We start from the raw sequence: 72,089 nt of genomic DNA, 5'->3' as shown, positions 1-72,089 counted from the left end.
GTAGAATGAGAATAAAATAATAAATTGATAAAATAAAATAACACAATAATATTCTCATGACGTTTCGGCCACAACACAAGCGGCCTTCATCAGGTGAAGGGACGAGACTGTCTGGTAGGACAGCGCTGGAGTATGAATTCCTGCAGTCACGAAAGCTTCAAATCAAGATTGAAAACTCATTTCTTTAGATCTACTTTTCGTGGTTAGTTTGTTGTCCTTCCTCCGCACCTCCAATTAGCACGGTTGGCGACGTACGCTTCGAAAGAAGTGCAACATACATAAGTAAAACCCAACAACAGAGATTTTGAGCTCTATTTTAATGAATAACTTTCTGCCGACACGTAAAAAAATTACTACAACTGGTAAACACTGCTGGTTCGTCAGCACAAAGGTCAGCTCGTAAATGTCAAGATGTTTATTATTTACTTTCATCGGAAGAAACAACCCTTCATCCAGTGTTACTTAAACGATGTCTGATCATGAAAACAGCAACACTTAAAATACCATTGAACTAATTCTAATGTGAAGTATGCATTCCAGACATAAATTGTGATGATAATTTACAGACATTTGCGAATCATACTGCTTGATGAAGGCTTCCCCACACCATGCGTGTCATGAGGATTGTTTGACCATACTTCACCATGCTCGACAGTGTGGACTGGTGTAGAGTGGGGACCCAGAACCAAAACAGATATCAATTGACACTGATGTTAGCTGTGGTAAAAAAAAATTGGTTACCAAATATATAACCCAGCGATGCTAAACACTGCGCCACCACTCCCCCAAGCATACATTTCACTATTACATCTCTATATCTTTTCAAAAGGTGATTAAGTCTTCTTATAATAATGAATACAACTTTTCAAAGTATGTGTTACTTTAAGTTAAAACATGAACATATGACAAAAACATTTCTATTTTCAGTGGGGTATGAGGTTTTTTGTTATCATGATACATTTTTGGCAAAGGTATTTCTGTCAAACATCGTTCTAAAAAACAGGAATATTGCACGCACCTGGGTTATTGGACTGCAGCGTCTCCGAATTATCTGGCCTTTTGTCAGTATAATATTGCATTCCCATCATCCGAAATCTGTTCCATGTATTTCTTGAAGTGTCATTGTTTCAATTTTAATGCTTGGCAGATCACGATATTTGGAATTCAATTATATCGACAAATACATAAGAGTTTTAGTAACCGAACGTTCACCCGTTTTCAGCGGTTTCAAGTGACATTACATATTGTACTTCACGTGAAACACACTTCACTTGTGCGGTTTTATGAAAATAAATTAGCATAAAAAAACTGCACGTGGTGCTCATTTTCACTGCGGGATGGCAGTAAACGCTCAATGCTGCGTCTGAATTTGAGTACCACTTTTGATTGCTTTCCAACTTTCCGACGGGATGTCGCTTCGAGTTGGCCTCCTTCATTGGGAGTTCCAGAAATAAACGCGTTTAAACATAGCACTTGTTTATAAGAATATCGCGAAGCTAATTGAAACATTGGCATTTGAAGACTTTTATATGAAAATTATCAGAAGTGCATCGTGAATGTTTATCAACACCAACATATACACACTACCGCTTGGGTTTATCGCCACGTGGAGAGAATTCAGCTCCTGAAGAAGCTCCCAGCCCACGGAGCGGAACTTCAGACAATGCAGAACAAAATTTTGGCACCGTAAACTCAGCTGTGGGGATATATGTTTTTTTTTAAAAGAGAAAGGCATACAAATGAGGAAAGGAGTGGTCCAGGCGATTCGTCAAGGGGATTCGTTATGTATGTGTAGTGGGTTGCACAGAGGCGCACACTCGAACACGTTTATTCTTAATACAACGGGGTAACCATATAACCACTTGACGGGATAACGATATAGGGTGGTAACCACCATGCGTAACTACGTAACCACTCGACGGGATAAGGACTTCGGGTGGTGACCACCACGGTTAGCTACGTAACCACTCAATGGGATAACTACATACTCGGACCAGGTCAGTTAACTCCCTGTCTGGTCCACGATGCCGTGCGTGAAGCCCGAAGACCAAAGACAACCTGGCAGATTCCATTCCCAAAACGAACAGCCAAGATCGCTCTCGGGACTCGGCCTTTATGGGCTACGGCGTGGCCAGGCTCCGCCCTTGGCCATGCCCCCTTCCAGATCCTTCTCGGAGACTCTGGGCCCACATCACGTGTCCCTCTCACCTCCTCTTTGGCCCTCGTTACTACCTCATCCGGTCACGTGCCTTCTCGGGTTCACCCAGCCTATCATGTCCTCACCCGACCTCTCTCGCTGTCACCAAAACTATGCCCCCTAGGGACTCTTCCGTTCCGTACTCATCCCGGTGCTAGAGAGAGACTCCACACCGACACTACCGCCCTTCTCTCGGTACTGGCGCTACACCACAGAGACACGATACACACCACTACACATGTATGCATGTGGAACATTTCACACCGTACATAGGAAACTGTGCTCATCGGAGGTTATGTAATTGTCAGGCCTCACTAAACAGATTTTGTTTTTACACACAAGCTAAGTGTTTGTGGGATGGAATCAAAGAGTTAATTGCCCATCTATGGGTGGAGTTATTTATAAGCAAATGAAAATGGGATTGTGGGTTCAGTCAGGGAGAAGGAGTGGAGGGGATCGCAGATCTTGAGGTAAGCTTATTTTTGTTCATGTCAAGTATATAGCTAATATATTCAGTCTTTTGAGGATAAGGATTATGCCTGTCTGTATCTTAAGTGAATTTGAGTTATACTATCCACGAAGTTGTTATTTAACAATGGGGTTGGTTGTGTTAACCATGTCCATTGCTGTCCCAGGATCCTCCTGTAAATTAGACATTAGTATCTAAAGATTACAGGTATAAACGCATTCAATAATCATGTAAAAATAAAAAGCAGCTCTCTCATATGGTTAAGTAAACAGGTAAAATGTTAATTTTGTAATAAGAGAAGTTCAGAATGATTTATGTCAGCAATATTTATGGAACATCTTGCTTAACGTTACCAGCCTTAGAGCATCAGGAAGAGACATTGTATGGTTTGAGTTTGTCTCTGGTCAAGTGTGTTGCATATGTAAATTGTAACCAAGTTATATTTAGGGGTGGATGGTGACTTGGTGAAGGGGAGAATACACACTGTCCTTGCAATCCAGAGGTTGCCGGTTTGATCTTCTGGGAATGTTTCTTAAATCTCTCAGCCTCTGTCGATCCAGCAGTACAAATGGCCTAACCAGTTAGTTGATGATGGGGTAAAGTGTGGGTACTCTGATCTCTCTGATACGTCTGGTCGGTGAAGGGAAGTCGGTAAATGCCCTCTAGAGAGGCTCTCTACCTGTCGACTACAGTTGTGACAGTTGTTTTTGTTCCACATTTCCGTCCACTCCCTCTATTAAAGTTTGTATACCTAAAGACATTGTACAAAGTATTTGAAGGCAATCTGACGTGTTGATGAACAATCAACTGCGACGATTTTTGTTACTAGTAAGTTCTTGATTACATGTTAAATAAAATCACAGGAGATGGTCTTCAAGAAGCAAGATACTAAAGCTGTGTTTATAGAGACAGTCTCGTGTCTTCATATACATGCACACAACAGATCCCATTCATAACTTCAATGGAAATTTGGGAAAGGAAATCATGGTGGAATAAACAGCACCACTGTGTATGAAATAAAAAGTCACATTTCAAAGGGTGGGTGTATCAACAGCGTTTGAAAACGGGCTCATTGTATGGCCTGCGTGACATCACACTTATTCTTGGTGTCGGCTGTAATGCGTATTTTCAGCTGCATAATTTTCTTCATGAAAGAAAAGCCAAGGCTTTGGCTGCCGGTTGACACATGTGAAAGATGAAACAACGATTGAGCAGAAATAAAGTAAATGCTTTAATGACTTTATCCTAGATTTAATGAATGCGGTCTATTGGGACATTTAAAACGACGTTGAAGGGATTACAGTGCTTGGAAACTGCTGTAGTCAGAGCTCCGTGTAAGTTTGACATTTCTCAACAAAGGCGATGTGCACCTGGCAGGTAATCCACTTACAGGAAATGTTATGTAATTAGAAAATCACAGGGATGTGTAAGAACGGCTTTGCAAGATAAGCTCAAGCATTATTGCTGGTGAAATACTACCGGTGAGCTAAAAAGAGCATTGTTGAGTTTTTACTCTGTTATTGGTGCATGGTGGTCCGTGAAAGCTTGTTGAGGGTTGACGTTGGTCCATAAAAGTTTTGGCCCACTTTTCCATGCTCGTCATACGTATTGGAAAAGTTTAGAGTCTCGTCCTGACACTTTTTTACCCCACTGCACATGATGTGCTGGTTGACTGAGGCGTGCCCATTTATCCTGCTGGGTGAACAGAGGTGGTGGGATTTAAGAAACTTTCCCAATGTTCTAAATGTTTTTTTTCGGGAGATCGAACCCGGGGCCTCAGTAAGTCCAGTTTACTAGCCCTTACCCTACACCAGTATCCTATTATTGCAAGTTTCAGTCTTTATTTATCCACGCAAGCATTCCTGAGGCTCTGCGTGAAAAACAAATTGGGATCACTATTACAAAGCAAAACAAAGCAGAACAAATGTGTCAGTAACACTTCCGAAAAAAACAATGTAATCGGTGACGTTTTGGGCAATGGCCTTCTTGTTAGCACGTACAGAGAGATGCCGTTGAGACGGACTTAATGGAGGTTGAGAACTGCACTGACCACCATGGGGCCTGATGAAAATTACAATTTTAAAGTGTTTTCCGATGACCAGTTTTTAAATAGGCATCTGAATTGTTACCTAATAGTAACTATTGAGTCAGACAATCCCTTCCATTAAAAAAGTATTACTAAATAAACACCTTTATATTAAAAGTAAAATTCTACTTGTGAGCATCGCCAAATTATTTGCATAACAAAGCAGTTCTTTAGATTTTGGTTTCCTTTGATCGGCGATTATGTAGCACGTTATGTAGTACCTTATGCAGCACGTTATGTAGTATTTCACATTTTTAGTCGACTCAAATTTAATTTACAACAAGCCCTTCGCCAGTATTGGTACGAATAAGCAATTGAAAGTATCCCGCTTTAGCTTGTTACCCTGTCAGTGATCTGAGTTTTAACACATTTATTGTGAGCAGTCTCTCCTACACGTAAAGATCCACAACAATTACGGTAATGTGCACATTTGCGAAAATGCGCAAGAGTGTAAATTGACTGTATGTGTATGTCTATGTCCAGTTAAATTCAGTGTTGACCAGAGAAAATACATTGAATGTGTTTTTGTCTTATGACTGTAGGACCCTATTTAGCTAAACCATGAAATATCACGACCGCCCGCACCCTTCTCATCATAAGAAGTTTCTAGATCCGCCTCGGGGCTTTACAACTCGGCTTGAAATGAGATTTCCACTGATGCCCAATAGTTCTGTTCTGAAGAATGCCACCGTTTGTGCCATGGGGTTATCGTCAGCACACCGGACTTGCAATCCAGTGGTCGTTGTAACAATGGGCTATGGATGTTTATTCAACTTCTTTATGAACGTACGCAGGCCAACTGTGCTCATCGGAGGTGCAGCAATCGGCGGTGTTCATACTTCTCCACGCCTCTGTCCACTCTGCAGTACAGTACATGTATACGGAAAATGAGTACACAGTCTATGATCGGCAAGTCGTCTGTGTTGGGGGAAAGTGCGGGAACTCCTGAAGAGGGAAGAGTAGGTCGATGTACCGTCTCCAGGAGCTTTCTATAACGCCCTCTAGTGGAGGCCCTGTTGCCAGCAGTGCCGTGAACAAGCGCTTGCAAGGGCTGCTGCACCTTTCCCTACCAAATGTTCCTCGGGTTTAAAGCCGCTAATCTGGTTTTTCAACTCCCTCGACGCTTGCATGAGTCACGATGAAAGATGAAACGTTATTGTTCTCTCTTTAATAATTTTAATCACATTGACATGTGGTTGTTTGGGTTGTTTTCCATTGAATCGTACTCTTTTCATTAGAGTACTTGCAAAAATTGCTGTGATTATTTGAGAATGTAACTGGACATTCCAGCCTATCCTGTGAACCTGCAGACTTACAGTTATACCGGCACTCAGATACAGTGGTGATGCGGACATTCAGTGTCGTTTTATAGTTGAATACGCATGATGTAATCGAGGTCTATATGCAATGCAAATGTACATATAATGGATGTTTATACAAATTTGTAAATGCATCATGATGCAATGACGCATGACTATGTGGTAATAAAAAGTGGTGCTTTGCTCAGTGAGGTAGAAGACAGTAAACGTTTAATTGATTGGGAATCTGTCATTTGTCTCAGTCTGATGAAAAACTAAATAAAGTGTAACGTCTCCCATCTGCAATTCAAACAAATTATATATACGCAGTACAATAACAAAACAGCGGTGCTAGCACGGTTGTTAGGGCTTATATTGCTTGATAGATATTTTCCGAAGCACTGCTATGACATTACCACGAGAGTACAATGTATACCTATCTGTATATTTGAAAAAAATATTTTTGTACCCGATAATCTTATAATCCTATGAACAGGTTTATGACAAGTAATGTGAGATGGACGTAGCTTTCCAATGTAATTCTTGGAGCAGCATTCCAGACTCAAGTTAAGCTTGGCATGCTGATTGAAAGATAAATGCTTGAAAAGGCAGTGGGTGATGTCTGTGATAGATCGCTTTATGACTAGAGTTATGGTGGTATTATTTCCACAATAGAATACAATATAAATGTTGACGATATTATATTTATTGTGATATCAGTTGTCTGTAATTTTGTAATCGTACTTTTCATTATTCCTGTATTGCTCTTGTGCTTTGCTGTACTTTCAGCACAAATGAAGATATACACAACTTAAGGTTACCATACGTCTTCTGATCATTCTACCCTACAAAATGTAATGCTTATACACCACATCCTTTCAGTTAAATGATACATAATTAACTACATATTACAAACGATGAAAAATATATATCACCGCTCAGATGACAATTATTTTGGAACATTTTGTAAAGCACTCATTTGATGGTTAATATCCGCAGCATTTATCAATGGCATTACTGATAACGATAATTACGATGCAGAAATAATTTACGATCGTGGATCCTATAATATAACATCGTATAGAAAATGTATACTACTTTATTACCAATAAAATACTAGAAGTCATCTCTTTATGATCATGCACTCCTATAGAGATGAATGGGGGAGCTTGTCTTTGTGCCTATTGTAATGTAAATAATAATGCACCGCACTTCTCAGTCCACTGCTGGATAAAGTTCTCCCCGCATTGCGTCTGTCATGGGAGTTGTCTGGCGCTCCCACGCTGGTCAGTAGGTGTTGGTAAAGAGCATGGGGCAGTCAAGGCCGGTCGGTGGTGTTAGCCGTGGCTGGGAATCAAACTCAAGTCGCCGGGTTCAAAGCGTTGTGTGCTCACCACTGCGCAATGAAGCATGTGTGGGATCTCAGATACATTGAGTGCTGCACTTTGATCCCTCATCCAGGCCCCACTTGAGGACTCAAGAGGGCATACAAAATATTGTCTTCAAGGTCCTGGGGCTCCTGAGCCTCTGATGGCTGTGGCTTACAAATATTAGCCTTAAGAAACGGGACTGTACATGTTAGCGCCTTTGCGTAACGGTATGGACAATTACAGAGCGGGATACAAAAACCTGATGATCGCGCAATGTCACGCAAGGACCATGTGACCCTTTGTTATTTTTTAACTTGACAAATGTTGTTACATAACACAATTGGTACGATACACAAACATCTACTCTTACTGCCATTTATATGATGCCTAATGGAAGAAAATGGTAGAAGCATTTACCCAGGTGTGGGAAGTCACAGGCCGACAACAACAATAACATGAGGAAGCCTGCATTCTTCTTGCATAGTCATTCTGTTATCGTGGCATCACCCAAACGCACTGCTCACTGCATCTTGGCGTGCATTGTAGGGTTGCCACCTCTCGTGGCTTCCCCAGAATTGTCCTCTTGTTGAGATGGCTGCTGTTCTGGCAAATCTGTAAGTCTGCCCGGGACGTTAAAACTCTTCTTTGATGCCAGTTGCATAACAATATTACTATTAAAACGTACACCATTCCAGATAGTACGTTCACTTGCAGCGAGATATTATTCATCGTTGTGTGATATTTCCCATTTTTCTGCACCTAAGAGGTGGCAACCCTCGTGTGTTAACGCCTTGCATTCTGTCCGCACGGGCGCCGTTTGAGCGCAACGCGTGGCGGGGCGGCGATGTCCCCAGGCACCCGAGATGCTGCTGCGAGCTCAACCCCCAGAACGCGACTTGGGTACAGTGTCTCCCAGGAAACTAAACGGTGGCGAGATGTTAACTCGCTCGCCCGGTATACAGAAGGTCGTGGGCTCGATCCCTGATGTCTGCATATTTGCATGATCTCCCCGTGATCGCGTGGATTTTTTTTCCGGGTCCTCCGGTTTTTCCCTCCACATTTAGAAACATACGTTTAGAGTATTTGGCTGCTATACATTTCCACGCGATAAGCCGCTTCTTTGAGCTATCATTTGTGGCCAGGTCGCTTCTGAAAAAGGGATATACAGCTCAGTTTGCGGTTGTTGGCGGGGGCGCCTGTCTTTTAGGGGTTTGAGTGGCACTTTAATTTATTTTGCTAAGACTTCGCTGAGCTGTACTGCCTTGTTTTGGTATCGCTTGAAAAACATCTGAGGACACGGTCAGATAAAAGTTGCGGTTTGAACAAACTGCAGGGCTATTGAAGGGAGGGCCATAGCCCGAAGTGTACCCATGATATAGTTTTCATCTTAAGGCCACAGTGTTATTGATGAACGTGTTGAATCTTTTGGGCCCAGTTAAGTCCAGCAGACAGCATTGCGAGTTAATCATTTCAAACGAAAAATGTACATCCCTTTGTCAATCCATTGTTGTCAGCCATGGGGGTGGGGGCGGTGGGGTTGTCTGACCATATTTCACCAAATTAGTTCCCTTCAAGTTGCTGAATGGGAGCCCAGGACCGATCCAGATATTGCTCACCATTGATGTTATAGCTGTGGCCAGGAAACAAACTCAGGACGATGGGTTCAATATTGGCAGTGCACTGACCACAAGGCCACTGCTCCACCCAGTCTTAGTTGCACACTGACATAAAAAAATATATATGTACATAGAATGCAGGACACTGTTGTATATTCAAATTAAACTCAAAGCTCACTACCACGAGTTCTGTTAATTACGTGTATTAATTTACGTGTATTAATAAGTCAAAATGGTAACAATTTGGAAGCATCATCAGGTACTGTCTTCAATCTGAAAGTTGGCAATCACCTCCTAAACATCCCAATGTTTTGTGATTCTTGTAATATCTTTATTTGACGTCATCTACACATTTGTCCGGGCCGACCTCTTGCATTGCTCCACATGTTCTGATGTCCATTGTACACGGTGATGCATTCATAGATAACCCCACTGATTTTATAATGACCCTCTCACTGTCTCTCCACAGCTGATTGAATATTGTGCAAGCGATGGCTGTATATCTTACAGAGGAGACTTAATAGATTTAATAAGTGTATTGAGAATGTTGGGAGATGTGCAGAGGTATTTGGATTAAATGTTTCTCTATATTTTCTCCATATTCGTTTAGTGGTCTATATGTAAATGGAGCACTCTGTATAAAGGATAATTTCCCCATCTGAGTCTCTCAGCACCTATCCTGCAGACGCCATTCTTCTCTGTGCTTTAGTTATTGAATGCCGATTATTTAATTAGCCATTACTTTTAAAAACCTTTCGATATTAACGTTGTCTTTCCAGGTAATACATTTCAGTACTCTCTTATAAAACCACAAATCAAGATTTATTTTTTGATTCAATTATCCATTTATATTTGTAATGCTTCTAAATGCGACTGCATTTCTAGACACTCTACAAATAGGGGCGGAGACATGCACAGCTTTAGGATTTTTAAAAAATGTTTTTTGTGTTGTGGAGAGGCAGAATGCGGGAATCAAGAGATGATGTTTGAGTCGAAAAGCAAATTAAGCCGGGAGTCATGTGCAGTAAAGTCAAAACTTGTAAATGTTTACATGCTCACGCTTGGGCAGTTCTCATGTTCGTTGGTAGCCCTAAAACATTGAAAAATAAATAAATTCCACATTCTTATGATGGGGGCAAGACTGCCCACAGTATAACAGCTGCTATAATGAGCAGGGTCAGGTAAGTTGATGAGTGTGATCTACTGGTGTGACTCAAGCACAGAATTATTCTGTCTGTGGGGCCACTTAAGGACCTGTTATTTTTAAAACCTTTCCCATGTGACGCATGTGCAAAAGTAATCCGGGTTATTCTGTGAGGGCAGAAACGCCAACTTCGTACTCGACCTCTTCTAGTTATGAATACCCATACGCGATGTTTTCCAGAAGCGAATCAACGTCCGCCTAGTTTACGAATGTTTGGTTAAGTAAGCATTGCACTTGGGGTATGCGATTTTCAGCCCAAAATGTCACATGTGCTCCCCATTAAATCCAGTGGGCACCACTGGAAGTGGCCTGCAGCTTTCAGAACAAAGACCACAGAAACAAACTGTGAAACAAAGAAAAGCATTGCGTTACACTACGCCACAGCTAACATCAGTGGCGAGTAACATCCGAGCCAGTGCTAGGTCCCACTTTTCAACAAACCGCACTGATCAGCATGGTGAAGTATAATAAAATAACCCCCATGATGAGCGCGGTGTGGCGAGGCCTTCATCCAGCAGTGGAATACGCGTTTTAATATAATATTTTCATTTTCCATAGCATCATTCATGAAAATAGCATCCCATATAACGCTGTGCATTAATGATATATTAGGACGAAATCCCATACACAGCCACTACCAAGCAGATGAAAACCTTACGACCAAGCAAAACCAAAAGTGGATAAACAAAGAAATGGCACCGCCCTGCAACAATGTGTTTTTACAACGTATTCCTGGACACTCCTATATATAAAATAACACAGCACATCCCGTATACAAATGTAAATTACTGATGCATTTTGACGTTACACATACCATTACACAGATGAACGAAACAATACAATGACTGCTGAAGTAAGGTTTTAAATTGTCAAAACACATGTGAACATAACCAGGTGAAATCCCACTGAAGCCTAAATTGGCCACAGAACAAAAATGTCAGCTTAACAAACTATAGAACGAATGCAACAGAGGCCAGGTTTAAGTTTTAAATAGCTATACTGCTGCGTAGGTTCGCACAAATGTGCTGTATAGCTCTCAGCATGTGGGAAGAAATGTTGGACATCATACTAAACAACATGTGGCACAACCCAAACACACATGAGAGAGCTAGAAAGAGTTATGTTTGTATGCACAACAGCAGTACGCATGTGACATATACTGGGTTTAAAGTTACATGTTTTAAAAATGTACATGAGTGCCGTTTAGTTTAATCAAAGTCTGTAAAATCGATAGTACAATTCCAAATGTATTGGTCGTTCCATAACAAAAATAAACGAATGCCTTTATATGTTGATGAAAACGTATGTAAATGTATTTTGTAAGCAGTGAATGGGTTTTAATTCCATATCAGCCACACGTGACAGATTCTATCAAATGACAGCCCTTAATAATCAAGCGCAAACTGTAAAACAATGCATAAATCACAGGGTCAGCAGTGGACTTTAAAGACGAACAATTCGGTTTCGGAACATGGTCAGTTACTCAACTTAAATACGACAACATTTGGGTTAAACATTATTTGAGTTATTTCTCCTACTCCTTGGAAACCCAGTGATATTGAGGCACGTGGATGAACATCTACACACGTGGGCACTTCCAGAGACAAAAGGTTTTCGCGTCGTGGGTACAACAAAAAACAACAACACGTATCATGGGAGAAGAGGAATATCTCACAATACTGGAATAAGGGATAACTGCACATGAATATGTGAGGCTGGGTGGTGTATTATCATGAAATTGACAAAAAAACAAGACTTAATGCCATGAGAGGACTTACAGTTTTCCCAGGACAGGATGATCCTGGGAACTGGGACAAATAGCAACCATGGAGACAAGCGATCATGTTAAAGCAATGTACCGTACACCTGTAAGCGGTAGCTTCATTAAAGCTGGAACAGTCCAGAACGCTGTACCGGGAATTAATTAATCTCACTTGTTTTTCTAGATTTGAAGCTTTCGTGACTGCAAGGATTCATACTCTTTGGTTTTTTTCGGTAAAGTCACGTAGGTAAAATAAAATAAAAGAAAACAATTAAATCACGACGTTTCGGAGGCAACACAAGCTTCCGTCTTCAGGTGGAACAGTCACAGCAAGATCGCTGCAGTGATCTTGCTGTGACTTGTTTTTGTTCATCCATATATCTCATTATTAGCAACCCTCTTCATAGGAATATAGCTTGTATAATGCAGGATGTACTATGGATAGGTGCACTTTATTGGTTGTACCGTGCACTCGTAATCCTTTACTCTAAGCCGAGGTGAGCAGTGTTCGGAATATCGAGTGAGAAATAAAGCCGTGCCTGTAAGCAATGGGATTTAAACAGAGCACACCTGTTCATTATCACGACACATCACCTTAAATAGCAAGCATGCGAGTGTAGCCTTGCCAACCTGGACTCCACAAAGCAAGACCTTGCTTCCCACTGTCTGACAGGCAGCACGACCAATAACAGATGTGGCATTACGATATATAATTATGTCTGCGTTGCATTTTCAAATGGACGGCAGTGTTACATAATGCGATGGTCATATAGAGGGGGCTGACTTCGATGCTGTTGGATGCAGGGATAGTCTGCTCTTGTCAGACTTGGTGTTTGAGAGGAGGGCGGTGGTGCTCGCTAACAGCACTTGCCCTAACAGTCTGTTAAAGGCTATATGGGGGATCTTTGTATTTGGTAAGTCTTAAACGCATGTGTACACAAACGCATATTACATGTGGGAAAGCCTGGGAATTGTGGTAAAAGTATGTGTATGGGTGACTTAGGGATAACGACTGAAATGCTTGCCTGTGTACAGGGGTACGGATTAAGCTTATATTGTTACAATAACTCTTAGTGTTCTTTCGAAGGCTTGCGTAGGGCATGCATGTATATGTAGGTACTGGTGAGATTAATGGGTGTTCACTTACAACACGAGCATGCACAGTCTTAGCATAGATTTTGTGGGTAGAGCCGCTGAAGTGAGGTTCAAGGAGTGAACTGGGTGAGACCAGGCAGGGTCGGCAACCTGCAGAAGCCGCATGCAGCGGCTCTTTGGCTGCCCCTCGTGGGCAGCCGGTTTAAAGACAAATCTTTAATGTAATATAACGTAAAGAAAGGGCAAAGACAAAAAATAAAATAAAAACTCTTCTTCTTTGAAAGGTTTTCGACCCCTGGGTTAGACGTATGTTTGCACAGTGGTTTATGATGACCGTTGCAATGCATGGGTTGTGTTACATTTGGTGGGGAGTTTATGCAGGGCTTGTGTTCTCGCTCGATATTTTCCGGAACGATGTGAGGCAGACACTTGGAGTACGGATTATCGGTGTAAGGCACTACTACTAGAGTACAAAGTACGCTTATACATAACGACTCTACTATATTGTATCCTATATGCCTGTAATTCTGTCTTGACAAAATAAGTATCATGAGGACCAAATGAGGCTCGATGGATGTGGCATGCCAACATAATTCCCGGGACAGCTTTCCAAACTGTTCACACACAGTGCTTTGCTGATACAAAGCACTGTATGTGTGTAAACTGCAAGTATGTTGTCATGTGAGAGTGCGTTTGGATGCATGGTAGGGAGTGGAGGAAGACTGGGGTTAGAATAATGGTGAATGCGGTGAGAGTGTATGTGTTGGGGTGCCGCGGTGGCGAGATGTTAACTCCCTCGCCTTGCATGGAGGAGGTCGTGAGTTCGATCCAGACCCCGATGCCTGCTGTATATTTAGAGTTTGCAGCCTCTGCCCGTGGTCGCTTGGATTTTTCTCCAGGTCCTCTGGTTTTTCCCTCGACATATAGAAACATGCGTCATTAGTATTGGGCTGCTATACATTTGCACGCGATAAGCCACTTCGTTGAGCTATTATTTGTGGCCAGGTCGTTTCTGAAAAAGAGATATATAGCTCAATGGGCCGTACCTGGTAAAATAAAAAAAGTTAAATATTTGTGGTTAGATGAGGTGGTGGTAAGTCAGGTGCCACTATTATATTTGTGGGTTGGTGTCGGTGATTTGGGCGATGGTAAATTTGGTGGCGTGTGAATGAGAGTTTGGATGACATGGGTTAGATGTGTATGTTGTGATCATGTGGGGAGCGGTATTGTAGCGGTTTGCGCGCTATGCTATGACCCCGACCAGATGAGTTGGGTTCCCGCTCATGGCCACCAACATGAGTACCGATTCTTTGAACCGGTCCTGTGCCTCGCCTAGGTCGACCAGTCTCAAATGAGTACCTGGTGCGGCGTGTATACATCGCCACTAGGGAGACAAAAGCGGCCAGGCGTAGTGTTGGCCACCCACCCCCTGCTGTGCCGTGTTGGCCTTCATAGGCGCTCACTAACCGCACTTGCCCCAACGTTCTGTTCAGGCTATACGGGGTACCTTTGTCTTTTTTAGGGTGATGATGTATTGGGCGTCTATGTGTGGGGGTGAACTGGGTCTCAGTATGCGTGTGGGGGTTAGGGTGATGGTGTGTTGGAGGGGGTGTTATGGTGAACTGGCTGGGTGTGTGTATGTGTGGGGTTAGAGTGATGGTGTTTTAGCTGTGTGTGTTGGATGAACTGGCTGGGTGTGAGTGTGTGGGGGTTAGAGTGATGGTGTATTGGGGGGTGGGTGAACTGGCTGGGAGTGTGTTTGTGTATGGGTGGGGGTGAGGATGAATTGGGTGGGGCGTGTGTGTGTGTGTTCCTTGTTGTGCTCTCTGTGCGAAAGCGATTGGGGAATGAGAGATAAATGGTTTCGCAGGCTTTACAGCGCGTGGCATTGCAACTTCGGCTGTTACGAAAGCGGCTTGCGTTTAATGTTGCTAAATATAATTCACTACGTATTGCGAGTCAAACATACTGTATACATGTCTGTGTCTTGCGCTGGAACCCTGCACGTGCTTCGACGTATCAAACAATTACTAAATAACCGCGAAGATCTCTAACTGCCGGACATCTGTGAAATAATCAACGCGGGCGAGATAAAATATCCAAAGAACCCCCTGGACTGATTCTACAAGTGGAGGAGTTCCGAGTCTCGTCTTGGCACCATCTGTTCTTCCGCGACTTCCCTGCCAAACGGTATTTGATGGATGTATTTCTAACACAGAGCAGGCTTCCATGAATCAAGTTGACAATCCTTTACATTGCAAACCCCAACTGCTGCTACCGAATATCTCCTTGCAGCGGTGGAGCGTTGGCGCAATGGAAGCAGTGATCTTGGCACATTGCTCCGTAAACTCGACTGAACAGAGTTCGATTCTTTGCCACGGCTAACATATCAACGATTGCGCTGTTTAGTGAGACGAACTCTTTAGCGTCTATACGACATGGGGAGATATCAGCCAGCAGTGGATTGACAAAGGGGACGTACATTAATGTATATGGATTATAAGACACTTCCAATAAAAGTTGGTGGTACTGTATGCATACATACTCGGTAGGTGTTCTATATATGTGTGCTTGACCAGATTTGTATAACTATTGACACCGGGCACGAGTCAACATCGCGGAGCGTCTTATAATCCGGAGGATGCGGTGGTGCATGGTTCGTGCACGCCAACGTTGCGATTGGTGGCACCACAGCCGCATGCGCCCGATTGCTTCTTGTGAAGCGGATGATGGGACGGCCCAGCTGGCTTCTGTTGGTCGTTCTGAGACGCGAGTTGATACCCCGGGGCTGCTGAGTTGCTGTGTGGGGGGGCCGGGGTCGATTTTCGATTCTTGTTGCGAGAGCCCCCCCCCCCACTGCCCCCCTAACCCGCGACTGCGGACGCTAGGGGCAGCAGAGAGCTGGCGCTGGGATATCGCGCAATCGCATCAGAGACATACGATGCCAATTAAACGTTGCCGCTGTTAACAATGCAGTCCTTGCAGCGTAGTCACATCACTTTATCAATCCACCACTGGGTGAAATATTTGCTCATCACGCTGTATCGGTCTTGGGGAGATGGCTGACCATACTTCACCACGCTGGTTAAATACGGATTGAGGGGGGGAGGGTGCAAATATCACTTGCCACTGATGTTCGCCCTGGCCCGGAATCGAACTCTTGGTAGCCGGCTCCAGTTACACGATTGGAATTGGGTTCGGATGAAAACACAACCCCAAATGAATGCAGAGACTGTACGTGTCGTGCATTGGCGTATACTGATGCATATACATTATTCAAAAGGCGAACATATGTAGATGCATACTGTGCCGTTCATGCTTGTACACAAAAAATTGTCGCCAGGCAATGAAGCACTTACAGTTATCTGGTACTGGAATTGTGAGATTCCTCAGAGAGTTCACGCTTGCAGATGCTCGTATACCGGGTGTATGTACAGCGAGTAGCATCTTCACATTTTATGGCTATCGAGCAACAACACATACTCAAGTTGATTCCTCTGCTGGGCGTGGGGAAAACATCACAAGCAACAAACCCCGTTCTGTCTGCCCATAGAGTACTGTATTTATATAATAGATGGTTATTCCATCGGTCTGTTGGCTTTCCAGACCAATGTTATCCAGCAACATTTGTGTAAGTACACAAACTCTGGACCGGTTTCGACCCTGCTTTCATCAGCATAGTCCGGCTTGTTTAAACATGCTGCTGGATTATGTTGATATCGGAAGGCAGTACAGTAAATCTAATGGACAAACGCATTATTGTATTCGTATGCTGGACACACTGAATGAAGTTTTGTTGCGCTACAACAACGAAAAATAAATACGGTTCAAACAAGCCTCAGAACCGATATGGCGTAGGGATGTTGATTTTTGAATCATTGTTGTTGGCAATATTTCTTGTGGCTCACAAACTGCATCCTGTACATAGGTTGAGGTCAGAGCTGTGGAAATATATGACTTTTCAGAAGTGTCATGAATTGGGAAGTTTGGCTAACTTCTAAACTACAATTAAGCAAAAACATTTGACCAGATAAGGCCTACTGTCCGATATAGCTCCTTTTCAGAAGTGACCTGGCCACAAATAATTGCTCAACAAAGTGGTGTATCGTGTGGAAATGTATATCAGCCAAATACTCTAAGCGCGTAATGTTGATTCTAAATGTGGAGGGAAAAACCGGAGGACCCGGAAAAAAATCCACGCCACCACGGGGAGAACATACAAACTGCAAATATATAGGCGTCAGGGTCGGGATCAAACCCCCACGACCTGCACACCAGGTTAACATCTATCCACCGCGGCACCCTACTTATGGAATGTTTCAGCGTGTCGGAGGAAACTTGATTAACCAGGGAACACTCGCGCATTCTAGGATATAACCGCCTGCCCCAATGGGCTCGTGTATTTGCCATCGGCTATCTGTCCCGTGGCCCGGTGGGTTTTTGACCCAAATCTGTGGTTCATGAACCCTTGCCTCAAAAGTGCTGAAATACAAGAATAATGTTTTTACACCTCCTTTGTCAGTCCACTGAAGACCGTCTCGCACCGTGCCAGTTTACATGTGTTTGTCCGATCAACTTCACCACACTGGTCAGCAGAGGTTGGTGAAGGAGCTGCTGATGACTGGTTCAGATATCACTTGCCACTGATGTTAGCCGCTTCCAATAATTAAATTCGGGTTAACGGGTTCATAGTGCAACCACTGTTACCACCACTCCCCCATATTCAAATGTGCAGGGACTCCTCTCCTTACAAACATTCGACTTACAAATTCTCCAATCTCCCCCTGGCTGTCCACTCGGCAGTGCAATTGGGTCCACCATAGTGAGTCGATCAGCAGGTCGTGTGGTGAGGAAGATAATGGGCACTCCAACCTCTTTCAAGACGTCTGGCCAGGATGGAAGAATCTGCCAAAATACACTCGAGAAGGGCTCTGTATAGCCATCTCTAACGGAGGCCATTTTTCCAGCAGTGGTGTGAACAAGCAATTTCAGGGCTGCACGTTTATCTTTTACTTTACAACAATACTGCATTGTTAATCTGGTCATAAAGCTGAGAAGTTATGAAAAGTGTCATGGAAATACAGCTTTGCGTGTTGTACCTTTGCAGCTAACTTAAAGATAATTAGAGCACTTAACTCTAATAGCATTAAATGAGTGCCATAGGTATGCTTTATTCCACTTGACAATTACTCTAGGTTCAAATAATTAATTGCCAATTATAATAGGCAGTGCTAATAGTTTTTACACGCATTGTCGAAAGCACTTTGGAGTATTTTGAATATGTTCTCAAGAATTCTACACTTTCTGAAAAGAAATATTCTACTGCTGCTTACATGCACATTGTGTGAATCAGAAGGTTTTGATTTATAAAATGTTGAGCTGAGATGATTATTTGATTAAGCCAATTAATCAACTACTTTTGTGTGGTCGATAACTCTGGCCCCTCTACAAATAGTGGCCGTTTCCACATGCTGTCTGCCGAAGGCTGGAAACCCCCTGCAAGCCCCTCCCAGTGTGATGCAGCTGATAATGCCGATGGCGTCACCAATCCCCGCCCATTACCACCTGCACAGCAGCACACGTGGGGATAGATGTGAGACTTTTTTCCCCCAACTACATTATATTTGTGTTATCTGATGAGTCGAGTAATGGAATTGATCATCGCTAGCATAATCCATTACATATCTCAGATAGCCCAGCTATAATTTAATGCCACCGTTGGAATATGTTGTGTTATTCATGATTGAACGTGGGTCTCCAAGCTGGTACAGTTGATATATAAATACAAAAAATAATTACTGGCCACTTGCATGGCACACTACATCCAACCATTTACCGTTAAGAGTGATGTTGATGCAAAATGAATACTGGAAAACGGAACAGTTTCAAGAAGGAATAAATCGATTTTCTGTGGTGTTGTCTGAAAACGTTCTTGAATGTAAAATGGCAAGCCCATATGTCAGAGACCTCGACGAAACGTCACAACGGATACCAGTAAAACTGTGCGTTCAAAAGGAACAAATGTGCGGCGTGATTGGCTTCATATCAAAAGCATGGGTGTGGAAGGACACTGTAATGTCTATTTGAAAAAGTAAGAACAAAGGGGAAAATAATAAGTAGGTTCGGAAACCGCTGTCGATTAATATATGGCCTTGTCTTTGAGTGTACTTCAAATAAAAAAATGCATATGCCCTGAACGTTGTAGCAGACGAATGGGTGGTAGTTCAGGTGGCCTGAAATTTGCAATTGTCCTTTGATGGCTATTATGAGCATGAGTTAATGGTATGATATTACAGTAACTTGTTTTTATCAGGTGTTTTTGTTTCAAATATATTTTAAGTGAAACAATCAAATATGACTCCGTCTGAGTCATATTTTTAAGGACAGAGTTAATTGTAGTGTTTATATATATTACCTACACTATATATACTGAACAAGCAAGTCACCATGTAAGAGTATTCTGACAACTCTGTTATCGTCAGTTCTGTAACGGAAGAATAAATACTAAGAGATGTTTGGTGCTTCGGGCAGATTGCATGAATCAGAAACGTATCCCTGGCATACCTGGCAGTGCTCTCATCCGACTTGTATGTAATTAATATGTACTAATATAATTATTCTTATCAATAATTATTATTGATAAGAATAATAATGTAAAATCGTCATCAGGAGGAGGAAAGATGACGATCGCTTGTGTTGTGATTGAAACGTCGTAGTTTTGTTTATTTTATATTTATTATTTGTATTAATTTGTACTTATCTACGTGACTTTACTGAAAGACCCAAAGAACAATAATAATGCACATTCTTTTGCCAATCCATTGTTGGATGAAGGCCTTCCTACACTGTGATAGACACAGGAGTTATATGAACAATACTTTTGTAATGGTCAGTGTGGAACAATACTTTATAATGGTCAGTGTGGAACAATACTTTATAATGGTCAGTGTGGAACAATACTTTATAATGGTCAGTGTGGAACAATACTTTATAATGGTCAGTGTGGGTTGAGTAAATGGCGGGGTGGGGGGTATTGGTTTAGATACCACCTACCACTGATATAAACTGTGGTAAAGAATTTAACTCAGATTGTTTCAAAGAGTTGTAATGACAACAACTGTGGCACTGCTCCACCCTTGTATAGACTGCATTTATCCAAGTTAATACCCTGTGCAAAGGACACCAATTCCAATGTTGGTGGAGTAGATTGCCAGAATTAAAATCCTCAATTGTGGTTTATACTGAAGACTTTGAAACCACTGCCCTTAGATATTGTATGATTATAAAGTGGGAAAATGTCATCTCAGTTTACCACCTATCAATGGCCGTAATTTTCCAGATGATGTAATGCCCTTTTTTCTGTAGACTGTAAAGAAAGTTAGTGATACGTGTTATGATGAGGTAGATTGTGTGCGTAACCAAATTCATATATTTTATTTTTCGATTTAAAGCTTTCGTGACTGCAAGGATTCATCTTCTTTGGTTCTTTCGGTAAAGTCACGTAGAATGAGAATAAAAAAATAAATTAAATAAATAAAATAACACAATAAAATTCTCACGACGTTTCGGCCACAACACAAGTGGCCTTCTTCAGGTGAAAGGAACAGACCTGTCGGGACGACAGAGCTTCAATGAACGTTGTTAAGATTCGTAGCGTCTTTTAAGCTGGTTTAGAGAAGTGAGGCACCTTGACAAAGGGGTTTACATATCAAACATTCATATAAATTCGTATGATCTGGAGACTACGATATATAGTAGTTTATAATCAACACGTTACAATATAATCTCAGTTTATAACCAACACATTAGAATATAATCTCATGTGTAATATGTAAATTGTGTCTAAAGTTAAATAATGTCCGATTTTAACGAGGCGTTGCCACTAGTTCAATTCACTAAACATTGTTCTATGGACTTTTTAAGCTTTTAGTGGTTCAAGTATTTTATTAAACACAATGGCAAACTTTGAAAATGTAACTTTATTATCTCAATTGCTGCACACTGGCCTTTGGGTTAAACTTTGTACAACTTGCACATGCAGGATGTCAGGAAAGGTTAAACAAACATAGAGTTGCAAATGCAGCACGAATAGAAATCTGTGGAAGCCCTAAGTGATTTCAATGGGAAGGCTTCTCCATGTTTGTGAATTAAAGTTCTATATGTTTAAGTATCGTGTACTTCATACTGTATTATTATGGATTTACCAAACCTGCAGTAAGGTATTTATCCTGCACTTCGTAAAATAATGATTCGTAATTTTTGTTGTTTGGAAAAAATAAGAATAGGTTTTACCCTTTCAGGCAATTAAACAGGTGTTTAGATATTCTTGGTTCTTTCGGTAAAGTCACGTAGAAGGGAAACAATAAAATATTATATATATTTTTTATTTTATTGTTTCCCTTCTACGTGACTTTACCGAAAGAACTAAGAATATGAATCCCTGCAGTCACGAAAGCTTTCAGCAAAAGGTGTTTAGATGTTCAAACACCAAATACAAACCTTTTTCAAGGAATTGTTTTGTTATATTTGATTAATCCTGACTTTCCTTAGCTTCTATAACACTTTTGAATCACCTAACCTTTTATGATGTTTGCTTAAATAAACATATATGTACGTCTTAATATGTTACGGTGCCAAGGTAATGTAAATCACACAATAGTTGCGGCAAAGTGTATTTCTACTACACGACTGCCAATGTAATCTATGCCGTTTATAACATTTGGCTTTGGCTGCCCATATGACACGAAGGTTTATAAACATCTAAATCTCATTTCAACTTTAAATCATACACCTTAGATACTGTAAGTGCCCCACAATGCCTATATAGTGCCTCACACCAATGCAAGCAACCAACTCGTGTTATTGGTATTGTCACTGCTACCAGCCTATGACTTACCACAGCTGGGCAAAGGACTCCTCAATGTCTGTCTCCCGGTCCCTCCTGTCCTTCACTGCTCCCATCCAGTGGTACCCTCCGCAACACCGCGATGTTACCCCACTGCCGTCGTCTCTTCCTGTGCCTTCCTCTGCTTCTCTTCCCCTCTCTAGGTCGCCAACTCAACAGTGAAGTTTCGTTTCTCATCTCCCATCAGTTGTTCTCAAGACACGTCCTGCCCATTTCCGCTGTATTTCTTTGGATGTAACAACAGCTGCATTGATCCCTTTGCTTTTCCATCATTTTCCATTGCAACCAGCTCGTGCCAACCATTAATGCTCCGGAAATGTTGCTGAGAGTACAGCCAACAGAGTGAAATGCTGTTTGGATAAATTCGGCATTGCCAAGGTTTTCTGGAAAAAACAACAACTCTATTCTATTGGGACTGAGATAGCCAAAGTTGAGGCTGCAATGTGAGCCTGTTATTAATATTCCCCTGAAAGTGTCCTGGTGAATACAATTAAACTACAAGTGTATTTGACATGTGACAAATGAATGGTGGGGGGCTGTTTCACATAATCTTGCAGGGCATGGTATAAAGAAAAAGCAGGGGAGGATGACCTAAGATCAATTGGATGGCAAAGTGTGATAACGTGGACTGATAAGCGGCCAAAGCAGCTGACAAAGACTGCAAAGGGCAGGTAAACATGGAGAGAGTTTAAATCCGAGGCATTCATTCTATAGTTAATTCTATCACGACCACTGCTGTTCAAGGGATCGGAGATTATCATAATTAAAGTGTCTAAATGAAGCTTGTCGTTACAACTTTTTTCTGCAGGTGGTGTGCTTTCTAAATGTTGGCGAAACTCAACGGCTGGAGCAACCATATGTTGCAAGAATAGACTAGTTTTTAAAATAGAAATAAGCTTATAGGTGTACCCAGTGACTTTAAATCTGTCCTGTAGTTTGTGGTGGTTCTGTGATAAATTAGGGCTCTCTTGCCAGTCCTCTGCTGGATGAGGGCCTCTACGTCATGTGGGTTATGGGGATTATTGTACCATACTTCATAATGGTGTGCAGGGAGCATAGTACAGTACAATACAACGGATTTTACTCTACTGCCGCCTGCTGACAACGTTGCCCCACAGCAGGCTCACAGCTCCTGGTTTACACACTGTGGTCGCTCTTTGCACGCGCGAGCCAGGCTCAAAACTGCTTAATTTATATGGTCTGATGAGATTATGTGCATTCCAGGTGATTTGGCCATAGACGCCTACGGTGTTGTACAAACTTAGAACATCTCGAGTCACAAGATGCATAATTGCCCACTAGACACTGTGCTTTATTCTAGCCACCATTCACCCAGCAGGACACGTGGCATTTCATGAAGACTTGCAATTCTTTTCTGCAGACGCTGCTTTTTTATCTCTTTATGTGCATGCGAGACTGGTGATATTTGGCAGTTTTCTCAACTGTCAGTGTGAAGTGGTGTGATTCATTGGCAGGAGTGGCTCAGGCTAGGGTATGCTTTAGATACTGATTTGCAGAGTTGAAATCGGCGTGCCAAATCCAACTTTTAAGAACTCCAGTGACATGGCCGAGTGGGTAGCGTGTTTGCCGCTCGTTGCAGATGTTCATAGTTCAAACCCACAGCTGCCTAAGGCTGAATCTAAGGCAACTTCTGATGGAGAGGCTGCAGCTCACTAAAGGGCAACAGCGACATTAAAAGACTGTGTTGTGACGACCGGTGTGTTATGCTGCTACGTGTATCGCCAATATGTCCATTTACTAATGTACATTTGCCTTTTATAATCGGTGACATGAAGTAAGCACAGGATATGTGTTGCCATCTCTTTCCTGCATTGCCTGAACATTTACTGCACTTTGAATGCAATCCTTTAAATAGTTTACATATAAAGTAGAATACTGCGTACTCAAATCCCTACCTAAATTGCCTCATTAAGTCTATTTTTTTTAAATGTTATATATGTATGTTATACTTCTTTCGCACCATACGTAGCCAACCGTACTAATCGGAGGTGCGGGGAAAGTGATTTTACGAGGTTCTCAAGTGCAGTGAATTGATATTGGCAGTGTAGTCATGAATGACTGGATATAATATATTTTAAAATGTTTTTTCAATTAATTTGATAAATTCCGGCTCTGAGAATGTTTAACATTTTGGTTTCACTGCCATCTCAATAGCAGAAGACATGGAAAACCAGAATCCCAAAGTGTGCATAATAGGCCGCTTGAAGGGATCTCAGAAGTGCTTCTGTGTCACTATGTTGTGCGGGCTGTTCTCTCACAAGCTGTGATTCACTGCTCTGCGCACTTCGTCTCTTGGCATTCTGCCAACAACACAATTGTAATAAAATGGAGAAAATAGACAAAACACAAATACATATAAAATGGAAAGTTTACTACTGTACTCGTTAAAACATAAACTTAAGTTTGGTGTAAGGAGCTCAGTCAACTGTGGATTACAACTTGCAGTACTGTGCTCTGTATAGGACATTTAAAAAACACTTTTTTACTTACATAAGTCATTTATAATAAGTTGTGTTCTTGAACTGAAAGCATTATGGTTAAATATAGGTGGTTACATTTGCAGTGATCTTCTTATGGGAGAGATAGGCCGGACTGACAGCAAAGTGGAATTTATTTCCACTGTATTAAGGCTGCCAACAGACTTGAACACCAAGCCCAGTCCTGCTCATTTGAGTGCAAACACCATCATCATCAACCATGATCAATCCACTCCTAGATGAAGGCCTTCCCAAGTCACCATCTCTTACAGTTCTGCGATGTGACAATCCGCCTAGCATCTCCACAGTGGACGTGCCTCTTTGATTTGTATCTACTCTAGCCTGCCTTAGCTTAGAATTAATATCAAGACTCAAGTGTTTTTTTTTACCAAGTTTGACGTGGGTATCGTGATCCGAGTACAAGCACTTTTATCATCATCATCGTCAGCCATGATGTTGGTCTTCTCAAGCCATCACAATTCTGAAATATAACATTCCATCTAGCACTTGTACGTAAGTTGATTTAATTGACGTCATATATTTGGTGGTCGTCATGTAATCTGGGGTTGGAGGTAGCTTTTTTGCAAAATTAATTTGAATTAAAAAGAATGCCACATGATTTTCCAGGTTATCTATTACCCATGTCTCTGGTTCTTCCTTAGTCACGAGTGACAACTATGTCACCCATTACAATATTTGTGGATATTTGTGACTGTTCAATTACCAATTAATTCCAACCTAACATCTATGTGCACATTGCTCTTGTGTGCGATTACACTACGACACTCGCTTGTTGTGAGTGTTTGACTCGCTTGTGGTGAGTGTTTGACTCACTTGTGGTGAGTGTTTGACTCACTTGTGGTGAATGGTTTGACTCACTTGTGGTGAGTGTTTGACTCACTTGTGGTGAGTGTTTGACTCACTTGTGATGAGTGTTTGACTCACTTGTAATGAGTGTTTGACTCACTTGTGGTGAATGGTTTGACTCACTTGTGGTGAGTGTTTGACTCACTTGTGATGAGTGTTTGACTCGCTTGTGGTGAATGGTTTTACTCACTTGTGGTGAATGGTTTGACTCACTTGTGGTGAGTGTTTTACTCACTTGTGGTGAATGTTTTATTCACTTGTGGTGAATGGTTTTACTCACTTGTGGTGAGTGTTTGACTCACTTGTAATGAGTGTTTGACTCACTTGTGGTGAATGGTTTTACTCACTTATGGTGAGTGTATGACTCACTTGTGGTGAGTGTTTTGACTCGCCTGTGGTGAATGGTTTGACTCACTTGTGGTGAGTGTTTTGACTCATTTGTGGTGAATGGTTTTACTCACTTGTGGTGAATGGTTTGACTCACTTGTGGTGAATGTTTTGACTCACTCGTGGTGAATGGTTTCACTCACTTGTGGTGAATGGTTTGACTCATTTGTGGTGTGTTTTACTCGCACGCTCGCTTACTTACAGTGAGGGAAAAAAGTATTTGATCCCCTGCTGATTTTGTACGTTTGCCCACTGACAAATAAATGATCAGTCTATAATTTTAATGATAGGTTTATTTGAACAGTTAGAGACAGAATAACAACAAGAAAATCCAGAAAAACGCATGTCAAAAATGTTATAAATTGATTTGCATTTTAATGAGGGAAATAAGTTTTTGACCCCTCTGCAAAACATGACTTAGTACTTGGTGGCAAAACCATTGTTGGCAATCACAGAGGTCAGACGTTTCTTGTAGTTGGCCACCAGGTTTGCACACATCTCAGGAGGGATTTTGTCCCACTCCTCTTTGCAGATCTTCTCCAAGTCATTTAGATTTCGAGGCTGACGTTTGGCAACTCGAACCTTCAGCTCCCTCCACAGTTTTTTCTATGGGATTAAGGTCTGGAGACTGGCTAGGCCACTCCAGAACCTTAATGTGCTTCTTCTTGAGCGACTCCTTTGTTGCCTTGGCCGTGTGTTTTGGGTCATTGTCATGCTGGAATACCCATCCACGACCCATTTTCAATGCCCTGGCTGAGGGAAGGAGGCTCTCACCCAAGATTTTATGGTACATGGCCCTGTCCATCGTCCCTTTGATGCGGTGAAGTTGTCCTGTCCCCTTAGCAGAAAAACACCCCCAAAGCATAATGTTTCCACCTCAATGTTTGACGGTGGGGGTGGTGTTCTTGGGGTCATAGGCAGCATTCCTCCTCCTCCAAACACGGCGAGTTGAGTTGATGCCAAAGAGCTCCGTTTTTGTCTCATCTGTCCACAACACTTTCACCCAGTTGTCCTCTGAATCATTCAGATGTTCATTGGCAAACTTTAGACGGGCATGTATATGTGCTTTCTTGAGCAGGGGGACGTTGCGGGCGCTGCATAATTTCAGTCTTTCACGGCGTAGTGTGTTACCAATTCTAGATTTGAAGCTTTCGTGACGGCAAGGATCCATACTCTTTGGTTCTATTCGGTAAAGTCACGTAGGTAAAAAATAAAACAACAAAAATCACGACGTTTCGGCCACAACACAAGCGGCCTTCATCAGGTAAAGGGACCAGACTGTCTCGAGGACAGCGCTGGAGAGACAGTTTGGTCCCTTCACCTGATGAAGGCCACTTGTTTTGTGGCCGAAACGTCGTGATTTTTGTTGTTTTATTTTTTACCTACGTGACTTTACCGAATAGAACCAAAGAGTGTGTTACCAATTTTTTCTTGGTGACTATGGTCCCAGCTGCCTTGGGCTGATTCCTCACCGTTCTCATGATCATTGCAACTCCACAAGGTGAGATCTTGCATGGAGCCCCAGGCCGAGGGAGATTAACAGTTATTTTGTGTTTCTTCCATTTGCGAATAATCGCACCAACTATTGTCACCTTCTCACCAAGCTGCTTGGCAATGGTCTTGTAGCCCATTCCAGCCTTGTGTAGGTCTACAATCTTGTCCCTGACATCCTTGGAGAGCTTTTTGGTCTTGGCCATGGTGGAGAGTTTGGAATCTGATTGATTGATTGCTTCTGTGGACAGGTGTCTTTTATACAGGTAACAAGCTGAGATTAGGAGCATTCCCTTTAAGAGTGTGCTCCTAATTTCAGCTCGTTACCTGTATAAAAGACACCTGGGAGCCAGAAATCTTTCTGATTGAGAGGGGGTCAAATACTTATTTCCCTCATTAAAATGCAAATCAATTTATAACATTTTTGACATGCGTTTTTCTCGATTTTGTTGTTGTTATTCTGTCTCTCACTGTTTAAATAAACCTACCATTAAAATTATAGACTGATCATTTCTTTGTCAGTTGGCAAACGTACAAACTCAGCAGGGGATCAAAGACGTTTTTTCCCTCACTGTAGCTGCCACGAAAAATGGAAAGCCACCTGCTAGCAGTGGCGTTGTCACTTTCCAGGGCTGATGTTTAAGAAAATAAGTTTAAAACGTGTAATTACAGTATTATCCAGAATATAACACTTACTTTCCCCCCTGCCCTCTCCTCTGTATTAAAGCAGAAGTGGGGGGGTACTTACTTATTTGTTTTGGTGCGATGTACGAATGTATGTTGAACTTCTTTCGCACCGTACTGATGAGATTTCTTAAACAGACCCTGTTGACACTTCCCACACATTTGGGTTGTGCATTACTTTTTGGAGTGCCTTATAATCTGAACAATATGGTGACAACCTTTTAAAAAATAATACATTGCTGCAATGCCATGTGTAGTGGCACACTGTGCCTGGCAGAAGCACTTTGAAGAAAGGGTTGGTATTGGTGGATACCACTGTACATTTCTCCAACATGTTTTTAGTTTGTACCGCGTGTTGTTCCACATGATGTCCAATGTTTCACCTCACGTGCTAGAAGCTTCTTGAGGAACTAAATTAACTGAATCGAGTCACTGAACAAGTTCCCAGCACGTGCGGCGAAATGTCAGACATGCCGAACAGTACACAGTACAACCCACATTGGAGGGTTTATGGATCATGCAGATTGGCGAGACTTCCACACTCACTGGGCTGCAAGTGGGGCAGGGGGTGGCAGCATAGCAATTGTAGTCCGTTTTTAATGTATGTGTGTACATATGTATGTACGTTGAACTTCTTTCGCACCATACGTAGGCAACCGTGCTAATTGGAGGTGCAGGGGAAGGACAACAAACTAAATGCACAAAGCAATTCTAAAGAAATTAGTTTTCAGTCTAGATTTAAAAGTGCATAGCTTCAGTGGCTTCTGAATATCGGAAGGACGAGCGTTCCAGATGGTCGCAGAAGTGCATCTGAAGTGGGCAGCACAGCAATTGTATTGAATTAATCGGTGTGGATGTTTTGAGTGTTATCTCTGCTATTGTATGGGTTTTCTTTGGGCAACTCCTGTTTAATTCCAAACACTCATTTATGGAATTGTCCAAGCATCCTAATGCAAGCCCATCCTGAAAATCGTTTGTAAATGAGTGTGACATTCCTGGATAAAGATTTCTCATAGGATTTGGCAACCAAGTATGCTAAAGGTAAAAACACCAAAAACCTCCTTAATGGAGCTTTAAATTTGTAATTCGTATTGCGTATTCCAGAATGAACAAGAATGTTGAAGCAGTAAAAGTTAGCCTGAAAATGAAATACTGGCACAGCTCTGAAAGTCCCCTTGTGCCAAAGGATGGAACTTAAAATAATCGGTATTGCTATTGCTGGATGGACATAGGAGGTAAGATTTAAGACACTTTCCCATTTGTTCAACTGCTGTGCCAGGAAAATTATCCGGTGACGTCTGGATTGCAAGTCCAGTGCGCTAACACTTATGTAGTGCCGGCCCTAGAGAGGCACGGCATGCGGTGTAACGACATCGCGGACACCACAAGGGTGTGGGTGTTGTACCAGCCCTAGAGGGGCCCGGTGAGCGCTGATTGATAGCTAGCGCTAGATGGCACCACGCTTGGCGTGCAGTGCCAGCCCTACAGGACAGGGTGGGAGTGCCGGCCATAGGAATGAGGTTACTAAAGGCCATGGCACTCTGGTTGACCCGAGAGGACACGTGACCAGTTAAGTCTACAAAAGGGCCCAAGTGGGGGCTAGGGGTGGTCACGTGGTTAGCATCCAGATCCTTTTCGACGATTCTGGAAGGTGGTCGTAGCCAAGGGCGGAGCCGGCCACGCCGCAGAGAATATAAGCCAAGTCCCCAGAGGGACCGGCATTGTTGTTCGTCCCTCGCAAACCTTCATCAACGTTCTACGTTCTCCGCTCAACGAGTCTCCAACAAGTGGACCTGGAACCGAGCTGTGGTCCCGGTCTGTAGCAGCAGTTACGTTGTAATTAGTGTAGTTCGCCTGGTGGTCACCACCATAGGTTGTTATTCTGTTAAGGGGAAGTTACCCCATTTGTTGAAGTTAAATAAATGTGTTGCCTCCAAGTATACGTCTGCGACTCAGTTGAACTCACTTCAACTGGTGTCGGAAGTGGCCAAACGTTATTTTGTTAGTAAGATAGCAGTTTTGTCACCGGGTTCGCAACTATCGTCAAACCTCTCCACGCCTTGATGGCAAAGGGTCAGGTGTTCCATTGAGGGGCGGAGGAGGAGGCTTCCATGTTGAGCCATCAGGTCAGCGAGTCCCAGCTTGACTGGGACTTGCATGTTCCCAGGGTCCTGGCTGCCTATAGAATGGCCTCTCACGCGTCCACCGGCTACTCACCATTTTTTTTAATGTACGGAAGAGAACACGACCCCCCAATTGATGTCCAATTACGAGCCGAGCCAAACAAGGCTAAGTCTAAAATTTCGGAGTCCATGCGTTTTACCCATCGTAGGCTTTCGGAAGCGTGTGAGGCTTCCAGAGAAAATTCCCATTCGCGCCAATTGGCAAATGATCGGCTGAGGGGTCTCCGTCTTTCTACACATGAGTGAGCTCCATGGGACAGAGCCTGGCTGCACTGTCCCCAGGTACCAGTGGGTACGTCACCCAAATTATTTAAACCCTGGAGGGGGCCGGTTGATGTGATTCGGGTCGAACGGCCCCAGTGCGTTCAAATTCGCTGGGGTCGGCGGAGTTGGTTTGTACATCCCTCTCGCCTCCAGCCTTTCATCGCACCACGTTAATTAATCCTATCTCCACTACGCAGGGGCCGAGTGTCAGATGTGTCCAGCGAGCTGAGGTGTCTACCCACTGAGGTTGGTCCTCAGGGGAGTCATGTGATCCCGTCCTCAGGTGCTGTGCGTTTAACGTCCCCCAAGCCGCCACCTGCGCCGTCTCCACAAGATTCGGAAGAGGAAGGCCCGTCTGCCCGGCCGATTGCTCTTCGTGAGGAGCCAGGTTCGATGGGACATTTTAAAATTCCCCCCGGCACCCCCATGGAGAGTAAGCCCACCTCTCCCGGCCACAAGGACTTGATCAAAGACTCTTTGGCTTTCGTGATCCCCATACACACATGCTCCCACACCGTCAGTTGGTTGTCGCACTCGGCAGGCCGTATTGGTTATTGGCTCAACCTGGCCTTTATTGTGCTTGCGGGTGTTGTTACACGGTGAGGGTGGGATATGCTGGTGCTGGAGGGGGTCCCAAGGTTTTGCGTGTTACTCCGTTTGTTTTTTTTTCTCTTTCTCTTCCTTTGTTTTTGCCTATTGTTGTTCTGTACTTCCGTCCCCTTTCCCCATTAGTTACTGTATACATTTTGACTGTCGTGACTGCAGGAATTCATATTCTTGGTTATTTTGGTAAAGTCACGTAGATAGAAAATAAATAAAAATGTAAATTAAAGACATGTTTTGCTTTTATTTGTATAATATTTGTATTTTCTATTTAATTATTTTACCAAAAGAACCAAGAATATAGAGTTACTGTATGTTCTGTATATATTGTACATATTGTATAGGTGGGTTGGGGTATTTATTTGTTGATGCACACTAAGGGGTTTCATTTTTTTTGTTGAGGGGGAGTTGACAGCCATGACGGCTGAGTGCTACGAAGCGGGGGGGGGGGTTGATGTAGTGACATCTAGGGATGTCACTCTGCAGTGCCGGCCCTAGAGAGGCACGGCATGCGGTGTAACGACATCGCGGACGCCACAAGAGAGTGGGTGTTGTACCAGCCCTAGAGGGGCCCGGTGAGCGCTGATTGATAAGTACCAGCCGTAGGAATGAGGTTACTAAAGGCCATGGCACTCTGGTTGACCCGAGAGGACACGTGACCAGTTAAGTCTACAAAAGGGCCCAAGTGGGGACACGGGGTGGCCACGTGGTTAGCATCCAGATCCTTCCCAAGGATTCTGGAAGGTGGTCGTGGCCAAGGGCGGAGCCGGCCACGCCGCAGAGAATATAAGCCAGGTCCCCAGAGGGACCGGCATTGTTGTTAATTCCGAAGAAACCTTCGTCAACGTTCTACGCTCAACGAGTCTCCAACACGTAGACCTGGACCCGAGCTGTGGTCCCAGTCCATAGTAGCTAGTTACGTTTTAGTTAGTGTAGTTAGCCTGGTGGTCACCACCATGGGTTGTTATTCTGTTAAGGGGAAGTTACCCCATGTGTTGGAGTTAAATAAATGTGTTGCCTCCAAGTATACGTCTGCCATTCAGTTGAACTCACTACACTTACACCACAGCAGCATCCAGAATCACACGCACAATGTCAATTCCTTTCTTGGGAACACATTTATCTTGTGTTAATGTTTATTATATATTTTAAAATTGTAATCACACTCACCATGCCGACTAAAGGAAGCGTTTTTTTGCACGTGAGTCATTGTATGATGGCTTTGGCTTGCAAATTAAGATGCATTATCTTGAACGCGTATAACCTTGGAGCAGATTGTATGATTTAATATCACCTTGTAAAATTGCTGAGTGGAACGAGGGTTGAATTGTCAAGACCCTTGTAAACTGACACAGTAGAAGGCATGCAATGTGGCTTTTTTAAAATGAAATTGATGTTTTAAAGGGTGGATCAGTGAGGCATTGGTTAACACATGGCTGTCTAAACCCCAGGGACCTGAGTATCACTAACAGCAGTGGCGAGTGATATCTGAATAGATCCTGGGCCATTTATTCACCTAGCTGGATTAACCAGTGTAGTGAAGTATGTTCAAACAACCTCAAATGCCAAGATAATGTTAGAAAGCCTTCACCCAGCATTGTGTTAACGTCGGGCTGGAAATTATTATTTCTTGATTTGAAGCTTTCGTAACTGCAGGAATTACTCTTTGGTTCTTTCGGTAAAGTAACGTAGAAAGAAAATAAATTAAATAATAGAATACAACGTTTCGATTGCAACACAAGCAGCCATCATCGGGTAGAACTAAATTTGAGAGAGAGACAAAACACAGACATGGAGACACACAAACAGACACACAAGCAGAGAGAGACAACACAGAGGCACACAGAGACCCAATGCCTCTGTGTCCTGGCCTTAAATAGAGAGAGGGGGTGGGGCAGAGGGAGAGGTGGGTCTGCTGGAGCAGAGAAATTAGCATGTCAATGAGAGAGTTGTGTGGAAATCCACCCCGAAGCGGCCGGGGGAGAGAAAGAGCGAATGCACCTATTATTACTATTTGGAAGGTAATTTTATATTTAATTGTGTGTGTAGGCTGGGTAGCTCAGAGGTCAGAGGGCTGTGTTCGGAACCGCTGAGATCCTGGGTGCAAATCCAGGAAATTGCCTGTGATTTAACCAGGTCACCAGTGACTGCACAAAACAAACCTCATCACATTAATTTGGTTCTACATGTAATATAGAAATATAACATTGGTTTGACTCTCATTCGAAGCGGGTGGGAAAGTGCTGACTATGCAACAGAGTTCATTGGAAGGAATCTCAGAGGACAGTTCTGTGAGAGACCCGTATGAATATCTTGTCTCGTGCCATGATACCTAGAGCACAATCGTGATAAAATTGGGGCAAATGAAAAAATGTTTACGTGTAATTCTGAAAAAAAGGAAATGTTATTTCATAAGATGCAAACATTTTGTCTTCCCTTTATCCCCGCAGGGTTGGGGGCCGCGGCAATGTCGCGCGAGCCCAAGCGGCGCTGAACCCCAGTGGAGAAGTGCGAGGGGCGGCGGTGGTGCTGATCAGACGTGGACAGCGGCCGCGGCACTGAGCGAGCATGCGGGGCCGAGGGTCGGTGCTGCCACAGCCCCCTGATGGGGGGTGGGGCTGGATGGTGGTCCTCGCCTGCTTCATCGTCAACGTCTGCACGCGCGCCGTCACCAGGTGGGCGCGTCAAACCACGTCGCGACCGCAGTTGCCAACAAGCACCTGCGCGCTACCATCGTTGTTGTTGTTTCCATGTCATTATGTCCACGTCTTCATTACCAGCTATGATAAAACTGTACTATATATATATTTTTTATTTTACCAGGTAAGGCCCACTAAGCTGTAATGCTCTTTTTCAGAAGCGACCTGGCCACAAACGATAGCCCAACAAAGTGGCTTATCACATGGAAATTTATAGGACGTTGATTCTAAATTTGGAGGGAAAAACCGGAGGACCCGGAGAAAAAGCCACATGACCACAGGGAGAACATGGAAACTCTAAAAATACAGGTGAAGTGGGTTCAACTGAGTCGCAGACGTCGATTTTGGAGGCAGCGCATTTATTTAGTTCCAACACACGGGGTAACTTCGCCTTAACAGAATAACAACCTCGGTGGTGACCACCCGGCTAACTACACTAGTTACCACGTAACTGTTACTTCGGACCGGGGACCAACAGCATTTGCCCGGGTCCACGTGCTGGAAGACTCGTAGAACGGAGATCGTAGATGAAGGGTTCTTTTCCCAGGATGAACAACCCTGGTCCCTCTCGGGACCCGGCTTATATTCTCTGCGGCATGGCCGGCTCGTCCTTGGCCACGTCCACCTTCCAGAACCATCGGGAAGGACCTGGGTCCCTATCATGTGACCCCTCTAGCCAGAGTGCCATGGCCTCACACGACCTTTCCCTTTGGTCGGCACCCACACACCGTGTCCTGTAGGGCCGGAACTGCACTATTACTCAACGCACACCGTGCCCCTCTAGGGCCGGTACTACACCCACAACATGGTGACATCCAGTGATGTCACTACATGTTCGTCAGGGTCAGGATCAAACCCACAACCTCCTCCATACCAGGCGAGGGAGTTAACATCTCCACCGTGGTGCCCTATTATCAGCATGAGCTGTAGGGTTCGTGAAAACTCCTGTTATCCATGGCCATATTCTTCCTATTCCACAGTTATCTACGGATATTCCAGTCCTGCTTTGCAATTTTTTTGTGGGTATGAATGAGCTCATTGGAAAACTTGTTCAAATATTTGCGATCATCTGCATTTTTTCTTCCCACGGATATGTGGAGTCAGTTTTTGGTTTACCCATCAATTATATAGGATCCACGGTATTGGTCCCCCACATCACGATGGATAAGAGCTCTTCACGTGCTCTTCCAAGTCAAGCGTCAATGCCTGTTCTTTCTCTGACTATCATTGGAACAGCACTCATTTTCACTGCAGACCCTGCTCCATTTGTGGAATTTCCACATTCCAATGGTGGATGCCAGTTTCCCTATAACAAGTAATATACCGTTGACCTCACAATTGCATTATTCTTCTCATTGATTTGCAATTTAAATTTCCTACTTGTGATTACTACTAAGTCCCAACTACATTCACCACTACCATAATAATTATATGTAAAAAAAGGTTTATAATAATGCTTACTGATATCATCATCCTTATTGTTGTCATCTCAATCGTATCATGCAGTCAAAACAGGTTGAGAACATGGAGAATTTTAAAGTATGTTGTATTAAAGTAGTATATTTTTAGTGCATTATATAATATCATAGCATTACTGCACTGTAGAGGTTCTGTGTGCAGATAGAGGGGATTTCAAACGGACACTAGGATTCAATGCATAATATTTGTAGGCAACACGTTTATTCACTAACACAACCAACACTGCTCAACGTTACAAGGTTAACTATGTACATTCCGGGTAATTATGTACATTACGAATCCACTACGTAAGGTGGTGGCCACCGTTCCTAACCACCTAACCACTTGAACGGAATCACTATATGGTGGAACCAGAACAGCCGACACGCCGTCGGGTCGTCGTGTGCGAAGACCGAAGAGTGAGGATCGAAGAAGGCGGCTTCATTCCCGGGTCAAACTGCCCCGTTCCCTCTCGGGACTCGGCTGAGATCTCCCCTTCTCGATCCTTCGCGGAGGCTCTGGGTCCACGTCACGGGGCCCGCTCACCCCCTTCTGGGGGTCCCCGTGCCCCCTCGTCCAGTCACGTGCCCCCTCGTCCGGTCACGTGCTCTCGCGGGTTCACCCAGACTGTCATGTCCTGACCCGACCTCTGTGACATCTGGAATCTGCCCTCTAGTGAGCCCTTAGGTTTAGTACATCCACTGGCACCATAGGCACCATTTATGTCGTTACACTTGTATCCTGCCCTGCATTAATATTCACAAGGACATGTATTCTCCTGTGTATGCATTGTGGGCTTGTGTGTGGACTGTTATCCTTGTTTTCATCTCAGTTATGCGGTGCAAGAAACCACTTGATTCTTTCCAATCCTGAATCCCACTACAGCTGTAGTACAATTTGTCTCATGCAGCCATGTGCATAAAAACGTACAGCCATCAGGATCGGGATCGAACCCACGAACTTCTGTAAACCAGGCGAGGCAGTTAACATCTCACCACCGCGGCACTGCACATGATTCTGCGTGAGTTTCACAGCCCATTCACGTCACTGGGCAAGTCAATCAAGAATTTGAGTCTGCGGCTACAGTCTCCCCAATATAACTGCAACTCTTTTTATAGACACGGCTGTCCACGGCAGTCAGGAATTTGCTGAAGACTTGTCAATTTGTTAAACGGCACAGTTAAGTATTTCCAAATCGTCTATGCAATAAGCGGTAGACTTGACCTCAACGCGTGTAAAGGATCACTGCCACGTTAGCTCAGCAGCTTGTGTGAGTGTCACCGAATGTGCAAGACAGGAGGATCAATGGGTTGCTTGTCATTGAAATGCTGCTTAGAGCTGCTTGGTGTACACCTCAATTTCTGTATCATTCGGAATTTTGGAACCGTGTTGGCTTCAATTGCCTCGTTTATTAGATATCTCATGAGCAAACATTTCAGCAATCTAAATGACAACATAAATAACACAACTTAAATAATATGAACGCAGTCAGTTAAAGCAATCTGCAAAATGTATCCAAAAGCAGATATCTATCTCCCAAGTTTAAAATAAACCTGCAGAGCATTGGCATCGAATCTAAAACAAAGTGTAACTGCACAGCACAGCCGTTGTACTCATCCACTGCTGGACTAGGGCCCTCCCTCACACCACATGGGTCATGCGGGTTAAATATTTCATTGTAATTTTATTCTTCTTCATACGTTAACATTGCCAGATTAAGCAAAGTGAGAATATAGCATCTAAAATTTTTTTTTCCAGCAGTGTAAATCATATTTCTGGGCGGCCGAGCTTGTTGAGTATCGCTTACTGAAGAACCCCAATGTAGGTTTCACTTTCCAAATGTCCCCTTCACAAATTCTGCATTACAAAACTATGCATGGTATCCCGTGTCACACGAGCAGTGGGTCAATTGGCTACGACGAGTCACACTGTTGCTGGGCACTGCTTATGAATAGGGCCAGACATAAAACAGGTTGGGCAAACCTATCTATTTTAGACTAATTATTTATAATATTGAATTGGTCATGCATTTTATCTTTGGATGTACATTTTATTCAGCATATATTTTCAGTTGTTTTCAAACTATATCTCTTTAAAAGTAACTGAAATTTTCATATACATAGCATTTCCTGCTTTTAGCGCATTCATCCATCTGTGTTATAACTCTGCGATTTGCTGAAATATGGCCATGTGGGTTTTGACCTTTGTAAACATTGCATGCTGGGTGGATTATTACATCACATGATCATGAGAGGTGTAGGTGCCTTGGGGAGGGCTTCATCCAACAGTGGATTGACCATGGCTGATGATGAGGACGAACCATGATACTAGCAGCAAATGGCCACACACTGAAAATAATAGTGGCAAGCTCTAAACAAACAACTGTCATAGATTATTAAATATATGATGGTTAAATCGAAATTAAACGTCATAGATTTCATAGAAATGGACATGATAACCATGGAGAATGATAAAATGTAGGGGAGATAGTAGTTTGATATCTTTCAAATGTTACAGATAATGTTTAGTAATAATAAAAATATGATTAACTACTGATGACCAAAATCTGGTCAGATTTCGAAAGCTAAGAAAAGTCGAGTCTGCATCGTGCTTGGATGGGCAACTGCTATAAGTGGTTGGTAGCAGAAGGCAGTGTAGCAAAATCCATGGTTGTACTGTACTTTTAATTCTCTTCCACATCTATGTTCCCTATTTCAACCCACACTGACCAGCGCGGTGAAGTATGGTCAAATGACATTCATGACCCAACCGGTATGGGGAGGCCCTTGTCCATCCAGCAATGTACAGTATTGACAAAGGGCCATGCGTATATAATTAAGTACACATTTGTGTTGATATTAACTTTTTAATGCCACCCAGTCAGGATCCTTATATTTGAATATGTAATGTTCTAGAGCAATTAGCACTGCATCTAGAAATGTGGATGCCTTATTACCAGTGGCAGATATTTTAGTACTTTACTCCTAATTTTCATATGAATCCAAAAATATCTTATATCAGGTTGAGATGCAATGTTTTGGACGATGTGACGTAATTTCTGCTGTTTTCCTGCTAAAAATGTTTTCGAGTGGTTTCAAGTGACGTCACAGTTGTGAGCCCAAAGACAAGTAAATATATAACAGTGTCAATCATCCGAAATTCGAAAATGTGTTTTTATCTGAAAAGCATGCCTATTACGTGTGCTCACTTTTGAGTCTGAAATTAGTTTTTTCGGAATCTGTTTTGCCGACACTAATCGATCTGCGTTCATAAATTAAAGTGTTTTAACTTGGTGAGTTTTTGACATTTTTAAATGTCCATAAACAAGTTAAATCTAAGTTCAATAAGCTTCAGGATAATAATATATTTTTGATTTTACACTACTTTGTCAGTCTACTGCTAGATGAAGGTCTTCCCCATATATTTTAGTCATGAGGGGTTGTTTCACCATACTTCACTGTGCTTGTCAGTGTCTGTGAAGGGGAAGAGCCCAGAACTGGTTCCGATATAAATCACCACTGATATTATATGTGTATAGGAATCAAACGTGGGCAGCTAGGTTCATGCCAGAGTACACTACCTGCTGTACCACCACTCCTCTCTTCATTGTTGTTATAAATACGTAGGCAGGGGCTGGAGAGGTGGCTCAGTGGTCTATACCTTGCGATGCAAATCTGGCGACCTGACTTCGATTCCTGGCCACAGCAACATTAGTGGCGAGTGATGTCTGAACCGGTCCTGAGTCACCAACCTACACTGACCAATCTGGTGAAATATAATCAAACAACCGCATGACTGACACAGCATGGTGTGGCTGTCATCTAGCAGTGGATTAACAAAGGGCTGAAAACAGTAAAGTTATGTCAGCTAGAGGCAGACATCATGTTTTGGACTCCGTGACCCCAATGACTCCAAAGTGGGAAACTCCATGCCTCTGTCTCATTGGCACATGGATATTATTAGCGTCGGTCACTCCGTCATCCTCACTCGCTTTATGTGCTGATTTATTGACATACAATGTTCACATTTGTATGTACTGTACAGTTTCTGCAACAGAAACAAGCATAGAATCACCCTGAATATCTTCCAATCTCAGAAGATAAGCAGGTTTGAGTCTGGATGGTACTTGGGTGGGCGGCCGCCATGCATAACGGGTGTTATAGGCTGTGGGGCCCACATGGTGGGCAGCAAAAGTGTAGCAACATTCATTTGTTGTTCTGTACTTCTATGCACCCACAGCTATGCTCCGTTCCTACACCAACGCAAACTAACCAGCGTGGTGAAGTATGGTCAAATAGCCCTACAGTAGTGGATTGACAAAGTGCTTGAAATATACACATACATGATTTAAAAAAAATGCATATGCCAGTTGGTAAACTCGAAACACTGTCAATAGATTATATAATTATAGTGTTGTACGTGTTTTAAGTTTGCGCAGACCTCATTATTTGTGTTATATCGTAAAGGTTAAGACAGCGTGCCGAAATAACGTGGGTTTTTTTGTCGATGCTGGTTTGCAGATGCATCTCAATCTTCTTCATGGAGTTTCAGAGCCACTTTCAGAAGGACTATGCCACCACAGCGTGGATTAACTCGATGGTGGACTGCCTCACCATGCTGTGTGGTACGCCATTTTCATTGTTCAGAATTTACCTTCTCACATTCACGTTCTGTCGTGAGGTCAGGTTCCAAGGATCATCCTGGAATTAGCGACATGCATTTGGGAGCGCCCCAGGTTATTGAAACAAACAGGGGTGTGTCAAATATCTCAAATTCTTACCGATTGCGTCTGTTCGTTGCTGCCCGCTTGACATGTTGTGCCTCTGCACCTGTGCTCAGAAACTGTTTAACAAGGAAGTGAATAATCAAATACTACATTGTTTAAATCCATGCCTATACAAGTCAACACATGTGATTGTAGATTACCTGTGAACAGACAATAACGGGTACTGCTACTTTAGTGCACATAAGCGACAGGAGGTACAAGAACAATGGGCTTACATTAATATGCATGCATAATGTATGTTGATAAATAACCCACCGGGCAATGGATAACCCATTGTAATTTATATGCATTCATACTCTTTGGTTCTTTCGGTAAAGTCACGTAGGTAGAAATAAAATAAATCAAATCACGACGTTTCGATTGCAACACAAGCGAATTTCATCAGATGGGACAACCACAGCAAGAAATTGAACAATCATTGGAAGGATGTTATCAACCAGGTAATGCCTTAACTTGTTGTTGTTGTTGTTGTTTCCATCGTACCTGCCTGTTTACTGCTAGCCCTGCCCACATATCCCCCCAGCCTCATGTCCTCTTTTGTCTTCCACCACCTTCCCACTGCTAGCCCTGCCCACTTCCCCCCTCCAACCTCACGTCCTCTGCCCCTAGCGCTCCCGCGCCCCCCCCTACCCCACACCCCCCCCCTCTCTCTCTCCCCCCTTGCCTCCTCCCTTCTTTCTTACCTATATAACCACTTGCCACGGCAGCTCTCCCACCGACTTCAGCATTTTCTTGCTGTGGTTGTCCCACCTGATGAAGTTCGCTTGTGTTGCGATCGAAACGTCGTGATTTGATTTATTTGATTTTATTTCTACCTACGTGATTTTACCGAAAGAACCAAAGAGTATGGATTCCTGCAGTCACGAAAACTTCAAATCAAGATTATATGCATTCATTAACCCCCCCCCCCACTTCCCTCAAGAAGGGCTCACAAGTGGCGTCATCAACATCTACCCCTCTATTTAAGGAACGAAACAGGAGGATTTGTCCACAAATCTGGTTGCTGCCTGATGATGCCGGTTGTAATTACTGGCGAGAAGTCGGACTCAGATTGTCAATTTTGTGGCTTTGTTTTCCAACACACCGGTGTGCTGTACTAGTAACGAATTGGCATGTTCTGTTTACGTAACAAACCTTACAATTGGCTCTGTCGGGTGGTGGCGGGTTTAATGACACATTTATATATTCACGCGATCTAACCAAATAAAGCCTGTATTATGGAAGGAAATAGGGGCTGCACAACATCTACATTAATGCAGCAACCCATGCTCTAAATCCCTGTAGCTACAGAGGGCAGCCAAGTTGTTTTTGACTTGTGGTATAGAATGGTAACTGTCTCTAGTATCCCTTTTATTAGGTGAACTACTGCCCGTCTCCAGCAAATATGTGGGTTTAAGTCTAAGAACATTGGTGGCTGTTTGTTGATATGGAAAGGAGGCAATACGGCAGGGATGGGAAACCCACAGCTAAGTGGTGGCACTTGGCAGAAACAAACTCAGCAAAAGCACAGGGGACCCAAGTGGTGCAATTGACCCCGGATTCATGAAAAAATAGGGGTAAACCAAACATCAGCTCGAATTAAAACACTAATAAGGGAGACCAGCGAATTAACATAACAAAAAATATCTCTGTCATGCCTATCTCGTCTGCTTCTGTCTTCTCTCATCTCAGTCCATCGCCATCTCTTGTTTACATATCCATTTAACATAGTTGGCTACATACGGTGTGAAAGAAGTTCAACATACATACATTACACTTATTTTGCTACACTCCTATCTCATGTGACTACATTTCTTAAATTCTGACTACATTTCTTTAATTCACTATTGTCTGTCGACTATCACAATATACCCAATACGTGTATGCTGTATTTGTTTTTTTTTTCCAGCACCGATTGGGAGCCTCCTTAGCAGTCACTTTGGGTGCCGTGCCACAGTGATGGCTGGGGGTCTCTTCTCCTCCGCGGGGTTCATAATGGCCTCCTTTGCCACCAGCATTGAGATGCTCTACGTCTTCCTGGGCGTGTTCGCAGGTAATTTCAAGCCCAGCTGTAGTATGTCGTCATGCATGGATCTGAGCAATTACTGCATTCTCTGAATTATAAGATAGATTGTCTTTCCCTCTATTTTAAATACATAGTGCATCTTTTACTTTTCTAGGTGCGTGTGTGTGACCAAATTTGTATAATTTTATTTGTCAGCAGGTACCTTGTTTGGGTGTATTTAACTTTTTTGGAGCGTCTTATAATCCAGAGAATATGTTCCCTACACCTTCGCCACTTTTAATCAACTCGCGTGCGTATTGATGGAGAAGGCTTTGTCTTCATGGCTACAGTCATACACAGAAGTCGCTGATACTATTATCAGAGACGCCTTCAGTCATTAAAGAACAATGGCAACAAACGTTGTCCACGTCCCCTGCCTTCACCATCCCGCAGATTAGATTTTATTTGTTTTGCTTTTTTAGTTATTTCGGTGGTCCAGGTCACACTTGCAAATGAGACTATTCCAGTCTCCTGAGCGCTCACCTGGTTAAATTAAATAAACTTGACTCGACCAGCATGGGAAAAATGGGAAAGGCCTTCGTCCAGCAGCAGATCGACCAAAAGGGCCGTGTGCGAGCACGCTGCGCTCGTGAAGGTCATTCGACGACCCCGCCGTTGTTCGCACATCTCATGCCCCCGGCAGGCTTTGGCTTCTCGCTGTGCTATTCCCCGTCCATCGTCATGGTCACCAAGTACTTCCGGCGGCGGCGGGCGCTCGCCACGGGCCTCGCCATGTCCGGCAGTGGCGTGGGAACGTTCCTGCTAGCGCCGCTCGTCCAGTACCTGCTCGACGTGTTCTCCTGGCGCGGGGCTCTGCTGCTGCTTGGGGCGTTCGTCTCCAACCTGTGCGTCTGCGGCGCCCTCCTTCGCCCCATCCATCTGCAGGTTGGGGCAGTGGGGCGGCACAGAGTAGATGCAAATTCCGCTAAAGGCATCAAAACTTTTGTGATGCAGATTTCTGCACACGGTCAATGGAAGTGGACTTAAACGTTGGTTCGCGGAGGAGGCCGGTGGCCACAGATGTCAGAACTGAGCTGGCACTGCCTAAGATCTTAGTCTCGAGTCCGGGCAGTCATCTGTGATTAAAACTTGGTTTCTCAAGCATAGCCAGTTGATTAACTAATTTTCTTTAGAACTGCGTTTTGTGTTTAGTTTGTTGTCCTTCCCCTGCACCTCTGATTAGTATGGTTGGCTACATACGGTGCGAAAGAAGTTCCACATACATGCATACATGGTCTCAACCCATTTGTCATTTCCTCTGAAAACATAACAATAAACTTGATTGTGCTCTCAATATGTAGATATTCTGGCTCTTAGAATACATATACATCAGTATTCCTGTTATGCAATGAGAATTACACTTGTCGGCAAGACAGATGGGAAAGTGCTGCCCCCTAGTATGGATCAGAGGTTGCTTAATCCGTGGGCCATTCTACCTTGGGTGGTACCAAGAGTCAACATATGTATGTGTGTATATTGAACTTCTTTCACACTGTAGATAGTCAACCGTGCTAATCGGTGGTGCGACGTAGAATGCCCAGGGAGAAAAAAAACGCCCGATGGCGGTGACGTTAACGACGGCGCCCTTGACAATCGCGTCACTCTCCAGGCCGAGTTGGAACCGAGCGTGGGGAACGGCAACAACGGCACCGACGCGAGGGCCGTCCCTCCTGTCTTCCGCACGGACCCCGGCATGGAGGCGTGGACTGTGGCGATGGCGGGGCCGCCCGACCGTGGCTGCAGCGCCGGAGCCGGAGCGTGCGCGCGGGGGGCGTGGGGCCGGCTGGTCAATGCAGCCGGCAAGCTGCGGCGCAACTATGGCTTCGTGGTGCAGCGCGAGTTCGTCGTGTTCTGGGCGTCGGTGATGCTCATGGCATACGGGTGCAGCACGCCCTTCGTGTACCTCGTGCCATACGCGCAGTCGCACGGCGTCCCGCCGGGCATGGCCGCGCTGCTGCTGTCCGTGTTGGGAATTGTCGACATCGCCGGGAACATCTCCTACGGCTGGCTCACCGACAGGCCGTGAGGCCCCCCCCGTGTCCCCCCCCCCCCCAACCTCGAGTGCAGTTGGAATGCAACCGGGGACGTTTCACCGTTTGGTTTGGTGTGCGATTCGGTGGCGGGGGTTGTTGATCGCGCAGTTCCTTCGTGTCCTGGAGGAATGGTGCAGCAGTAATCGCCCAGTTTACCCGAGTTTGATTGCCATCCATGGCTAACATCAGTGATGAGTGATATCTAAAATGGGTCCCTCCCCCCTTTCTTTACCAACGAGCAATGACCAGTGTCAGATACCACATGGGGAGACCTTCATCCAGCAGTGAATTTCTGTACGTACGCATGTTGAACTTCTTTCGCACCGTTCCTAGCCAACTATGCTTTATGTTAGGTGCGAAAAAGAGCTGTCAATGTTTGCAGGCAGAGTAATTGTCTGCAGTTGGTACATTTAGCGTTCCAATTTTGGTATTGCTTGAGGATGAGTAAAATTGTACCATTATGAGGGGAGATTCTATGGACTGTCCCTCACCATGGGAATGTGGAATTTCCACCACTGGCACAGGACTAAGAGAAGCTACCTTGAAGTTAATTTTAGCAGGAGACACTTTCACTCTTTTGCTGGCCCTTCCAACCTACTCGATTGCAAGGCAGCTAGAAGTTGTTAGTGGCTTCAGAAGTAGTTCTGTGAAGTCAACTGTTGGAGCAATTCTCTGACACAGCCTGTTGTTATGTCAGCTGCAAAAATTATGCTCTCATGACACGATTTCCTTTCTACAATTGGAAAAGCACTTGGGATACTCTTTGGTTCTATTGGGTAAAGTCACGTAGGTGAAAATAAAATAACAAATAGAACCAAAGAGTATGGATCCTAGCAGTCACGAAAGCTTTAAATCTAGAATAGAAGCACTTGGGATAACAACAATGCTTCTTATTACATAAATAAAAACTTTGACGTCACGAACAGTGCCCTCGTGTGTGCCCCCTCACCTCCCAGGAGTGTGCGCAAGCACAGAGGCCTCTTCTACATGGTGGCCGTGGGGCTGGAGGGCGTGTGGTCACTCCTGCTGCCACTCATGGCCAGCTTCCCGCTGCTCATGGTGTACGCCGTGCTTTACGGCTACTTTGACGGGGCCTACGTGACACTCATCTCCGTGGTGACAGCCGACCTGGTGGGCCCCGTCCACGTCTCCAGCGCCGTGGGCCTCGTCTTCTTCATGCATGCCGTGCCGTACCTGATAGCGCCGCCGGTAGCAGGTGAGGTGTGAGTTGGGTGACTTGGGCGAACTTAAACTAAACTATTTTTTATTTTACCACGTAAGGCTCACTAAGCTATATAGCTCTTTTGCTGGTCACGAATGAATGCTTAATTAAGTGGTTTATCGCGTGGAAATTTTTCGCAGCCAAATAGCACAGATGTGAAAGCATGATACAGTACAATAACATTTTCATCAGCCTACAGTACCTGTATTATGCATGGTGGTCACCCTTCCAAGCACTGTCCAGGGTCAACCAATGGTGGAGCCAGGATTTTCAGGTAGGAGGGGCAACCCCTCCAGCAATTAAAAATGATAGGAGTTGTTAGTAAGCAAGGACTTGTCCCTTGATTTTTATTCGATGCGTGTGTGGCGATGGCGCAGCCATCGATCGAGGGTCGAATTCGAACCGCGTTGTGTGATCGGCATCGCGTTCGCCGAAGTTATACTTTCAGGGAAGTCGTGTAATGTATACGCAACTGCACACAATTCTGTGAGTCACTTATAACTGCTTTGCCGTTACTTATTGCCAATTTTGGACTCGGACTATTGTCCTATCATCTCATAGAGTCCCTAGCACATAATAACATGCTACACAGTGGCAGTGGAGGGCGCAAAATGCCGATTTATTACTAATAAACCCCAATGATCCGATCAAAATGAGGGATTTCGATTGGATCATTGGGGGGGCACGTGCCACCCCCCCCCCCCCCCATAGGCAAAAATATAGTAAAGAACATTACAAAGAAAGAGATTGGAATAAATCTTGGTCTGAATGTAAATGAATTCATGTGCCAAACATGTTGACTGGTGGTGATGTGTTGTTTGCGTTAAACCGTTAGGCTTGGTGGTCGTTAAAAACGAGACTCCTGTATTAGGACCACAAGTCCTTTGTAAGAGGAGACAAGGTTGAGGGCAGTAGAGGACTCTGTATACTTGGGAAGTAATGACCATAATGTAGGGCGCTTTGACAAGAAGGCCAAGAAGAACATTTCTTTCAAAGGTCAAGTGTTTGATGGGCTATGGAAATCACTTTTGGAAGAGGTGAAAGGTAAATCTGAATGTTAAGAAAATGATATATGAGACATACATGCTATCTGTAACTGTGTGAAGCAAGAGAGATGGACTGGAAACAGTTTAAAAAAATAAGTTGTTGACATTCGGGCACAATTATATGAGATGGGATTCTAGAAATGTGGTGGCAAGGCAGGAATATCAATGCAGAAGTCTGGAGGATAACTACACCAGGCAAGTGGTGTAGTTATTGTTAAGAAAACAGGTTGCGCTGGGTGGGACGTGTATGAGGATGGAGCGGGGCCATTTACTAAGACAGACACTGCAATGGTATCCACGAGTCTGATGACCAGGGGGGGGGACCTAAGACCAAATGGTGGGATACTGATAGGACAGATCTTGGAGGTAGCATGCCTACTGTGCAGCAGCGGCAGATCTGGCAGATGGCAGATGGTAGAAAGAGTTGGCGAAGTGTGTTGGTTAACAATGGTCTTGGCCATGACACCTTAATCTTGATTATTTTTGTTATTGCCATTGAAACTGCCGGGTGGCCGCGGTGTGTATGCTTCTGGTTATGCCGTTCTGCCAGGTTGGCTGGTGGACATCACAGGCACCTACACGGCAGCCTTTCTCGTCAGCGGCATGGCCATGATTCTGAGCGCTCTGCTTTTCGGGGTGGTGTCGTGCTTCAGAAGCTACTGCGCAAAGCGCGAGCCCAAGGAACCTATGGCAGAATCGACGGCCATGGTCAGGAATGACACGTTTTCGTCAGATAAGAGTGGAGTCACAGTGTCACCGCCCTTCCACGTGAGCTGCTGATCCAAATGTAATTCCAGAGCACTCGTCGACGTTTGTGTGGGTCGTGCTGCGTGCCGTTTGGCACAATGGACAACGTGCTGCTCAAAAAGGAAACACGTCTGAGAGCTGTGTGGCACAACCGTGAAAACCTGCACAGTCGTAATTGCAAAGTGTGTGCGCGTTTGTTGAAGACCGTTCTGTCATGTTGATGCTGCTCTCTTTTTTTCTATGCAAAACTATATTCAAAATATGGCATTTTGGTGCTTAAGGAAGTGACTTTGTAATCAAGCTTGAACCTTGTTTTTTTTAATTTGAAGTGTCACTATACAGTGTATAAAATTTATAAGTGAATGAATGATGAATAAATAATTAATGTTCCTATAAAACTTTTCATTTGCTTTTGTGTATTGTTAGAATAATGCTACATGTACATGCACAATTTGACTATACATATGTAACTTTTACACGAAAAAACACATACAAACATGTCCACTTTACCACTGTTAAGCCATTGCGACAGTATATTGTCTCATTTGATATGTAGCCTAAGAGAAAATGTAAAACTATAATGCTGCAAAGCAGAATTTGGATTAGATTTTTGCGCATGCATATACGCATATCTTACACAGGATTACATTTCAGTTTGTTCTTGTCATAAGATGTGAGTAGCCGGAGTGATTTGAATGGATAGCACTATGAGCTTTCCCTTTTCAATTTAGCTCACAGGATTTTGCTCACAAAGGATTGTTGAAGCTCAGCATTCAGGATATCAGATATTATAACGTTAATACTCTACAGGAATAACTGTGTATAAAGCATATTACACACATTTTAATTAATGTGATCAAATATCTCCCCCGATCAGCCCATCATCCAATGACCAAAGCACTCTTTAAATGCATCGATCTCATCGGATATTGGAAGCTAAGCACAGTTGAATCTCGTTGCTATTTGAATGGGTGACCGGCCAGAGATTTCCAGATGTCAGGACTAAAGTAGCCATGAAAACCAGTTGTTCATCCTGTTTGGAAACAGATGTTACACAAAGTGGCCAGGAGATGGTCGTGGTGAATGTTAACCCTCGCTATGTGTGCATTTTCTCCACGTAGTGGAGTTAACCGTTGTCTCTCTCCACCCAGCAGTGTAAACGGCTACACCCCAATTGATTGGAGGGTCACGTGTAGTTAGGAAAAGTGTAGGTATCCCAACTGCATCCAAGATCAGTTTAACACGTAAGCTTTCGTGACCAATATTAATCATAATACAGGTTTTTGGGTTAAATCGCGTTATTTATAAATGTGTCGCAACCCTCCACCACCCGAAACGGCCAATCAGTAAAAAACGTGTCACGTTTACAAAAGACAAATACATTTCCATTTAAAGATTTTGTGACTGTGGGGATTCATCTTCTTGGTTCTTTCGGTAAAGTCACGTGGAAGGGAAATAATAAAATAATCAAAATAGAACATAATAAAATAAAATTCTCACGACGTTTCGGCCGCAACACAAGTAGCCCTCCTCAGGTGATGAAATAGAAATGTGTTGTATATGTGGTGTGTGAAAATTTGATGAAAATAATGAAAATTAAATGAAATTTGAAATTGACATAATTAATCCGAAATTATGTTAATTTGCATAATTATGCGTATAGTTATGCTAATTCTAGAGGTAATCGTATTAATGTATATGAGTGGGTGTGGCTATGTTAATGGTATCCTTTATGATAATCAGGCCCCGCCTCATTGACGAGGTGGGGTTATCAATTGGGATAATGCAATCAATCGTATGCAGTTATGCTAGTGTCAACTCGACTTCGTTGTCTAACTTCGTATTTTCGATCAGTCTAATGCAATCATTCTCGCTTTAACGTTTATTGAGTGGATTAGTGTGTTTATATTTTAGGTCCCCAGGTTCATATCATTCTCGCTTTAACATTTCCTGACATGTCTCGGACCGCATTCGTGAACACAAAGCAGACCTTAAACACGGTAGGACCAACACCTCGGCCGTGGCAGATCACTGTTATAATTCAGTAGGCACACATGACATTGACTTCTCCAAGACAGAGGTTCTTTGTAAGCCATCTGGCTACCATGAGAGATTCGTTCATGAGGCTATCCACATATACAAGCACAGAGACAATTACAACCAAGAAGATGGATTCTGGCTTAGCAATCATTGGAAGGATTTGATAAACCATTTCAGGTCTTAATTGATTTTTCACGCTTACGGTGGCTTTCAGACAGCATACATTAATTTTTTTCGTCTCCCCCCTCCTCTTTTCAGAACATAGATGGACTCGTCCTTCTAAACAAACTGCCAAATCGCTGCCCGTGGTGCTAACGTTTTTTTTTTTAATAAATAAATACAAACACCGTTTTAAAATAAATAAATACAAACCGACACTTCTTTCAAATGTTTCTTGCCGTTGGTTTTCACACCTGATGATGACCGTTTGTGTTATGGTCGAAACGCCGTGATAATTTTATTGTTTTATATATTTTATTATTTTATTGTTTCCCTTTAACGTGACTTTCCCGAAAGAGCTAAGAATATGAATTACTGCAGTCGCGAAAGCTTTCAATCAAAATTTAACCGCCTCTACGGGGAGGGTTTCCACATAACTTTAAGATCCTTCAACAAACTCCGGGATAAGAAGGCTCAGCTGATCGAGTCTCTCACCTTTCTGAAGAGATGCCGCGACTAGGGTAATACCAATCGCATTTACACTGACCTCTGCTGCTGTAACTTCTTCTAATGCGAAAATAATTATTTTCAAAACTAGCTTAGCTCTTATCTCAGAGAAAATCAGACTTACACGCACTGAACTAGATCAGTTAGACAAGACACTCTACAAATCACATTTATCATTGACGGCAACAATGTCCACATCGGATTGGGAACATGTAGACAATATGACTGCCTCTTCAGCTGCTACTATGTCGATCAAATGTAAGGACAACCTGATTTCCAAATTTAACCTCCTCTCCAACAAAAGACCGGACCCACACACCAAAAAGCTAGACGTTAACAAAGTCGTAATTAATCGCAGTAACAGTTCTTTTTCCGATGGTCTGAAATCCGTTTTAGCTAAAGGTCTAAACTTTACAGTCACACCTAAACACATACCAGTTAATGATATCATTGCCCAAGTAGATGTTGCTCTCAGGGGCCTGGGTCACATCGCTGCAGACGTAGCAAGATCTGAAATCGCTGCAACCCTCAAAAACGTTAAGATGCCAGCTAGCAACCTCAGCAAAGATGAGCGTTTTGAATTATATAAATTAAAAAAGAGGGATGACATTGTAGTCCTCTCAGCTGACAAGGGCAATGCTACTGTCATCATGGATAAAATAGAATATCTCAACTAAATTAAAGAATTACTCGACGATGGTAGCTATACAAAAATAAAAAGAGATCCAACCAACAGCCTTGTCACACAAACCAACAAAATAATTTCTGATTCAACCGCATTAATTGATCAATCTATACAGTTTTCGTTGAAACCTTCTGCTGCCAGGCCACCAAGATTATACGGCTTACCAAAAATACATAAAGTAGATACACCCCTTCGTCCCATCGTCTCTACTATCAACTCCCCCACCTACAAACTGGCTCGTTTTTTTCTGAAATCCTGCGTCCTTTCACTGGAAAAACCACCTCTGTGGTACAAAATTCTACTCACCTGGTATCGACAATCAAGGGTATTTCCCTGTCCCCAGACGACCTGCTTGTCAGTTTTGATGTAGTTTCCTTATTCACCAAAGTTCCTGTACCTGACACCATCGCAATCATTGAAGACTTGGTTCATCAAGGACTAAAAGGTGCCCCCCCTGGTAAGACACTGCTTAACCAATACATACTTCACTTGGAATGGAACTTTCTACAAACAAACTGAGGGCACCCCAATGGGCTCCCCCATATTTCCGGTTATAGCTAACATTTTCATGGAGAAATTTGAGACTGACGCCATCCAGACTGCCACTCTGCGCCCAACCTTATGGAAGAGGTACGTGGATGACACTTTTGTCATCTGGCCACATGGCCGGCCTGCTCTAGACCAATTCTTCGACCACATCAATTCCATACACCCAGCCATCAGATTTACCATGGAAGTCGAAAAAGATGGCAAGCTAACTTTTTTAGATGTCCTAATAAAAAAGAGACCAGATGGTTCAATGAGCCACTCTGACTACAGGAAAGCTACCCATACGGATGCTTATCTGAAACCGGATTCCCACCACCATCCATCACAGAAGAATTCTCTCATCAAGACTCTGTACCATAGAGCCCAATGCATATCCGACCAGGAACATATAGGCAGTGAACTCAAGCACGTACACCAAGCTCTTAAGGCTAATGGTTACTCTGACTATACAATCCGCAAAGCTATCACTCAAACCATGAAGAAGGACCCCCTTGAGGAGCCTTTCAAAACCATCACTTTACCCTACATTGCGGGGATCACAAAAAAGATCTCCAAAATCTTGAATAAACACAAGATCCAGGTCCGTTTCAACACATTACATAAAATCCGTGATCTGGTTCCGTCTGTAAAAGATGTGATTCCGGACATACAGTATCCTGGTGTCTACAAACTAAGTTGCCTCTGTGGTAGTAGTTACATTGGAGAAACCAAACGACATGTCTCGGACCGCATTCGTGAACACAAAGCAGACCTTAAACACGGTAGAACCAACACCTCGGCCGTGGCAGATCACTGTTATAATTCAGTAGGCTCACATGACATTGACTTCTCCAAGACAGAGGTTCTTTGTAAGCCATCTGGCTACCATGAGAGATTCGTTCATGAGGCTATCCACATATACAAGCACAGAGACAATTTCAACGAGAAGATGGATTCTGGCTTAGCAATCATTGGAAGGATTTGATAAACCATTTCAGGTCTTAATTGATTGTTCACGCTTACGGTGGCTTTCAGACAGCATACATTATTTTTTTTCGTCTCCCCCCTCCTCTTTTCATAACATAGATGGACTCGTCCTTCTAAACAAACTGCCAAATCGCTGCCCGTGGTGCTAACGTTTTAAAAAAATAAACAGAAACACCGTAAATAAATAAATACAAACCGCCACTTCTTTAAAATGTTTCTTGCCGTTGGTTTTCACACCTGATGATGACCGTTTGTGTTATGGTCGAAACGTCGTGAGAATTTTATTGTTTTATATATATTATTTTATTGTTTCTCTTTAACGTGACTTTACCGAAAGAGCTAAGAATATGGATTAGTGTGTTTATGTTTTAGGTTCCCAGGTTCATATCTCAACGCAGAACAATTCTTATGCCTAGATTTCAAGAAAGAATCACGCAATCGCTTCTGTATTAATCCATTTTATTTTCTAACTAAACATTAACTTTATCAGTTGTTAAAACATGCAATTGCTATGCTAAACAAAAGCTTATACATTATAATTTGAACGATTATTATGCTTCAAATCATCAGCACAGTATCACAGGCGACTGATTAACATGCAATGGTATTCATATAAAAAGACGATCAAACAGTTATTATTTCCAAAGGCATAAATGTAACAACAGATCCACCGGACAGATTATAGGATTACCGAAATGGCTTCGTGTGAGGGTGTGCGGCGGGACGTGTTATCTTACGGGAGATTAATAAATTCGTGAACACGATTGTATGATCAGAAAATCGGTTTAGCATGATTCCTCCCCGGGAGCGTAGCTCCGTTGCGAAGGTGCCAAGGATTAATTCGTTTTGATGGATCGGTTGGTAACTTATGCGATTAGAAGTACAGCCCAAAACAAAATATTAAAGAGGAAAATGATTAATATACTTATAAACGACGGCGTGTTCACCCCTGTCCGCTGTGGTGCCCTCATGGCAACTGATGATCTACGGACTTGAATATTGGCTTTTTGGTCGAGGACCCGTTCATGCGTAAGTGATATGAATTGTCTTGGGGCGTCAGTGTTCAGAATTAATTCCTATGTCAATGCAGACACCTGACTTGTCGTGTAGTGGGGGGCAATGTGTGTCATAGGTATACGTTGATTCTTTCAAGGTAGTCGGTTCGGTTCGGCCCACACACAGGTTGACAGGTTGACGAGTTGACACAGGTTGACGACCGTTTGAGTTATGGTCGAAACGTCGTGAGAATGTTTTATTGTTTTATATATATTTTATTATTTTGTTGTTTCCCTTCAACGTGACTTTACAGAAAAAACTAAGAATATGAATGACTGCAGTCACGAAAGCTTTAAATCAAAATTTAAGTTGACAGGTTGAAAAGTTGACACGTTGTTGTAGTTGCGAGTTTATGTCGGTAGATTCACAGCACACTCGTAGCGGGCGCGGCTGACGGCGCTCTGTGGCTGACGGCGCGCTCTGCCCTGCTGGCAGATGTCGAGCTGGTAGAAGCCCCTCTGGGCTGATGAGCCGAGCTGCTCTTAGCCCTTGCTGATGATGAGGTCGTAGCAGAGCCGAGCTGACCCGCCGGTCGCAGCTCGCTCCTGAGCCGACCCGCAGGTCGAACTCTCTGATGAGCCGACCCACCGATCAAACTGAACTCGCTTGTTGGAGCGTCTCATTTTATTTCAAAATCTCTCCCCTTGGCTCCCCCCACAAGGTGGGGCTTCTTTTGATTTTGCTGTGTCATGATCTGTCCGTATGTGTGTGTCCGTACGTGTGTCAGTGTGTGTCCTTGTGTGCATCACCCACGGCATATTCTGCTGTCCTTCCATAAACCATCAAAAAGTAAAACATCCAGACATTACAAATGTCTCGAAGGAGGCGTCTCTCTGTCTGCCTCTCTATCTGCTGGCGCGAGAGGGAGGGCAAGCTTTCCTCCCTGCATGTCATGTCCCCGACACACAAGGGAATGGTTAAAAAGTTTTAAGTTAACATTTTCATTTCACCACAGTTCCACAGTTATGATTCGGTATGTAACCCAAGGTCTGTGTCGGCTTTCCATTGTGGTGTTTGACTGTTGTCAAGGGAAGGTGTTTTCCCGAGCGTATACAGCACTCCTACCCCGCTCTGCGGGGAGACAAAGACGGCCCGGATCTTTTTCTCTCTGACCCTGGTTTTAACATCGCCCAAGTCACGCAGTTTATGTTTGTGTAAGCGTAGTATAGTTCACGGTGAATAGCATTAACACCAATGTTATGTATGAAATTATGTCATGTGAATTTTCCTTTTAACTTAACTCTGCCTGGTTCTTTGCTGACATGCTAGCATTCCAAGCATCTCTTCTCTGCTCGCCCTTATTCCTGCTCGCGCGGGGTCCACCACCCTTCGCCCTCACTCTCCCTACTCGCCCGTTGTGGCCGCTGTCTTGCTGACGCCGCCAATTCAAGGCCTCATTAATTTCCGTCACTCTGTGTAGGTGAGGGAGTGTTAGTGATCGCTGTTTTCAGCCTTGTTGAGTGCAGGTGGCAGCGATAATGAGTTGTTTGATTCATTCCACTCTTATCTCTCGCGTCCCGATGTCAGCTCCACAAGCTGGCATTCATTTGCCTCTCTTTCCACGCCCTTGGGTTTTTCCAGGCTCTTTGCTTACGTTTGCAGTTTTGCTGTGCTCTTGTTTTTTCCCCTCTCTGGGGAAGTCTAAGGTTGCCACATGTCTTGGTTTTCTCACAATTGTTCTGTTTTTGTAGCTGCTTTACTGCGGAAGTCTAAGGTTGCCACATGTTAACATTTTCATGCTTTTGCTAACAAATGGCAAAATTCCAAAACGTAGCGACCAAAGATGAAGCTAACATTATCGATCCTCACACTCACTCCAATTAAAAACCAGGCCACAATCTACATCAGTGAATCATTACTCATTTATTAATTCAATACTAATGTTATTTTCACCTTTAAAATTTTTCTACACGACCTGACCGAAGCATCAAGAATAGTTCTGGCAGTCAGGGTTATTCCTAAGCCAAAACAAATTCTCTAACCTCGGGATATCTCTGACCTCGAGAATAAAATGCACAGATCCCTGGATGCAGACAGGGAGCAAAAGTTAATAAAACCCTTAAAATATCGGAGGTAACATCTAATGATGACAATTTTAAATCACAAATCTTGGGAAACATAAACCAAAATAATGATGCAGTGTTAAACTGAGGGCCAGCCAGAAGAGATGAGGCGAGGTAGGTCGATCACGTGACCAAGATAAATGTATTCCAGAGAGAAAGAGAGCCTCCCGGCCGCCTTTGTCTTCCAGCAGCACGTGATAAGAATTTGCATACACAGGCAGAGGGCATCTCTTAAAAATAAAAATCAAACACCATGATGGAAACACTACTACAACATACCTTGAGTGACGTACGGAATCATAACTACAAGGGTACGGTATCAAACTATGAGGTAAAATAAATGTTTAACTTCAAAAGCCTCACACTCTTTGTGCGAGTCAAAAGTATGTCACACCGGGAGGGAAGAGCAGGGGGGAGAGGACTCGACCGGACAGGGGGCACCCCCTCCTTCCAGATTAATTAGTGCAGAGAGTGAGAAAGAAGGATGCACTCGGCAATCTGGAGCATCGGTTTCCCTTTGATGGAGAGATGGCTTGAGGAAGGCAACAGGGAACCATGCCTTGATAAAACTCATTACCTCAATAAATGATACACACACGGACAACACCCCCCCCCCCCCCTCTATAACGCAGAGCGAGATCAAAAAAGTTCCGGTCCTTTGTGAGAGAGCATGACAAAGTAAGCATGTTTTTTTTTTCTCGCAAGAGACGCGCAGAGGGGAGATTTTTCGGATATAAACAGCAACACGACACACACAATTCAGCTCGACAATTCAGCTCGACATCCCAGCTACCAGCAGAAGAAGACGGCCACCATCAGTTCGACAAGAAGACACACAGCAGCTCAGAAGAGGACAGCAAGCCAGCTCCGAGGCATGGCCTCGAGATCAACAATGCGTGTGGTGCATCGCAGAGAAGAGGGGTGAGGTGATGCTCTGTGCTGAGTTCAGCATTGACTGACAGAGTATCGCTGAAAAGTTATTCTCAGCGTCAAGCAATCAACCAGAGAGAGAGAGACGGAGCAAGAGTGAGCGCACAGCAGCGCTACCAGCGTCACTGAGCAAGGGTGTCAGCAGCCAGCGGACAAGCGGTGTGTCCTGATTCGGCTCATCCAGCAGGGGAAAGAGCCTGACCAGCCACCCGTGAGCAAGAGTGTCAGCGGACCAGCGGCGAGCGCGTTCGAGCATCTTCAAGGAGAGGTCGCGTGCGGCGCAGCTCCTCCACCAGTGGAAGGAGCCTGCTGCTGCCAGCGGGCCAGCGCACGAGCGACCGAGCATCTCCAGGACGGGCATCGTGCCGACGCAGCTCATCATCCAACGGCGGAGAGAACCGTCAGCCAACATCAGACACCGAGCGATAGAGGGAACCAGCCATCGTTTATATACCCCTCCCCCACCCTCACACAATAATTTACCAAAGAGACAATCCCACGCACCCACACACTAAGACTAATTATAAAGTGCATGAACCTTCAGCTGGACGTGAAGGCATCACAGCTCATCGAGTGATAAGAATACGTCGTTTATAGGTACATTAATATTTTTTCCTTCTTATTTTTATGTGATTTTACTTCCAATCGCATAAATTACCAATAGATTCATCGATACAAACTAAACTTGTGAAACCTTCGACACGAATCTACACGCTCACAGAGAGAATATCTTGTTAAACCTGTTCCTTTATCATATAATCTTGTTCACGAATTAATTAAAACTTAGCCAAAGATAAGAATCTCCCTTAGGAGGACACGCACACCGTCGCACACCCTTATTCCAAGACATTTCGTTAATTATATAATCTTGCCGTTGACGTATACTTTTGCCTTTGGGGTATAACAATTTGCTTTTATTGCCTTTCGTATGAATATTGTCGCATTCATTTTTAAGGACTTTTATTCCTATTTGCCGTATATGCTCGTGTTACTCTGAGGAAGTAATCAATTGTCCTGTTACCCAGTCAACAAACGTTATTGAGGGTTAAATGTATGGATCAATGAGGGGAACATCTCCTGGAGTACTGTGTTGACAATTTCAAGCATGAGAATTCGCATATTAGAGTGTTAAGGTTTTGTTTAGAAATTAAAATTGCTTAACACAGAAGTGTTTGAGTGTTTTTTTCCTGAGTTCATGCATAATAATCTTAATTATAGCAACTGTATCCTGCGGTGAGATTTGAATTTGGAGACCTGACATAAACACACTAATACATAATCAGTAAATGTTAAAGCGAGAATAATTGTATTATACCGATCTATAATACGAACCTAGACAACGAAGCCGAACTTAATCTGGCGTACTTACAGCACACCTGCATAACTTCATACAATTCGTTGTCTTATCCCGATTGATGATACGACCCTCGTCAGCGAGGCAGGGCCTAATTATCATAACGGCTCGCATTAGCATCATCGCATACATTCGCATAAATTAATACGATCATCCCGTATTAATATGCGCATAATTACATAAATTAACATAATTTTGGATAATTACGCTATTGTCAAAATTTCATTTGAATTGAATTATTTTAATCTAATTTTCAATACCCGGCATATACAACAATACTACTACGGTCAGATTATACTACTATACAATCAGCAGATACTACTATAGTCAATAGATACTACTATAGAGTCAGTAGATACTACTGTAGAGCCAGATGCTACTATAGAGTCACTAGATACTACTATTGTATGTAGGGTGTGTAGGTATATATGCCTACTGGGGGGTAAAAATATTTTTTGAAGGGGGGGGTCGACAATTTTTGGAAACCTTTTAGATCAACTATTTACCACCCGCACTCTATTACTTATTGATTCAGGACTTCCACAAGCCTCTTATAATTTTGTTGATGGACAAATGGACAGACAAACGGAATGCCGGGCTTTCACAATAGTTTAGTATTTGTGTATGTATATGTTATGTTTTTAAGAGAAGTTTTGAAATATATTTTCCCCTGGGCAAAGCCGGGTACTTCCCGCTAGTGTCATAAAAAAATATATATACTGTATATATTTAAAACGACATCTGCTTATACAATGATCTGAATTGTAAAAATATATTGGTATATATTCATGAGATAAATGTATTCTTTGTAAAAAAAAACTATTGTACGGCATAAGCAGTTCCGCTTTAATGGCTTATCAGCAAAAACAATATTGCGGTTTAACTTCCTTAATTTTTGCCAATTGAACAAAACAATATTGTTGTCAAACCAAGGCTGAAACATCGTTTGGTAAGGGTGTTTATTTCTCTGTTCGTCATTTAGAAAGAAATCAGATTAGCTATGAAAAATAATCTAGAAAAATAAACAAAACATTTTGAATGTACATGCATAAATGAGTAAAGTAGATACGAAACGAATACCAGTTTAAAACGTAGGCTTTCGCGACCAGTTTTTATAAAAGAGGTTTTGTGGGTTAGATCGCGTATATAAATGTAGTTAAATCCGCCACCACCCGACAGCCAATTAATAAGTTTCGTCACGTAAACAAAACGTGCCAATTCGTTACTAGTACAGCACACCGGTGTGTTGGAGAGTAAATCCACAACATTTACAATTTGAGTACGACGTTTCGCCAGTAATTACAACTGGCATCATCAAGTAACAGTCAGATTTGTGGAGAAATCCTATTTCGTAAATAGGATAAATGTGACGTCGTTAATTGTGAGCCCTTCAGGTGCAAAGGCCAGAAAGAGCGTTGGGTTAATGAATGCATATAACTTAAAATGGGTATCCACTACCGGTTGGGTTATTCATATGGTAATAAACGTACATTATGTATGGATATTGTTCTTATTCATCCTGTCGTTTGTGTGCACGGAAATCGCAGCGCCTATTATTGTTTGCTCACATTTAAATCCATTCACGTATGGTGACCTATACAGGCATGCAGTTAAACTCGATTATTCCCTTCCAAGCAGCACTAAGCCTGCAGCTATCCGAATGGTTAATTATATTTTATTTTTATTAATTTCGAGTGATCTCTAATTAGTCTTGGCCAGAAGTAATTAGTTCTGCACAGAACGTCAACATTATCAATTGAGTGTCCTTGTTAGCACGCATGTTCTGCCACTGCCCACAGTTGTATTTGGGAGTATTTAATATTCATTTGGTGTTATTTTAGGCTCATGCTGATCATTCGTTCTGTCTGACCAACAAAGCATTTGGCACAAGTGCAATTAATCCTGTACACACCTTCTGTTGATAACTTCGGTAATACATATTTAGTACCAGATATCAGTTTTATTACTTGGCCAGTTTCAACGCTTGTGCTATTTGATTTGGTTTTGGAATTGAGTGCCCTGTTGATTTATGCATCATTGTAACCATTCAATTGCAGCACTTCTTTCACATGTTTAATTTCACTTCTATCACCATCTGAAAATGTCTTAGCCCGATGTATGAGTATCTTGATGAGAGAGGATTTCTGCGTGGGGCGATGGTGTAACTTCATTCATATAGGCGTCAGTATGCGTTTTTTTTCGGTAAACGCTGTGTGTTAGTTTACCGTTTCGGTCGTGCCCGAGCAGAATATCCAGAAATGGGAGAGTTCTGTCAACTTCCACTTCCATGGTGAACTGGATGGACGGGTTTTGCGAGTTGAGATGATTTAGAAATTCGTTAAGTGTATATTTGCCGTGTGGCCAGACCACCAATGTATCTAAACCAAGCAGAGGATCCATACTCTTTGATTCTATTCGGTAAAGTCACGGAGGTAAAAAATTAAATAAAACAAAAATAACGACGTTTCGGCCACAACACAAGTGACCTTCATCAGGTGAAGGTACTATCACGAGGATAACGTTGAAATGAAGAAAGTCAAACCAGGTCGCGTCCTTGAAGCTGTGTGGGAGGAAACAAAACGCTTTGACAAATGAATTAGCATAAACTCATAGAGCACCTACACGGGGGAGGGGAGTTTACAAATGTACAAATGTTGGTGTGAGAGGAAATGACCTGTACAGCAACGTAACGGACCGGCACGGGGGGGGGGGGGGGGGGGGTTTACAAACGTTGTTTTAAAGGGAAATAAGCTGCTGTGAAAGTTTGGTATATCAATACTTGGATAAATATACTGTACCATTGAAAATTAGTTTAATGTTTGGTATGATTTAGAACATCTGTCCAATGATTGCTTAATTTGAAACCATCTTCTCGATTGAAATTGTGTCTGTGTTTGTAAATCTGAATTGCCTCGTGGACAAATCTCTGATGATAACCTATGGGTTTGCAAAGGACCTTAGTATCGGAGAACACTATATCGTGATCACCCACAGCGTTGTAGCAGTGGTCAGCTACGGCAGAAGAATTCGTTCTGCCGTGTTTCAAATCTGATTTGTGCTCGCGAATTTGGTCAGAGACATGTCGCTTCGTCTCCCCGATATAGCAATCACCACAAGTGCAGCTCAATTTGTAAACCCCGGGGTACTGTAAGTCAGGAATGACATCCTTCATGGATGGGATCAGGTCACGGATTTTGTGTACTGTATTTTTGTTTGATTTTATTTTTTACCTACGTGACTTTACCGAATAGAACCAAAGAGTATGGATCCTTGCAGTCACGAAAGCTTCAAATCTAGAATCAAGCAGAGGATTTGAGTGTGCTTGAAGCTATTGCTTTTGCAAATTTGCAATCACAGGAGACAAAGGAGAGCCCATTGCTGCTCCTTCCTTTTGTGTATAGATATTACCTTTCCACAAGAAATAGGTGTTATTTAGACAGTGGGATAACTTTGGGTAAGCCTGTGTTCGAGTAATTTAATTGACTCATTCACTGGAACCCTCATGAAGAGAGAAGTCACATCAACACTTACCAGAATATCATGAAGGTTAAGCTTAATATCTTTATATTTACAAGATGTTCTGAGTTTTTAATGAACGAAACGTCGTACTCCAATTGTAAATGTTGTGGATTTGGCACGTTCTGTTTACGTGACAAACCTTTCTAATTTGCTGTGTCCGGTGGTGGCGGGTTTTAATGACACATTTATTTTTATGCGATCTAACCCAAAAAAATATCTCTATTATGGATAAACGAATACCATTAAATAAAAATAACATGTTTTTAAGTTTTAAGCAAACGTTCTGAAAAAAAACGATGAGATAATAAATGTGAGAATGTACAGCCTTTTGTTGTATGAGCGGCTCCTCACACTGGGTGGCCCATGAATTGGGTTACATCACCATTTATCATCACGCTATTGAGTGCGGGTTTGGTGAATGTGGGAAGCATAAATGTAGTAGCACAGTAAAGTACAACCAATACATTTTTCTGCAAACGTTGACAGGCGAATCCTATAGATGCATTGTGCTATAGGCTCATTGAGTCTTAATTATTAGCTGTGTTCCCAAACAGCTTTTATTTATGGCGGCTCTTTCTGAGTCACGTGGGTAAATAACATTGCCGATGAGACTTAAAGTCGAAAATTGTCAATCCATTTTTCTGCCTAAACAAATGGTAACGCAATACATTGATCATCAGGGCCTTTTGGATGATGGACCTAAAATACATATTTTTAAACATAAAACAGACCTTTATCTGCTCATCAATCAATGTAAATTGTTTTGTGCGAGCAGTCATGCTACTGATGTGAAACAGCACAATTTTGGACGAATGCTGTATTCGTGGCTGTGTATACAGATTGTCAACACTGACTCAACAATGCATTCTAAAATCCAAGATTTGGCAGTCAGAAGCTGGATTATTGTCTCATGTTTCTTCATCTCATTGCACAGCTCACAAGGTATTTATTGCAATGCACAATATAGTGACACACTGTTAATTTGCAACTCGGCGTCCGTCAATCGCCCATTATGTACTGGACTGTGGATGTTTTTTTTCCAAACATTAATTTTTTTCCACTTGATAATTATATTTGCAGCTTGTTTAATATTGGTAGAAGTTTCTTGTTTGATACAGTATTCCCTCGTTATTTACCAACTTGCTATTCGCGATTTTGTTTATCTGCGAATCGCATCTGGAATTCTACATGATTGCATCGAGAGAGAGAGAAAAAGAAAGTGATGAGAGAGAATCTGATGAGATAGATAACCTCTTGAAGCTTTAGAAGCATTGAAAGATGTTGCGCATACGATATTTGTAGGCCGATATCATTATTCACGAAATTTGCAATTCATGAGCATATCTGGAAACATATCCCTCGCCAATAATGAGGGAGCACTGTATTTTTGTTTGTCATTTGTGGGAGGGTGATGGTTGTGTCCATTGGCTCGGCCAAGAACTGCATTACACTTCCACTTATACTGTAGTCACTGATCATTGTAATTTTATTTGATAAAGTTATTTCCATTCAGTGTTAAAGGTGTCTTCAGTTTGTATGTCTGCACTTAGTTTAAAATGTAAGTATATACTCAATTCAGCAGTGGACAGTGCTCCATCCAACGGTAACATTGGAAGTTGTTAGGAGTGTCACATTGGATCAATTGATATATTTAAATGTATTATGCACACAAATAATAATGTATTTAAGCATAATGTATGTTATATTCATATGCCTTGTGTCAATGGTTCACGTGACACCTGCTACCATTAGAAGGAGCTACAATTACCACCGAAAAAGGAATAAATTCGTGCATCAAATTGTTACCCATCACAAGTGATGGAACAACAAGGGGAAAAAACTGTTACAGGCCTTTTAGTTACATGTAAGCACTCATTATTCCATGATTACACCTTCATATATAGAGGCCTGCAGAGCTTGGATAATTATTGGTGCCAGCTTACCATATGGCTGCCTTCCCGATTGTGGTTACTCACGCCTCTGAGTTCGTACTGTGCACGTTACAAGTTGATAGTACGGTTTGTCATGGTGAATTATTGCAATATTTAGTTTTTATCTTAATCTCAATATATATCTCTACATGGTAAGTAGGTATTTTCACCGCAACCGGCAATGCAGATAATTATTAAGACAATTGACAGCAATAGTATGGTACGACCACCTCTTATAAGATGTCTGGCCTGTGTTAAAGTGTAGGCTAAAATATCCCTCGAGAGGCTCTATTGGGCTCCCTCTAGTGGAGGTCCTTCTGTCAGCAGTGGCATGAGCACATAATTACAGGGTTGCACATTTACATTTTGCAATGTTACTAAACTTAATTCAATTTATATGTTGAGGGCCACCCCACATTGCAATTTATATGTTATATGGAGCTCCTAGCAATGCTAAAATTCAAGTAACCCAGAGTGCCAATCCAGGAAGGCCAATCCAGATTGTTTTTGTGATCGTGGAGTCCCAAGTAATGTATAACCTTGCCAATTATACATAGGTCCATAACGTTGATTCTGCAAGTTCACAAAGTATCGGTTTAATTAATTATTGGTGATATATACCCTCAAGTGAGCTGATGTATCCTGAACCAGCTTCGGATTATAAGAAACTAGCTTTACTACCCGGCTTCGCCCGGGACTTAGATTCACCACGCTCGGCCGCCTTTGTCTCCCCAGTGGCGATGTCCACACACCACACCAGTGACTCGTTTGAGGCTGATTCGACCTAGGGGAGGCTCAGGGCCGGTTCAAATAATCGTCACCGGTGGTGGCCGTGACAATCAATTGTGATCTTGTGCTAGTTGACCGCATGGATTCTGTAAATATTCAACCAGCACACACATTTTTCATTGACATGTTTGAGTGTGCTCTATCTTCGTCTGTTGGCAGCTGAAAGTGAATGGGGAGTGACGTACGGACAGGAGGTCATTGCCTCTCCTGGAAGCAGCGTGATTCTTCCCTGTACGTTCAAGTACCCTGAAAAAGGAAAACTAATTTCTGGTCCAGTTTGGATGAAAGACTCAGACTATTCAATTAGTAACATTGTGTACAGTACAAAAGCAGATGAAATTGTGGAGGAATATAGAGGAAGGACATCCCTGGTTGGGGATTTGGATGCAAATAACTGTTCTCTTAAAATCATCCATGCAGAAAAATCTGATGGGCGTAAATACTTCTTTCGTTTTATGACTCATGATAGTTATACTGGAATAGCAGGCATCGAACTTAAAGTGCAAGGTAAGCAAAACAATACCTCCTCCCCCTCCCCAAAGATAGCGATATTCTAAACTACTCTTCGGAACATGCGACACACTGTTAAAGTATGTTTTCTGTTTTTGAAAATGCAGTTAGAAATATAAATGCCAAATCGATGTGATAATGTGCATGTCAAATACAACTCTTTCCATGAAAAGCTGAGCTGTGATGCTGACGTCACAGGCAATTAAGGATTTGAGACATATAGATTACAGGGTAACACCCGTCTCCTTACGCTCAACTGGCGTATGAACGTGTCATTATCCCTGCCCCTTTCTCTGCTTGGCACCGAGTCAGATTCAGATGCCTTGAAAGGGCAGCCTATCATGGTTTGGTCCTGGCTCAGCTCAGCAAATATTAGCTCGCGGAAAACGACTTGTCTCATGATGGCCCCACACTGACTCGGCTAGGATGTTCCAGTGTAAAAGGAGGAATAAAGACAAGAAGAACCACGTATTAAAGGTGTATAGAGGGTGACGAGTGATCACCTATCACCACCGTGTATGTTCTTTCCTACTAGAATGAATAATCATTGTAGAGGAATTTCCCCTCACACCAGCTGATTCACACATTTATTTTTATATGTAGGCTTTCACGACCATTATGATTCCCAATTAAGTTTTTGGATTAAGTCGTGAATGTGTCGTAAACCCTCCTCCACCCGACACAGCCAATTATTAAGGTTTGTCACGTAAACAAAACATGCCAATTACTATTTCAGCAGACCAGTGTGTTTAAAGATTGTTCAACATTGACCGTCATTCCTCATGATACGTGGATCAAGCATCACTCAAGGCATTGGTATGGCAGCAAGAGGAGTTTATGCGAATGCTGTCGCAAGAGGTCACGTTTGGTGCAAACACATTAATTGTTTTAATTTTCAAGCATCCCACACTTGTAGTTGACGTGTTTGAGTGTGCTCTATCTTTTTTAACTTTTAATCTGCTTCTGTTTGCAGATGAAAGTGAATGGGGAGTGATGTATGGACAGGAGGTCAAGACCTGGCCTGGAGGCAGCGCGATTCTTCCGTGTTCATTCAAGTACATTGATGAAGGAAAACGGGTTACTTGGGCAGGTTGGATGAAAAACAAAAACTTTCCATATGATACCATTGTGTACAGCACATCAGGGGAAGTGATGCAGGAATATAGCGGAAGGACATCCCTGGTTGGGGATTTGTATGCAAGGGACTGTTCTCTTAAAATAATTAATACATCAAAAGATGATGGTAGTAGATACTTCTTTCGGTTCACGACGAAAAGTCATTGGACTGGCAACGTTGGAATTCAACTGACAGTGCATGGTACGCAAAACGGGGTGGTACCCCGACAATATACACATTCTAAGATACTGTTACTATTCACGGGGATACATTACTGGAGATTGGAACGAACAATAATCGTCAAAGTTTATGAGCAAAATATGGTTAGGAGGCATACACATTATGTTTAACATATGAACTGTATATATGTAAAATGAATACATATATTGCATAGTATTTATATATTATTTAACTTACCGTAAATAATGATAAATATAAACACATTTGAAAGCGCAAATATAAATTGACATATAATTGAATATTACATCGGTTTATTTATACGTACCGTTATTGAGGCCGTTTCCTTTTTGCTTCGGGGCCATGGATTACAGAAACACAGTACATGGTTTAAACACAGTGCGTGGTTTAAACACAGTGCGGGGTTTAAACACAGTGCGGGGTTTAAAAAAGATTTGTAAAGGAAAGCGCTCGCGCATGAAGAGCGTTGCGTGGGCAACTTTTGCGCTGTTTATTTCGTTGTCCTCCCCCCTCATCTCCAAAGTTCAGCAATTTACAAACTTTGATACTGGAGGTTGCAAGCACCCGGACTGTTTGGTCAGACTTTGGCCGACCAACCAGCTGTCGTCTGTATCTTGTCTCAACATGCCTCCTTCTGGGGTGCATGGATAAATTCAGCCCGTTCCTGGCTGAGATGGTCTGGCAGTCATTGGAAAGGGAACTATACCCTGAAGAAAGTGGCCATTGGACCTCTCTTGAAAAAGCCCTCCCTTGATAAAAATGTATGTATGTGTGTTGAACTTCTTTTGTACCGCACGTAGCCAACCGTGCTAATTGTAGGTGCGAAATGGTCTTACTACAGACCAATCTCTAACCTGCCCTTCGTGGGGTAAGGTTATTGAGAGGGTAGTTGCGCAGTAGTTCGATGACCAAATGTCTATCCACAACAGCGATGATTGTCTACAATCAGAATTTAGGTAGAGACATGGCACCCGAGACAGTCCTAGGTCGTGTGCTGCATGATCTAAGAGCGAGAGATTGCAAGGACCATTCCATATTGGTCCTCCTTGGTCTCTCCATGGCATTTAGCACTGGACCATGGTGCGCTATTGGAGAACTTGCAGTGGTTTTGATCTTAACGTGAGCGTAGGACATAGAGTAATCTAAGGAATGTATTCCTCTGATCCTCTCCCCCTATCCCGTGGTGCGCCTCACACGATGTTCACCGCAGTAAATTACAATGTACAGTTTGTTTGTAATTACCTGCCTATTCTACATATTTATATATTAACATATCTTAGTTTAACACGTAGGCTTTCGCGACCAATATTATTCATAATAAAGGTTTTTTGGGTTAGATCGCGTTATTTATAAATGTGTCGTAACCCTCCACCACCCGACACGGCCAATCAGAAAAAAGTGTCACGTTGACAAAAGACAAATAGTTCACTACTTTAGCCCACCGGTGTGTTGAAGACTGAATCCACAACATTTACAGTTTGAGTACGACGTTTCGCTGGTAATTACATCCAGCATCATCGGGCAATTCGCCAGAATGGTAAAGCCCTCGCTTGCTCCCGGTCTTAAATAGAGCAGCAGAGTGACGTCATCATTTAACTCATTTCAGGTGCAGTGATTTGAGGCGGAGGGGGGGTATTGTAATTATATAATCGATTGGTAATCAGTCACCATTGAATTAACATATCTTAGTTGTGTTGAAAAGTGTTATTTTAGTGTTTGAGTCAGAAATTATTATCTTCGGAACACATCTTACGTTATGTAATGAGTCATTTTGTGAAAATACATTTCAATATACAGTATGGTTTTTCACATTACGTTGAGGCTTTTAAAAAATCAACACAAACATATATCGAGGTATGCCCAGAGTTAGATTAATTGCTATGAATGCAAAATGAAGTGGACAACATTTTAATGCATTTATTACGAAATGACTTTTTTTGACTTTTTTTGCCAATTTAGAAAACTGTATGTCTTTAATACCAACCATTTATTATTATTTTGGTATAATTGCAAATAGACTGTGTAGGAACCACACAAGCATGTTGTCTGATGTATGATCAATTATAATTCCAATTATTTGTTTGAATTTCAGATGCGTATTCACCTCGGAACACCAAAATAGATTTTCAGCCTGACCGAGTGAAAAGGGGCATGAATGTGATTGTGAAATGCGTTACTGACAGCTGGCCCCCAGCACACGACTACAAGTGGAGCAAACAAATGCCTTCTGGGGATATAAAGCCACTGGAAATATTTGGAGAAAAGACAGAACTGCAGCAAGTGCAGGTGGGAGATGCTGGTGATTACCAATGCCAATCAACAAACGTAGAAGGGAGTGGAAGTGCGACAAGAACCCTTCTTGTTTATTGTAAGTCAATGCACATCAATTATTTTATTATCTATATCACTACATTTCTATTAGTTTCCTTACAACATATTACCCAAAAACATTAACTGGAGCCACGACAGGTCCCTGTTAGGTGTCGCGTAGCTAAAATTGGCACCTATTTTATTTTACCAGGTAATGCCCACTCAGCTATATAGCTCTTTTTCAAAAGTGATCTGGCCACAAATAATAGTTCAATGAAGTGGCTTATCACGTGAAAATTTAAAGCAGCAAAATACTCTAAATGTATGCTTCGAAATGTGGAGAGAAAACCAGAGGACCTGGAGAAAACAATCCATGCAACCACGGGGAGAACTTGCAAACTCCAAATATCTAGGCGTCAGAGTCGGGATCAAATCCACAACCTCCTATATGCCAGGCGAGGTAGTTGTACGGCCCAAGTATCCGTTCATCCTGAGGGCTTAGTGTACGTGCTCCAACTCACTGGCTAGGTGGTGCTGGTCGGAGATGCAACGGGCCCTATGGTGTAGTGTTTTGATGAGGGAATTCTTCTGGGCTGGATAGTGGTGGGAGTCAAGCTTTAGATAGGCAATCTGCAAAGCTGTCTCCCCAGCCATGGGGAGACAACCTTCTGAGGATCCAACCAAAACCATCACTTTACCATACATAGCAGGGGTTACCAAAAATATTTCCAAAATCTTAAACAAACACAAGATCCAGGTTCGTTGCAACACAGTACACAAAATCCGTGATTTAATCCCATCTGTGAAGGATGTGATTCCTGACATGTAATACCATGGTGTCTACAAACTGAGGTGTGGTTGCGGCAGCAGTTACATTGGGGAAACGAACCTACATTTCTTGGGGAAACGAAACTACATTTCTCGAACCGCGTTCGTGAACACAAGGCGGATCTGAAACACGGTAGGACCAATACCTCTGCCGTTGCTGGTCATTGTTTTAATGCTGTGGGCTCACACGAAATTTAATTTTCCAAGACGGAGGTACTCTGCAAACCTACTGGCTACCTTCAGATATTTGTTCATGAAGTTCCAGATATATAAACACAGACACAACTTCAACCGAGAAGATGGGTACAAACTGAGCAATCATTGTAAGGACATTATTAACCAGGTAAAGTCTTAACTGACTGTGATGTTTCCATCCTACCTGCCTATGTCAGCTGTTATTTCAGACTCTCTGAGTATATCACCAGGCTAAATATCTGTGAGGCGGCCCAGCCACAGGACGGTCCCCACCACCTCTGGTGGCTGGGACCGTCTCACATTGACATGCTCATCTCTCACATTGACATGCTAATCTCTCACATTTACATTTACGTGTAAGTTCCTTCTCTAGCTCCGCCCACTTACCCTTGGGTTGAGCCCACCAAAATCCTATATAGACTGTTGCAGCAGCTCTTACTCCTATGTCAGCAGTTCTCCTGCTGTATCTGTTCCACCTGATTACGGTCGTTTGTGTTGCGATCGAAACGTCGTGATTTATTTCATCTTATACCTACGTGACTTTACCGAAAGAACCAAAGAGTATGGATTCCTGCAGTCACGAAAGCTTCAAATCAAGACATCACATATAATCAACAATTATTGACTCCTCAAGAGGGTTAGTGATGTTATGCTGCGTACATCTCTGGTGTAATTGCTGCTGTTTAATTTCTGTGTGATAACAAGAATATCAGATGAAGAAAGATGGAATGTCCTGTTATTATTCGACTTTAATGTTGAACAAAATAGTAAATTGACCTTGAAAGTGTTGAATATCCATGCTTCCAAATCAGATAAGGACAACTCATTATATTGCAAAGCAATTTCACTTGTTTATCTTAAACATTTCAAAACTCTGTCAGTTTAAAGACGCAAAATAAAGTCTCACTGACTTAGCTGCAAGATTTCACTTTCATGTTGTTTAGACCAGAAGTCGGCAACGTGGGGCTCCACAGCCGCATGCGGTGGCTCTTTAAGGACTGCTTTGTGCCGTTATTTCTTAAGGACTATCGTATCCTATTTACATGCATTGCAGCTCTGGAAATATTTTTGGACCGCATAAAATAAATATCTCTTCTTATTTTGATTGCCGACCCCTGACCTAGACCTTAGTGTTTTTCACGTACAATTCTTCCTTCGTAGCGGTACCAAACGGTGTGCAGGCTCAGCAAGATGTGCCGGCATTGGTGATCGGGCAGCCGGCCTCCCTGAGCTGTAGTGTAGCGAACGTGTACCCCAGGGGCTCGATAAACATCAGCTGGTGCAAGGATCTCGTCACTGAAGTCACAACGGTTGAAATGGCGCTTCCAGATGGAACTTTCAATATAACAAGCAGGTTTAACCTCATGCCATCAGTCAACCACGATGGGAAGAAGTGTTTTTGCTCTGTCCAGGGCGATTTTCTGCAGTCAACACTCGAGGACTCCATTGTGTTGAAAGTTAAAAGTGAGCTCTGCACTGTGCATTGATATTGACAACGTTCATTGCATTCACATGGTACAACAGGTTTTGGTCATGGTGTCTCCTTGCATTGGAGTAGTTTCTCATCTTGGTTGGCAACTCACAGCCAAGTGGATTTCACACACGTTTATGATTTCAAAATAGAACAACCACTTTATGTCCACTAACTTAGCATTCATCAGGCATGAGTAGCATGCGACAAGACATTTTTATTTGGTAAATTGGTAAAAAAAAATGTGATGGGTCAGAAGGACTCGACTTTGGGCAACCCTTCATTAGGGAATTCCAGATTGGTTTGCAAGCTTTGGAGCTGTATTAATTTCTAATTTCAAGGTGGTTTCACTTCAGATGAGGAGAGATATTCCCTCAGATCCCGACACAATGTGTTACAAAAGGGTCTCAGTTCTCTCCGATAGTATAACTCTTTTTATCCACGGTGATGTGGGCGATGTACATGGAAGATAAAATGATGCACGATGTTTGCTGCAAAATTTGTCCACTTATCTGTGGAAAAGAGACAAATTTGCCATGCGATTCTTCTTATCTGCAAAAAAACGCGGATAATAGGAAGAGCACTTGCCCATCTCTACACCTCCAGAGGGTAATATAACTCTTGCATAACTGTTGCAAATAAGAGTTTTGCTCTAAAATGACAATCAGTAATATACAACTGGATGTAAATGTGGTAAGCGTGTTCTATGGACAATTGTAGAGTTGTGATCCTGATTCATTGGTCCAACATCTTTTCAAGGCCAATAAAATCGGTATTACTTTTTTGGGAAGTCAACAGTGGTCTTCCTATAGAGAGAATGGACCATCACCATGAGCTTTTGGAATTTCCACTGTTGGCTCCAGATGTCCAAATGAGATGGTCATTTGAGCGTGGAGATAATAATAATTTCAATTTATAAAGCGCCCTTAAACAATCGTTCTCAGGGCATGGGTTTAACCAGAAGTGCACAAACCCTGTTGCCATGTTAATTTTCTGCCACTAAATAGAACGTCTAAAACCCCCATCTCTCCATCACAGCAATACTTGACAGTGTGCACGCATAGCATTCTTCTTGACAATATTTTATAATTATCCACTTAGACACCTTTTTTGGGGCTTAAATGAAATTGCCACGCCAAAGTATCGTCAAAATCACAGAGATATATTTCATAAACGTATGCACTACACATGAATTTAAGAATGCTTGCATATATAAGACAATACTGTATTGAAAATAATATGGCGAGTTCAAAAGCAATGCCGGTTTTGTATATGAGGAACTAAACTGACATAATAAATCCACTTCCCTTTCTATGAAGCACAACATAAAACATGAACGTTCTTTTAGCCTCTTGGTCCATTCGACTTCGAGACTGAAGTTAACAAGTCTCATTAGCAGAGTCGGCTGTGATTTACCATTTGTTATTGATAAGAACATTCTCTGTATATTGTCACGGTGAACAACAAAATTAGTCAAACATGTAAAATGATGTGCTTTGATGTTATAAATGTCCAAACTAATGGTCACAAGAATTGCATTTTTAGACCCAATGTGTGTTTATGTCTACACCTCTGTCTCTGCATCACAGCGGTACCAGACAGTGTGCTCGCACAGCAAAATGTACCAGTACTGATGATTGGACAGCCGGCTACTCTGAGCTGCAGTGTGGCGAGCGTGTACCCCAGAGACTTGATAAACATCACCTGGTGCAAGGATGTCATCACTGGAGAGGATCACGAGAATAAAACAGAACTTCCAGATGGAACTTTCCATGTCACAAGCACGTTCAACTTCACACCATCAGCAGACCACTATGGGAAGATGTGTGGCTGCGTGGTACACGGTATAAACCTGCCATCATTGCTCCAGGGTGTCATTGTGTTGCAGTTTGAAAGTG

At 42.8% G+C, this 72,089-nt stretch overlaps 2 protein-coding genes across 6 annotated transcripts in view; both read left to right on the top strand.

Annotated features, from left to right (window-relative positions):
• Positions 1-12,765: 12,765 nt before the first annotated feature.
• On the top strand, positions 12,766-47,416 carry LOC116947395 (monocarboxylate transporter 12-like). Of its 3 annotated transcripts, none has more exons than XM_032963079.2 (9): positions 12,766-12,916; positions 30,660-30,764; positions 33,430-33,654; positions 39,657-39,760; positions 41,811-41,954; positions 42,610-42,851; positions 43,576-43,988; positions 44,956-45,215; positions 46,818-47,416. In XM_032963079.2, the coding sequence occupies exons 3-9, from the start codon at positions 33,548-33,550 to the stop codon at positions 47,045-47,047; spliced, it is 1,500 nt and encodes a 499-aa protein (XP_032818970.1). In that variant the 5' UTR covers positions 12,766-12,916; positions 30,660-30,764; positions 33,430-33,547; the 3' UTR covers positions 47,048-47,416. The 3 variants fall into 3 exon arrangements, with proteins under 3 accessions (XP_032818970.1, XP_032818969.1, XP_032818972.1); XM_032963078.2 differs by lacking the exon at positions 12,766-12,916 and adding an exon at positions 14,909-15,287; XM_032963081.2 differs by lacking the exons at positions 12,766-12,916; positions 30,660-30,764 and adding an exon at positions 14,909-15,287.
• Positions 47,417-55,693: 8,277 nt separating this feature from the next.
• LOC116947396 (sialoadhesin-like) overlaps positions 55,694-72,089 on the top strand; it is a 23,991-nt gene continuing 7,595 nt past the window's right edge. Inside the window, exons 1-7 of one of the 3 annotated variants that reach the window (XM_032963083.2) lie at positions 55,694-56,566; positions 61,682-61,784; positions 63,722-64,069; positions 65,046-65,390; positions 67,480-67,755; positions 69,882-70,184; positions 71,781-72,086. In XM_032963083.2, the coding sequence (XP_032818974.1) occupies positions 61,703-61,784; positions 63,722-64,069; positions 65,046-65,390; positions 67,480-67,755; positions 69,882-70,184; positions 71,781-72,086 (1,660 nt within the window). In that variant the 5' untranslated portion in view covers positions 55,694-56,566; positions 61,682-61,702. Of the gene's footprint in view, positions 56,567-58,155; positions 58,273-61,681; positions 61,785-63,721; positions 64,070-65,045; positions 65,391-67,479; positions 67,756-69,881; positions 70,185-71,780; positions 72,087-72,089 lie in introns of those variants that run through there. The other 2 variants (XM_032963082.2, XM_032963084.2) reach the window with 2 other exon arrangements.

Source organism: Petromyzon marinus, chromosome 29 (assembly GCF_048934315.1).
Source record: "Petromyzon marinus isolate PM22_M1 ecotype Great Lakes invasive population chromosome 29, UKy_Petmar_22M1.pri1.0, whole genome shotgun sequence".
NCBI lineage: Eukaryota > Metazoa > Chordata > Hyperoartia > Petromyzontiformes > Petromyzontidae > Petromyzon > Petromyzon marinus.
Note: the sequence above shows the minus strand (reverse complement) of the source record. Positions and strands in the feature narration are given on the sequence as shown.

Coding starts and splice junctions, on each gene's coding strand:
- LOC116947395 (XM_032963079.2), top strand. CDS start 33,548: ATGCGGGGCCGAGGGTCGGTGCTGCCACAGCCCCCTGATGGGGGGTGG. Junction 42,852..43,575: donor TTCGCCCCATCCATCTGCAG/GTTGGGGCAGTG, acceptor GTCACTCTCCAG/GCCGAGTTGGAACCGAGCGT. Junction 45,216..46,817: donor GATAGCGCCGCCGGTAGCAG/GTGAGGTGTGAG, acceptor CCGTTCTGCCAG/GTTGGCTGGTGGACATCACA.